The sequence below is a fragment of the Nicotiana sylvestris genome, chromosome 3 (genome assembly GCF_000393655.2).
Source record: "Nicotiana sylvestris chromosome 3, ASM39365v2, whole genome shotgun sequence".
In the NCBI taxonomy this organism is placed as follows: Eukaryota; Viridiplantae; Streptophyta; class Magnoliopsida; order Solanales; family Solanaceae; genus Nicotiana; species Nicotiana sylvestris.
Window position 1 is genome coordinate 142,222,935 of NC_091059.1, and position 72,089 is coordinate 142,295,023.

Consider the following 72,089-nt stretch of genomic DNA (forward strand, 5'->3'; position numbering starts at 1 on the left):
GTTTTGAAAAGAAAAGATTAAATGATTTGAGATTAAGAGAAATACTTATTTTATAAAATTTTAAATTTTGGAGGCTCTTTTTTGAGTGTTCTTGTTAAAGATCACAGATAAAATAATAAAATGTAGGGGAAAAAATTAAAAAAATAATGAACGAAAAATAGGAAATTAAGAGGCAGCCAACAAGAAAAATGATTGGGATAAAGGAAATAAAAAGCACACGAAAAGGGAAAGTCAGATAAGGTTCAAGATAAATTCGAACTCGAATTTTACACACGGGAAAAGCTTTCCAAAAGGTATACCAGCCATGACACCTTTGTTTAGTCTGCAACTGGGGGTGGTGGGATCAAATATTTAACCTAGTTTAAGAAAATTTCTACATAAATATATAATAATTTTACCGATGTAGCGGGTACCATATCACCCTCACCTTAAAGGGTGGATCCACTACTGGACTCATGTCGTGTTCACGGGTTGCTGTTACTACTATATTATTTTGGGACATTTATAGGAATAGCCGTTCAGATTTGTTTGAGCAAAAAAAGTATGAGACCTTTTTTGTTAAACTAATTAAATAAGAAGATGGAGGGTAAATTCTAGTTAAGGATAATTAATTTTAGATCCGAGATGAATAATATGAATAGAGAAACATAGCCGAGTATAAATGTTGGCAGTGATTATGACCAGATTTAATAGCATAAAGAGAGATGCATTAAGTAACATTAAATGGCAATAAAATGTAAATAAAGGAAAAGATTCACTCAATCTTGAATGAAGCGGATCCTCTTTTATTTGATAAAGATGAATGATAACAAATACAAGAACCTTAGGACCTTTTTTGGATCTGATGAAGGTCTGAGATCACAGATCCTCTAATATCTTTAGAGAGGTATGTTTACATATTTTCTAGAGAGAGGGAGAGGGAAAGGGAGAGAGGCCTCCCCCCTTTTGGGAAGCCTTCTTTTCCTATTTATAATGAGTATTTATAGAAAATCCTAAAAAAGTACAATTAGAGGGAATATTCAATAGAATATTCTTTTTGAGGATTCCAAAGCAAACTAATTGTTTTATCACTGCCCGACCTCGGCCTTATTGATGACTGTCCGACCTCGGCTTGCCCGACCTCGGCCTTATTGATGACGTTCATCAATAAGATCGAGGTCGGGCAGGCCGATGTCGGACAATCATCAATAAGGCCGAGGTCGGGCAGTGATGAAACATCTAGTTTGCTTTGGAATCCTCGAAGGGAATATTCTATTATATTCCCTCTAAATTGTACTTTTTTAGGATTTTCTATAGATACCCCCTTATAAATAGGAGGGGAGGACTTCCCAAAAAAAGGGGGCTCTCTCTCCCTCCCTCTCACTCTCTCTAGAAAATATGTAAACACTCCTCTCTAAAGAGATTAGAGGATTTGTAATCCTAGACCTTCATCAGATCCAAAAAGGCTCCTAATCATTCATCTCTATCAAATGAAAGAGGATCCGTTTCACTCAAGATTGAGTTAATATTTTTCTTTATTTATATTTTATTGCCATTTAATGTTACTTAATGCATCTTTCTTTGTGCTATTAAGTCTAGCCATAATCACTGTCAGCATTCATACTCAACTATGTTTTTCTATTCATATTATTCATCTCGGATCTAGTATTAATTATCCTTAACTAGGCTTTACCCTCCAACTTCTTATTTAATTAGTTTAACAAAAAAAGGTCTCATACTTTTTTTGGTCAAACAATTTGGCACCATCCGTGGGGATTTTCTAGTTAAAATTTTAGTTTATTCTAGATCTAAAATTAAGTTCTAGCATAGTGAAGCTCTACAATGCAGACCCAAAAGTCCTTAAAGCATTTGCTAATACCAACATTTGAGCATATTGATGAGACAGAACTTTACATCAATGTGTGATTAAGTGGACATTATGACGTTCTGGGCAAAACTTGTCCGTGGCTCCGTTTCCATAATCTATTTGCTTTGTTTTATGGTACAAGCCCAACCCTTAGAAATAGGACCAAAAGAAACAATTAAACAGAAAGAAGTAGGTGAAAACTTTCAAGCACCAGCCACGTGAAAGCATAATGAGCTAAACATGGTACAGAGTAATTAAATTGTAACAATAAGATAAACAACACCAGTTCTCCTAGCTCTGCCAATCTTTTCTCATTACCTTTTAGGATTTCCCATAAACAATGAATTGAAAATCATTTCAAGTATTTGAGCACCTTGTAAAATCATGCATGTTTTGTCTGAAGCGGATGTCACTAGATTTTGTCCTATTTCAGCCTAATTTTGGTATATACGGAGTCCAATCTCCACTATAATAACATGCTTTTCACCCAAGATTGGATTGGAAGGTCACAGACGCAGACTGCATTTTCAACTTCATCATTATTAAAAAGACAACAATTACAAGGTGATGAATTTGGGAGCTGTTCGACTCTACTTCAGCGTCACCGCTTCCTTTCAGCCATTGATGCTTTTCTAGGTGAAATAGCAGTTAGCCGAATGATTGCTCCTTTCTGTCCATGTGAGGGGCATACTCGTATAGCTCAATGTAACATTCGTCCCCACTCGCCGACCGATCAAATCGAGGTAACAAATGATTTTATTTGGTTTAACTAACTATTTTTCTAAGTGGGATAGAAGCAGGAGCATTCTCCCAGATGCACAAATAGGAAACACCTCATATTCTCCAATGCAAGCAAAATTAAGCAAACTAGGACTCACCCAGAAAACACAGAAGCTAAGCGAAACTGGGACTCACCCAGGGAACACCCAATATTCTCCAGTCAAAACAAAACCGAGTACGCCAAGGCTCACCTCGACGTACGCAAAAATAGTGCGCCTATGAAATTCTCCAAAATCTGACAATGAAACAACGAGTTAAAATTTCGGCCTTAGCTCGAAATAGCACTCCTATGGCCAAAGGCCATCTCCAAAAGGAAAAATTCGACCTCGCTCGAATTACAACGGGTTAACATTTCGGCCTCAACTCGAAATAACACCCCTACGACCAAAGGCCATCGCCAAAAAGAAGAATTAAGCCTCGCTCGAATTACAACGGGTTAACATTTCAGCCTTAGCTCGAAATAACACCCCTACGACCAAAGGCCATCGCCAAAGATAAGAATTCGATCTCGCTCAAATTACAACGAACCAACTTCGGCCTCGTATGAATCAACTTCGGCCTCGTCCGAATTAACTTCAGCCTCGTCCGAATAAACCTTCGGTCTCGTGCGAATCAACTTCGGCCTCGTCCGAATCAACCTTCGGCCTCGTCCGAATCAAACTTCGGTCTGTCCGAATCAAACTTAGGCCTCGTCTGAATCAACCTTCGGCCTTGTCCGAATTAACTTCAACTTTGTCAAGACCCCAGTTCGCCCTCCGTGAACTATCGTGACGGAATCTAGTCTTGACGAGTAGGTAAGCCTAAAAAATTACGAAAAAAAAGAAACGAAAGATAAAAACAACTACAAACTGCAGAATAGACATAAATAAAACGTTTAAGATACCGCTCGGCATATACAATAAAACTCTCAAACTGGAATAACTCCCCAAAACCAGAATCTCATGAAATCAGAAGCTAAGTGTATTACATAGTGTTCTAACTCCGGAATATCTAAATCAAAGTGATTATAGAGGGGCTATAACTACTAGAGAGAATGGAAAGGGGCTCCTTGGTCTGCGGACGCGGCAGATATACCTCAAAGTCTCTGGAGAATCGCCTCGCCTCAAGGATGATAGGGCTGAGCCGAAGAACCTAAATCTGCACTTGAAAAACATGCGCCGAAAGAACATGAGTACATCACAACGGTACTCAGTAAGTACCAAGCCTATCCTCGGTCGGGTAGTGACGATGAAAGTTAGGGCCCTACTGAATATATATGAAAAACAAGGTAAAACAGTATAGAATACGACAATATAATCAAGGGATAATAATATGAAGTAACACAAGATAATAAGAAATAACAACAACTACAATAGAGAGAGAGAAAACACAGACAGAATATAACTCCATAGAGCAATAGCAACCGGGGATCTCCCAGGATACTGTCATGTAGTCCCCAAATGTAAATATCCAGTGGATCTCCCGGGTGTCGCCCCATAGTCCAACTCATGGTGCGCGGGGATCTACCGGAATCCCAATCCGTAGTCCCAAATGTAAATACTCACTACTAGGGGAATTTACTAGGTGTAGTCCCGTAGTTCCAATATAAATGTGTAGGGGGATCTATCAGAATACAAATTCATAGTCCCAAAGTAAACATGCATGGGGGATCTCCCGGGATACCGTCCCGTAGTCCCAAAGTAAACACACAGCAGCAACACGAAGAATACTCAATTCAATCTAAATTTCATACCAAGGTAAAACAGGTATTTCTAACCTAGCATACTGCACAGAATTCACTTAAAGCAGTTTGAGCAAGTACGACAATTGTCAATTAGGCATGCTTCCCTAAGCTAACAGTAGGCTTAAATTGCAAGTAGTATAAACAGGGAAAGAAACACAGTTATAGTTACTTAATAAAAATAGGATTTTCAACAATTAGCACAAGTACGCACTCGTCACCTCACCTACAAGGAATTTCATATATCAACAATACCAAATCCTAAGGGGAGTTTCCCCCTACAAGGTTAGGAAAGCCACTTATCTCAAACCAACTCAATCAACTCGAAATCACGTTCTTGCCACGAGTATCCGACTCCAAATGGTCCAAATCTTTTTAAAGTAATTGCAAAATGTAAATGTAACTTCAAGTAACTAATTCAACTAATTAATTCTAAGCTAATACGCGAAATTAGAAATCCCCCCCGACCCACATCTCGGAATCGGGTAAAATTTACAAATGTGGAATCCCCACACTCTCACGAGTTCAGTCATACCAAATGTACCAAAATCGGACCTCAAATGGTCCCTCAAATCACCACTCAAAACTCTCCAATTAACCAAGTCCTAACCCCCAATTTACCACTGATTTTCCTTCAAATTTCATGCTTAAAATGATAAAAATCACCATAATAACGAGTTTAGGGACCAAGGACGTTACCTTTAAGAAACCTTTTTGAATCCTCCCTTGAATTTGCTCCCCAAAGCTTCTTTCCGTTTGAAAAGAGATGAAAAATAACTCAAATTCGCGAAGGCATCTATTTATATGTTCTGCCTAGCGATACCGCATCTGCGGTCCAATCCCCGCACCTGCGGGACCTCTCCTGAGCATAATCAACCCCTTCTGTGGTTCTTCATTAATCCCCTTATTCGCACCTGCGCCCCAGGCTCCGCATCTGCGGGCTCGCAGGTGCGACACAACTTTCGCATCTGTGGCTTCTACCTCCTTCATCTTTTGCCGCAATTGCGGCTTGATCTCGCTTCTGCGGTCATTGCATTTGCGGCTCCCTAACTGCAGATGCGGTTATGACACTAAGATCAGCAACTGAAGCTGCTCCAAAAATCTCCTAAACTCTCCGTTAACCATCCAAAATCATCCCAAGGCCCCCGGTACCTCAACCAAAAGCACGAACAAATCATATACCACCTTCCAAACTTGTACCAATCCTCAAAGCACCTAAAACAACATCGAATTAACCATGGATTCAAGCCTAAAAACTCTAAAGACTTCTAAATTCCGCTTTCGATCAAAAAGTCTATCAAACCTCTTCCGAATGACCTGAAACTTTGCACACACATCCCAAATGACACAACGAACCTACTGCGACTTCCGGAACTCCATTACGACCTCACTACCGAACCAGAAACTTCAAAAATTCAACTTTCGACATTTCAAGCTTAATTAAGCTACAAACCTCCAAAACACAATCCGAACACACACCTAAGCTCGAAACCACCCAACGGAACTAACGAAACCAACAGAATTCTATTCCGAGGCCGTCTTCACCCTGTTCTGACTACGGTCCAAATTCTAAAGCTTAAACTCTCATTTAGGAACTAAGTGTCCCAAAACACTCCAAAAATCCAAAATGAATCCTCCCGGCAACTCACAATAGCAGAAATAAACACGAGGAAAGTAGTTAATAGGGGATCGGGGCGTAAATTCTTAAAACGACCGGCCGGGTCGTTACATCCTCCTACACTTAAACATTCGTTCGTCCTCGAACGAGCATACAGACATACATGAATATGTGAAAAAATGAGGGTAACGGCTGCGCATATCCTGCTCGGTCTCCTAGGTCGCCTCCTCGACTGGCTAACCCTACCATTGAACCTTCACTGATGCAACATTCTTTGACCTCAACTTCCGAACCTACCTATCCAATATTACCACCGGCTCCTCAACATAAGATAGGTCCTTGTCCAACTGGACTGAAATGAAATTCAACACGTGTGATGGATCGCCATGATACTTCCGGAGCATTAAAACATAACATACCGGATGAACTCCTGCCAAGCTAGGAGGTAAGGCAAGCTCATAAGCAACCTCCCCAACACGCCTCAATATCGCAAAAGGTCCAATAAACCTCGGACTCAACTTTCCTTTCTTCTCAAATCTCATAACACCCTTCATAGGCGAAACCCGAAGCAAGACCCGCTCTCCAACCATACAGGAAACATCACGAACATCCATCGCCATGGGCCTCTCCGCTGCTGGTAAATAGTCCAAGCTTCCCAAACTCTCTGCCCGATGACTCAAAGCATCGGCCACCATATTGGCCTTGCCCGGGTGATATAAGATAGTGATATCATAGTCCTTCAGCAGCTCTAACCACCTCCTCTGGCGCAAATTAAGATCCTTCTGCTTGAACAAATGCTGCAAACTCCGGTGATCAGTATAAATCTCACAAGGAACACCATACAAATAATGACGCTAGATCTTCAAAGCGTGAACAATAATAGCTAACTCGAGATCATAGACATGATAATTCTTCTTATGTACCTTCAACTATCTGGACACGTAGGCAATCACCTTACCGTCCTACATCAATACCGCTCCAAGGCCAATCCTCCAGGCATCACAATAGACAGTAAGACCCCGAACCTATAGTCAATATCAAAACTAGGGTTGTAGTCAAAGCTGTCTTGAGCTTCTGGAAGCTCGCCTCACACTCTTCTATCCACTAGAATGGAGCAGCCTTCTAGGACAGCCTAGTCATAGGTGCTGCAATAGATGAAAACCCCTCAACAAATCGACGGTAATAACCCGCCAAGCCAAGAAAACTGTGGATCTCTGTAGCTAAGGATGGTCTGGGCCAACTCTGCACTACTTCCACTTTCTTTAGATCTACCCGTATACCCTCACTCGATACCACGTGACCCAAGAAATCCACAGAATCCAACTAAAACTCACATTTCGAGAACTTTGCATATAAATTCTTTTCCCTCAAAGTCTGAAACACTGTCCTCAGGTTTTGCTCATGATCTTCTCGACTCCGGGAGTATACCAGAATATCATCAATAAAGACAATGACGAACGAGTAAAGATATGGCCAGAACACACTACAAATCAAATTCATAAAGGCTGCTGGGGAATTGGTCTGCCCAAATGACATAACAAGGAACTCGTAATGACCATACCGAGTCTTAAAAGTAGTCTTCGAGATATCTAGCTCCCGAATCTTCAACTGATGGTAACCTGAACGCAAGTCAATCTTAGAAAACACTCGTGCACCCTGTAGCTAGTCAAACAGATCATCAATATGAGGCAAAGGATAACAGTTCTTCACTGTAACTTTGTTCAACTAGCGATAGTCAATGCACATACGCATAGAACCATCCTTTATCTTCACAAATAAGACAGGAGCACCTAAGGTGATACACTGGGCCGAATGAAACCTTTATCAAGCAATTCCTGTAACTGCTCCTTCAACTCCTTCAACTCAGGAGGAGCTATACGATACAGAGGAATAGAGATGGGTTGAGTGTCTGGCAACAGATCAATGCCAAAATCAATATCTCTATCCGGTGGCATACACCGAAGATCAGCTAGAAACACATTAGGGAAGTCATGTATTACTGGAACTGAATCAACTATAGGGCTATCAACTCTAACATCCCTCACATAGGCTAGATATGAATCACACCCCTTCTCAACCATTCGCTAAGCTTTAAGGAAAGAAATAACTCTACCGGGAGTGTGATCTAAAGTACCCCTCCACTCAACTCGCAGTACACCTAGAATAGTCAGCGTGACAGTTTTGGCGTGACAATCAAGAATAACATAATCGAGCGACAACCAGTCCATGCCCAAGAAATATTGAAATTTACCATGCTGAGCAATAACAGATCGGCTCTGGTCTCAAAACCACTAAGAGCAACCAAACACGATCGATAAATGTGGTCCACAATAAGAGAATCTCCTACAGGAGTAGAAACATAAATAGGGGAACTCAAAGAATCCCGAGATACGCCCAAATACAGGGCAAAATAAGAGGATACATAAGAATAAGTGGAGCCTGGATCGAATAAAACCGATGCATCTCTATGACAAACAATGATAATACCTGTGATGACAGAATCGGAGGCAACAACCTCGGTACGGGCAAGAAGGGCATAATATCTAGCCTGGCCTCCCCCTTTAGGGCAACCTCTACCTTCCCGACCTCCACCTCTTACTGGCTGAGCAAGTGGGGTAGCAATTGGTGCTGTAATTGTAGCTTGAGAACTTTGGGGGGCACGCTATGGCTGAGAAGTCTGCGAAGGTGCACCCCTCCTAAGTCTGGGGCAATCCCTCACCATATGTCGTGAGTCACCATACTCAAAACAAGCTCTGGGAAAACGTGGTGGCTGTGACTCGCTCAGGCTAGGTTTGCTAGACTGACCACTGAAAGCACCCCGTGCAGGAGGTGCACTAGATACTAGAGGTATATAATAAGGCTCCTGCGGTCTAGGAGGAGCTGGAATACCACTGGCTGCTGGAAGAGCTGAATGAACGAGGCGCCTCATATAACCCCTACCATTACAAACTATAGCTGGAGCACGGGCACCATGATAATGGCCCGACTCTCGCGACCTCTTGGCCTCTCTCTCCTCTCTATCCCGAGCATGCATACCCTCCACTCTCCTAGCAATGCTCACCACCTGCTGATAAGAAATATCCATTTCCAACTCACGAGCCTTGCTAGACCTGATGCTGGGAATGAGCCCCTCAATAAACCGGCGAACTCTCTCACGAACTGTAGTAACCAAGGCTGGTCCATGCCTAGCCAAGTCAGTGAAACGGACAGCATACTTCGAAACAGTCATAGTGCCCTGGCGCAAATGCTCAAACTCTGCACGACACGTGTCCCTGAGGCTCTAATGAACAAACTCTCTCAGGAACATATCTGAAAATTGAGTCCAAGTAAGGGATGCTGCCTCATCTGGACTGTCCAACTCAAAAGTACGCAACCATTAGTAGGCAGCTCCTTAAAGCTGGAAGGCAGTAAAAGAAACCCCACTCGATCCTGATATACCCATAGTACGGAGGATACAATGACACTCCTCCAGAAATTCTAAGGAATCGTTTGATGCTAAACCACTGAATACAGGAGGCTTATACTTCTTGAACCTCTCAAGCCTCAACTGATCATCCTCTGAAGTCGCTGCCCTGTCCTCGGGCTGATCTGGGACTGCAGGTGGTATCGATATAACCTTTGGGATCTAGTCAACCTGGACCCGCTACTTAGGAGTGTGGGTGGTGGGAGTCTGTGCTCCTCCCCCGGCCTGGGATGTGGCTGCAGTAAGGGGAATCAGCCCTGCCTGAGCTATAGTGGTGTACATGCTCACGAACTATGCAAGGGTCTCCTGAAGAGCTGGAATAGTAGTAGGAGTAGGCGTATCGGGTGCCTGGACTCTAGCTAGAGCTGCTGGTGTCTCCTTTGTGGCAGCTCGCGCGGGTGCTCTGGCTGCACCACAAGTGCGTCCTCGGCCTCTACCCTTGCCCCGACCTCTAACAGCTCTATCAGGGGGAACGGGTGCCTGGTCATCTTTGATAGCACGTGTCCTCACCATCTGTGAGAAAATAGAAGATAAAAGTTTAGAATTGTGATATCAAAATCTCGCACAACAAGAAAATCAAATGAAGTGGAATTTTCCTAACAGTTACATAGCCTGTCGTAGATAAGTACAGACGTCTCCGTACCAATCCGCGAGACTCTAATAAATCGGCTTGTGATTCATGACTCCAATGAACCTAGAGCACTGATACCAACTTGTCATGACTTTAGTTCACTCTCCAAGAACTGTCGTGACAGTACCTAGTCTCTACGACTAGGTAAGCCTAACAAATTGTGGAAAACAAAAGAAACGAAAGATAAAAACAACTACAAACTGCAGAATAAATATAAATAAAATGTTTAAGATGCTGCTCGACATATACAATAAAACTCTCAAACTAGAATAACTCCCAAAACCCGGAATCTCATGAAATCAGAAGTTAAGGGTATTATATAGTGTTCTAACTCCGGAATATCTAAATCAAAGTGTTTACAGAAGGGCTATAACTACTAAAGAGAATGGAAAGGGGCTCCTCGGTCTGCAGACGCAGTAGATATACCTTAAAATCTCTAGAGAATCGCCTCGCCTCAAGGATGATAGGGCTGAGCTGAAGAACCTGGATCTGCACATGAAAAACATGCGCAGAAAGGGCATGAGTACACCACAACGGTACTCAGTAAGTGCCAAGCCTAACCTCGGTCGGGTAATGACAAGAAAAGTCAGGGCCCTACTGAATATAGATAAAAAACAAGGGAAAATAGTATAGAATACGACAATATAATCAAGGGCTAACAATATGAAGTAACACAGGATAATAAGAAACAAAAACAACTATAATAGAGAGAGAAAACACAGACAGAATATAACTCCACACATCAATAGCAACCGGGGATCTCCCAGGATATTGTCTTGTAGTCCCCAAATGTAAATATCCAGTGGATCTCCCGGGTGTCGTCCCGTAGTCCAACTCATGGTGCACGGGGATCTACCGGAATCCCAATCCATAGTCCCAAATGTAAATACTTAGTACTGGGGGAATCTACCGGGTGCAGCCCTATAGTTCTAATATAAATGTGTAGGGGAATCTACCGGAATACAAATCTGTATTCCCAAAGTTAACATGCAGGGGGGATCTCCCGGGATACCGTCCCGTAGTCCCAAAGTAAACACACAGCAACAACACGAAGAATATTCAATTCAATCCAAATTTCATACCAAGGTAAAACAGGTATCTAGCATGCTGCACAAAATTCACTTAAAGCAGTTTGAGCAAGTAAGCTAATTAAGTCAATTAGGCATGCTTACCTAAGCTAATAGTAGGCTTAAATTGCAAGTAGTAGAAACATGGAAAGAAACACAATTATAGTTACTTAATAAAAATAGGATTTTCAACAATTAGCACAAGTACGCACTCGTCACCTCACCTACAAGGCATTTCATATATCAACAATACCAAATTCTAAGGGGAGTTTCTCCCACACAAGGTTAGGCAAGCCACTTATCTCGAACCAGCTCAATCAACTCGAAATTACGTTCTTGCCACGGGTATCTGACTCCAAATGACCCAAATCTATTTAAAGTAATTGCATAATGTAAATGTAACTTCAAGTAACTAATTCAACTAATTAATTCTAAGCTAATACGCGAAATTAGGAAAAATAACCAAAATGCCCCCGGGTCCACGTCTCGAAATCAGGTAAAATTTACAAATTTGGAATCCTCACACTCTCATGATTTCAGTCATACCAAACGTACCAAAATTGGACCTCAAATGGTCCCTCAAATCACCACTCAAAGCTTTCCCATTAACCAAGCCATAACCCCCAATTTACCACTGATTTTCCTTCAAATTTCATGCTTCAAATGATAAAAATCACCATAATAACGAGTTTAGGGACCAAGGACTTTACCTCTAAGAAACCCTCTTGAATTCTCCCTTGAATTTGCTCCCCAAAGTTTCTTCCCGTTTGAAAAGAGATGAAAAATAACTCAAATTCGCGAAGGCATCTATTTATATGTTCTGCCCAGCGATACCGCATCTGCAGTCCAATCCCCACACCTGCGGGACCGCTCCTGCGCATAATCAACTGCTTCTGTGGTTCTTCATTAATCCCCTTATCTGCACCTGCGCCCCAGGCTCCGCATCGCGGGCTCGCAGGTGCGACACAACTTCCACATCTATGGCTTCTACCTCCTTCGCCTTTGGATGCATCTACGACTTGATCTCGCTTCTGCAGTCATCGCATTTACGGCTCCCTAACCGCATGTGCGGTTATGACACTAAGATCAGCTGCTGAAACTGCTCCAAAAATCTCCCAAACTCCCCGTTAACCATCCGAAATCATCCCGAGGCCCCCGAGACCTCAACCAAAAGCACGAACAAGTCATATACCACCTTCCAAACTTGTACCAATCCTCAAAGCACCTAAAACAACATCGAATTTACCATGGATTTAAGCCTAAAAACTCTAAAGACTTCCGAATTCCGCTTTCGATCAAAAAGTCTATCAAACCTCGTTCGAATGACCTGAAATTTTGCACACACATCCCAAATGACACAACAGACCTACTGCAACTTCCGGAACTCCATTCCGACCCTGATAATCAAAATCTCACTACCGAACCGGAAACTTCAAAAATTCAACTTTCAGCATTTCAAGCTTAATTAAGCTACGGACCTCCAAAACACAATCTGAACATGCCCCTAAGCCCAGAATCACCCAACATAGCTAACCAACTGAATTCCATTTCGAGACCGTCTTCACCCTTTTTTGACTACCGTCCAAATTCTAACGCTTAAACTCTCATTTAAGAATGTCCCAAAACACTCCAAAAATCCAAAACGAATCCTCCCAGCAACTCACACTAGCAGAAATAAATACGGGAAAAGCTGTTAATATGGGATAAGGTCGTAAATTCTAAAAATGATCGGCTAGGTCGTTACAGGCCTCATCCGAATCAACCTTCGGCCTCGTTCGAATCAACTTCGGCCTCGTCCGATTCAACCTTCGGCCTCGTCCGAATCAACTTCGGGCTCGTCCAAATCAAACATCGGCCTCTTCCGAATCAACTGCGGCCTCGTCCGAATCAAACTTCGGCCTCGTCCGAATTAAGCTTCGGCCTCGTCTGCATCAACTTCGGCCTCGTCCGAAATCAAACTTCTGCCTCGTGAGAATCAAACTTTGGCCTCGTCCGAATCAAACTTCGGCCTCGTCCGAATCAAACTTCGGCCTCATCTGAATCAAACTTTGACCTTGCCCGAATTCACATTCGGCGACCTCGCCCGAATTCACATTCGGTCTCCTCGCCCGAATTCACATTTGACGGCCTCACCCGAATTAATATTTGGTTTCCTCGCTCGAATTAATTCGGCCTCCTCGCCGAAATTGACATTCGGCCTCCTCGCCCGTCCAGATCCGAGGACGCGAATGACCTTTTCCAATGCCGCCATCCTTGCCAAAGCCCCATCCTAGCCTCGATGGCCTTCTGCAACTCTATCGTCTTCTCGGTCGACTCATCACTCGAGTCATTGGCCCTGATCAAACTTTGCTCAAGTTTAGCCCGCGGGGATACCACTTTGACCTAAAGGTCGACACCCTCAGCCATGATCCACACTAGTCGACCTCCCCATCCGAATTTCTCGAACAACGATTAATGAAGTATGCTCACCGAGCTCGACTAAAAGACGACCTCAATAAGCGGAGGGACTAACTGTATGGGTCAAAATCAGATCAGAAAAATTCGGCACACGGAGACAACAGGTCGAGGTCGGGCAGGCCGAGGTTGGATGGTCATCAACAAGGCCGAGGTCGGATAGTCATCAATAAGGTCAAGGTCGAACAATCATCAATAAGGCCGAGGTCGGACAGTAATGAAACAACTAGTTTGCTTTGGAATCCTCAAAGGGAATATTCTATTGAATATTCTCTCTAAATTGTACTTTTTTTTAGGATTTTCTATGGATACCCCCTTATAAATAGGAGGGGAGGACTTTTCAAAAAAGAGGGGCTCTCTCTCTCTCTAGAAAATATGCAAACACTCCTCTCTTAAGAGATAAGAGGATCTGTGATCCTAGACCTTCATCAGATCCAAAAAGGGTCCTAAGGTTCTTGTATTTGTTTATCATTCATCTCTATCAAATGAAAGAGGATCCGTCTCACTCAAGATTGGGTGAATCTTTTCCTTTATTTACATTTTATTGCCATTTAATGTTACTTAATGTATCTTTCTTTGTGCTATTAAGTCTAGCCATAATCATTGTCATCATTCATACTCAACTATGTTTTTCTATTCATCTTATTCATCTCGGATCTAGAATTAATTATCCTTAACTAAGATTTACCCTCCATCTTCTTATTTAATTAATTTAACAAAAAAGATTTCCTATTTTTTTTATCAAACAACTCCCACTTCCATTTTGTTGTCATTTCTTTATAAATTAGTGGATGATTAAGTGTCTATGGCTGGTTGTTTACTGACCTCATTAGCTTAAAAGTATATGGTTTAGTGTATTTTTCCCTTTTTCCCTATTAATCTCCTAATACATTAGTACTCCCTTTGTTCTCATTTAGTTGTCATGTTTACTAAAAATAGTTAATCGTTGAATATAAAAAATCAAGAATAAATTCATTTTTTAACTTTACCCGTACCATTAATTATACTAGAAATTAAAAAATTATTAATTATAATAAAATATACATTTGGCAAGAATCATTGGTTCTTATTTGAATTTACTATGCAGGAACTATTTTATTTCCTTATAAGAGTTGCATTTGGAAGTTTGCTGGTCTATTTTGCTACCAAAATGGCCTTAACGAAATACCATGGCTTTAAGCCAGACTGATAAGAGAAAGAAGAGAAATTGCACCTCCACCGATAACCGCACACATGTATAGTCAGACGTTTCTATATCAGCATCTCTATATAACAATCATTCACTATAAAAGTCAAGTTTTCTTTAGAACCAATTTTTAGATTATAGTTTACCTTTTTATAACAGCTTTTTACCTATAACAACAATAATCATATTTATAACATAATGCTCTTTGTAAAATTACCCCTCTATAATAGCCATACTGCTTTAAGATTATTAATAATAAATCTAAAAATATGCACACAATCTTTTCCATTAAACAAAGTTTTTATCTTGCATAAGATATAAAATTTGAAGATTTGCACATGATATCTTTTCTATTGGACAACGTAAAAAAAAAATTTAGATAGAAAATTTAATTGTTAAGCTCTTAGATTGTTTTCAAGGGAAAGCTAGTGAATACCTTTTTGCTGAAAATTTGGACACAAATCCTCGTCAATTTAAGCTTTATATCGCTAGTAAGAAAATAAAATCTACGAAACAAACTACAATTACAAAGTTCTTCCATCAATCTTGAAAAAAATTATTTTTTAGGCAACTTTAAAATGTTTGCCTTAGAGTTTTAATCTTTATACTTTTAGTTATGAATTTACTAATAATGTATTACTAGCTTTCTTCAATATTTAACTAGTGAAATATGTATATCTTTTGATATTTTAAGTTTGAATAAATTTTTTATCTTTTATATGTAACATTAAAAAAGGAAAAATAATTGATTTTTGGATAAATTTTATCTGTAACGGCCAACAAAATATTTTAACGTCAAATGTTGTTAATAGCGTATAACAACCATGCATTATAAAAGCCAAAAAACATCAGAACAAACGAGGCTGTTATAGAGATGATTGACCGTAGCTAAAATGCATATATTGGGACGTTCGGAAATATGAATATTATGACCAAATTTAAGTACCTTTGAACCACAGATTTGAAAAACAAGTAAATAAAAAGAAGAAGAATGATTAATGTCCATTGCGTAGTCTTTCAAGTACGTCTACTTCCTTTCTTTCTTAGTTATGTTCTTAGCTTAATCATCGATCGTATTTTATATTACCCGAATAAGATATGTCATATGTTTAGCTAAAGTATTGATTAAATTACTATACATTTGTTCTTTTCTTTTTCCTCAAGCTTTAATGTGACTATATATGCTGTGCAGTGACATTATAAAGAAAGAGAAAGGACCTTATTGAAATTTTGACATCAGAAAATAGAAGTCGTTGTTCAAAATTTTGGCACAACTTAGGGAACTATTAATACCAAATCCCACTAAGTTTTGTTAGCTAAAGTCCACTTTCCCTTTTAAGGCCGAATATGGGGTAGCCAACTGCCCCTTTTATTCTCAATTTCGGAGCAACTGGATATTTGGATTATTTTTTTTCTTTTTCAAAAAAAACAATTGATTTCGAAATCTTTACACAAATAGCAGATCGGATTCACAATATATTTTTCTTAACACTGATTATACAAGGCCGCATATATTATACAGGGGTTATACGTATATTGTATATTCACTATCTATTTTTAATTTAAATGACTAAACGAGCCATTATTTAGGTTAATTCTTCAAACTCTAGCTCTTGTATTTAGTATTTGCAAATCCTTCTACAAGTGCAATACTACCTGAATCCTCTCTGAAAAGCAGGCCATGGGATGCGCTATGTGTGTGTTCGCATCCCTCTTTAACTATTAAATTTAGGTTATCTTGCTTTTCTATTTCCTATCCAAAATGCCTTTGAATTAAAAATGTATATTTGGAAACTCAAGATGGGAAACAGAGTTCTAAAGTGGCCCGACCATGATAGATAATCGATGGTTTCGTGAAAGACTATTTATTCATCAAAATTACTACACTTAAGTTTAGTACGAAGTCGTAAAATCAGCACTATTGAAGATGCATGTGAAATGTTTCTAATAGTTTCAGAAAATTGAAACAAACAATAGACTTTTATATCTCATTTAGATCGATGCATGTGAATATTAAGCACCATAAAGGTCCACTGACGAGCTCTACACATGAGCACTTTAATTTTCTCTTCACAAGCAGAGACAGAGCTAGAGTTAATGTTACGGGTTTGACCGAATCTAATAATTTTAGTCCATACCTTATATTTATTTTAAGAAATTTATTACGTATGTATAAATTATTAATTTAGAGCTCAATAACTTATATAAAAGGACTAAAATCACTAGCCCATAAACTTCAAATTCTGACTTCAACCCTCGTGATCACATGATCTCAACATTTTAGTGATTTTACGTGCAAGCACCCTAAGGCAGACACGAAATTGCACTTCTCCCACCTGCGCCCATTGTTATTTCCCCTTCTCGTTACAATTTAAGTGAAAAACGTCTAAATAAAAACATGACTCGTCATGTAATGTGTGCGTGGTTTCAATTGAATATTGCAAATTCTAGCTATGACACTTGCTCGAGACATAAAATTTGGAAAGCACCATCCTTTTTTATGGTGTAATTTAGTAAGTTTCTCGTGATGTTTGTTCCTCGCGTACCATAGTAGAGTACTTAATATCTTATAGTAGTGTTAAACTAGGTGGCAAGCAGAATAGGACAACTTCAATGTGTCAATACAACATTTTATGCCTTTGACTACCCGAAAAAGTGTGGCCTAAAGTAGCTAAAAGTGTGGCATTTAATCAAAGGCCACACTTTTTGACTTTAGGCAACACTTTTCAAATTGCAACACTTTTCAAAAAAATCATAAGAACGTGGCTTGAAATATATATCATCAAAATATATAATAATAATAATAATGCATGTGCTTGAAATAATTGTAATTACATTATATGTAAACTGTAAATTTTTAAATTTTATAGCCTAGCCAAAATTGCCACGCTTTAAAAGTGTGGCTATTTGTCTGTACATCTAGCATGTATATAATCAAGATCACGCTTTCTAGTTCCTTTAAAAGCCACGGTTAACAAGTGTGGCCTAAACGGTAACAAATGCCATGCTTTTTGTGTGTAGCTGTAGGGTATAAAAGTGTTGCAATATGGGGTGTAACAAGCGTTGTCTTTGTTGACTAGTAGGCCACGTTCTTAAGCGTGGCTTGTAAGGTAACATTTGAAAAGCTTGCCCTTAGGTCAAAGATTATGATTCTTTTGACCTAAGGGCAAGCTTTTCAAATGTTACCTTACAAGCCACGCTTAAGAACGTGGCCTACTAGTCAACAAAGACAATGCTTGTTACACCCCATACTGCAACACTTTTATACCCTACAGCTACACACAAAAAGCATGGCCTTTATTACCGTTTAGGCCACACTTGTTAACCGTGGCTTTTAAAGGAACTAGAAAGCGTGATCTTGATTATATACATGCTAGACGTACAGACAAATAACCACACTTTTAAAGCGTGGCAATTTTGGCTAGGCTATAAAATTTAAAAATTTACAGTTTACATATAATGTAATTACAATTATTTCAAGCACATGCATTATTATTATTATTATTATATATTTTGATGATATAAAGAACTAAATTAGCTAATAAATACCAAAAATAATAATTCAAAAGAATACACATACTAATAAAATAATCTGTCAAAATGCCCATTAACAATAAACTTTCCAAAAGAGAGTATATTCATATAGTATCATGAATATAAGACATCTTAATTATCCAAAAAATATTCGCATTCACATTACGATCAAATTGACTTTCCGCCACCATTTCCAATTGCGTCACCCACTTTCTCAATACATAAAAAGAAATTAATAATTAGATAGATTTAGCGATTTCCGGTTGGTAGGCGAGATTCTGATATAGGGATCGGAATGGAATTCTGAGAATTGCAGTAGTACCGTAGTGTCATTTGGGATGTGTGTGCAAAATTTCAGGTCATTCGGATGTGGTTTGGTTGGGTTTTTGATCAAAAGCGGAATTTGGAAGATTTTAGAAAATTTGGCTTGAATCCGATGTGTTTTGGTTGATTTGATGTTGTTTGAGGTGTTTTGAAGATTGGTACAAGTTTGAATAAGGTATTAGGATATGTTTGTGCTTTTGGTTGAGGTCCCGGGGGCCTCGGGGTGATTTCGGATGGTTAACTGAGAAGTTGGAATTTTGTTGCAGCTGCTGAATTTGCTGCTTCTGGTATTTCCGCACTTGCGGATTGGGGACCGCAGGTGCGATGAGGGAGGTCACAGAAGCGAAAAGTGCTAATGGAGTCAGGGAGCGCAGAAGTGGTGAGATGGACCGCATCTGCGATGTCGCAGATGCAGATGAGGATCACGAATGCGGAAAATAGTGAGTTAAGTGATTTCCGCAGAAGCGGAGAAATACCGCAAATGCGGTACCACAGAAGCGGGTATTGGGCCATAGATGCGAAAAGTTCTGGGCAGAAAGTATAAAATGTGGCCTTCGCGAATTTTGAGTTAATTTCACCATTTTTATCTCGGCTTGGGAGCTTTTTGGACGATTTAAAAAGGGAATTTCAAGGGAACTTCATTGAGGTAAGGAATTTTGACCTAAAATTCGTTCCTATGCTATTATTTCATGGGTTAGCTAGAAATCATGAAAATTAAGGGTGAAAATAGGGGAAACTAGGGCTTGGGAACTTAGGCCTTTGATTGAGGATTTGGTGGACCATTTGAGGTCGGATTTCTGAACTTTTGATATGATGAACTCGTGGGGAGATAAGGAATCTGTTCAGATAAAAATTATTGAATTCCGAGACGTGGGCCCGGGAGTCGGGTTTTGATAATTTCGGGATTTGTGTCGTATTTAGATTATTGTCGCTTGGGCTTCATCCCCATAGCATATTTTGGCGTCCTAGTTCTGATTTTGGATAGATTTGACGCGAGTGGAGGCCGATTCGAGGGGCAAAGGCATCGTGAGCTAGAGATTTGACCGGTTCGAGGTGAGTAATGATTGTAAATAATATTCTAATGGTTAAGAAACCCCAGATTGCGCATCGTTGTGCTATATTGAGGTGAGGCACACATTTGATGACGAGCGTGAGGTCGTGCACTTTTGGGAATTGTGACTTGGTCCGTCTCGACTGATGATTTTTACCGCGTATTTGACTGAAATCTATTTGTTATCATCATTATTTGGGCCTTGTGCCAACTATTTGAACCCTTCAGGGATTTCTACTGGTATTTCCTCATTGTTTTGACTTTTTATCTGAACTCAGTCGTGTTATATTTCACTATTTTCGTACTCAGCCATGTTTACCCTGTTTAACATTTAGATGATTTTTTAAATAATATTTTGGGCTGAGAAACAACGTTTTACTACTGCCCAAGTGGCTTGTGAGAATTTTTGACTCAGTAAGGTCGAGGGCTTATGTTGCGAGGAGACATTTGATACTGATTATGAGGCCAAGGGCTTAAGATATATATGCCATGAGGTGACTTGATTGATATGAGGCCGAGGGCCTAGTGATGATGCCACGAGGTGGCTTGATATTACGCTTGGGCCGTAAGGGGCCCCTCCAGGAGTCTGTATACCCCTAGTGAGCGCGGGTACCCATTGTGATGTGAGATTGAGCCCGAGGGGTTGTTATTGTTCTATGTGATTGCCCGAGGGGCTGGTACTGTTCTGAGATATTGCTCGAGGAGCGAATTTTGTTGATATTGTGCCCGAGGGGCGAGCCTTAATGTGTTTACTTTTCATAATTGACTGTCAATTACTTGCTTAATCATTGAAAAAGGTTTTTCATGAAACTACCTTTGACTTATAGAATTTTACCTATCTTTCACTGATTTACTGATTTTAAATGGTTTTACATAGGTTTCACGAGTCATGGGCAGGTTTAGTAGAGTCTCGCGAATCGGTACGAAGACATCTGTATTTATCCTCGAGAGGCTACAGAACCTTTAGGAAAAACTTCATATTCTTGAAATTCTTATAGTGCGAATTTGTTGATCCGAGTACTAAACTTCTGTCATTCTATTCTCTCACAGATGGTGAGGACACGTGCTATCGGTCAGGATGGACGACCACTAGTACCACCAGCTGTGGCCACCAGAGGTCGAGGACGCGATCGTGGTAGGGGCAGAGTAGCTAGGGCAGCACCTGCCGACTCACCAGCTGCCCCAGTCCAGGATCAGGTCCTAGTTATGGACTCAGGCACCAGCTGTGCCCATTGTGATTCCAGGTCTTTGGGAGGCCTTGACTCAGATCTTATCAGTTTGCACTGGCCTAGCTGATTCTGATCACATTGAACTAGGCTAATAACCTTTCATGGTTCCATAATAACCCCCTTTTTCCCATAACACACAAAAACAACCATCATAACTGGAGTAATCCTTCACAGTCCATAACCCAATAAATTGAGTGCCCTCCAGGCATCGATTCTCAATTTAACGACATCACTACAATCTTCATACTTGGTTTAACTCTTCAATCGATCAAGTGGCTACATGCCACACTTATACAACCTTCCCATGAGGCACGCTCCCACAACCTTCCGTAACAGATAACAAGTCAGTACATCTAAACCACCGGGCACTAACGATGAAAAGAGATCAAGAATCACCAGGATGCAAAGCCTTTTTCACAAAACACCGATCTCAGGTGATGCTGAAGACAATACCAACTTACTTTAAAAATCGAGACTCCGTTCCTGCTCATTCGAGCTCGTGACATCGTTGTCAACACCGAACTGCAACCTTGATCCTCACTTCAAATTCCATACCACTCCTTGCACCCAACATGCGAATATATGATAGAACACGATTTTCATCATGACTCCGGAACCACTAATAGATTAACATTTCATCATATAAAAACTTTTCACTTAACTCACTTCAGGAGAACCATAGCAACAAACAGGTGAATTCTCATAACCGCAGAATATGCAAATCTCTAAGTAGCGGTCTAAGACGCCATAGCCCTTCCGGGATCCGCCTACACATAACAGGCTATACAGTAGAATACTTCTGAATAACATCAATTGCGGCGGCCGACAAGCCTCACACGTACCGTCACAAATCACTTGCATAACTTGATCACGCTGAAGGAACTGATCACTGCCACCAATATGCCAATTCAACTATGGCGAACCAATCTATCTTCTTTCAATTTATCCTTGATTACCTTAGAAATAATAATAACTCCATTCAACACATAACACACCTTTAACAATTCCTTTACTCAAATTACCACTTATGTTCTTTTCCAGTAGCTGAAATAATCCATCAATATACTAATAACCAAAAATCTCGCAAGTAGTTAATCATGCAACCCAATCATAGGCGGTGGGACTCTCCCACTTAGCTCGAAGCCACTATTACACAACTCTGGAATTCACCAGGATTCTTTATCTCTTATTGACATAACCTTGTGCAATAAACCGCCAAAATTCTTGGAATCTTTCTGTAAAATCCCTTTTTATACTCTGAATCATCAACCACATTCGCACAAACGATCTCTTTGCTATATAACCAATAGAATTCTTCACAGAAGCCTCGCTAACTATGCGACCACTAACCTGATCACAAGGAATAACCCACCTGTGGAAATCACTTCTCGACATCTTCCAACACTGTTGCACAGGGTACAATCACTACGACATCAATAACCCATCCTGAGTCCGAGCTCACTCTCTAGCTGCACAAGTCCATTCACCTCTCGTGGACATCAATTAAATGTGCGGCAACATCCTTCCAATTCAAAGTTGTATCCTTCTTCATTTCAAGCAGCTCCTTCCCGCTATATCAAATCTCCTGCCGCATAATAGCCCATACATCAAATTAAATATGTAGACCTCAATCACCAATCACTAAAATTCCCAAATCATTCCAAACTCTCCTTAAGGTGCGTAGTCATCCTACCATAAAGCCCATATGCAACTCCGCTACTCTCCCACTTTGGCGTAACTCACCCCTTTAATCGACTACTCGACCTTTGCTTCTTATACCTGGCCTTCTAGAAATTTTAACCACCGCCTGACACTCCCCACATGTCCTTCCTCATCCTTTGCTGCTCAGTTGTTGCCTTAAATAAAATCCATCTTTAGCACTTGAACCCACGAATCGATACTAACTTTAAACCTTTCCGAAGATCATCTTTATCGAGCCATCAACATTAGGAACACCGATTCAATCCTGAACCACCGCACCCCGCGATATCTAACAGTCGTTTCTCCAATATTATTTCACAATATCTTATCCCATAGGCGAATTGCAGAAGACCATAACACATGCGAACTTAACACATATAATCGAGGACAATGACACTACATCGCAGATGAAAATTCCACCACGCTCGAAAATACCAAGTCTCGTTAATCCATTACCCCAAATCTGGACATTCATAGGCCAATTGCTTTTCCTCCGCCGAAAATGAAATATCAGATCTCTGAATTGTGCATTGTGTAGACTTCCTTTCAAATCATTCACCGCCCCAACACATAGGCAAGTATCCTACCATCAAGTCAATACTGTGCGAGTCGTGAGCATCATAGCAACCTGTGCATAGCCTCCAAGCTCTTAGAAGCACCACTACCTAGCCAAAACGATAGCAAAATCCTTCCGCAAGGCGACGACAATAGCCCAACCAACTATATCGGGAGAAACATCCCGCACCACATCTGTAGTACCATTACAATTCTTTAATTCTCGATTTATAACAAGCGGTTTGCGTCGTGTAAGATTGAGTAGGAAGGAAACAAGGGCATAAGCCTCAAGGAATCAAATCACACGATGAGGAATCAAGAAGGGAGGTGCTCCTAACAGCCCTGTAACCTCTCGAAGATAAGTACAAATGTCTCTGTACCGATTCGCAAGACTCTACTAGACTCACTTATGACTCGTGAGACCTAAGGAAACCTAGTGCTCTGATACCATATTGTCATGACCCTAAATCTTCTAAGGGTCATGATGGTGCCGGACACCACCGTCTGGCAAGCAAACCATAAATACTTAATTAAATTCTCGTTTAAATAATTGTGAAAACTATGATTTTTCTTCAATTTGGCTAGTAAAAGATAATCTTTACAAAATAAATAAAAGAATTTTTAGAAGTTAATAGAGAATACACCATAATCATCCCAGAACTCAGTGTCACAAGTGCATGAGCATTTACTAGAGAATGAAATAAAATACAGAAATAGACTAGAATACAAGTGGACATAAATAAAAATAAAGTACAATACTCTGAAGGAGACTCTGCTGGTTGCGGTTGTCTCGATAAATGCAACTCACCTAAGTCTCCGTATCAACCATGCCGCTATGCCACTAAGCCGCTAGTCACACATAAACATGTGCAATAAAAATGCACAGCAAGTGTAGCATGAGCACGAAAACAATGTGTACCCAGTGAGTATCTCGTTTAATCTCGAAGAAGTAGAGACGAGAGGTCGACTTCGACACTTACTAGTGGTCCAATAATAATATGTTATTAATGCGAGTATCTTGGATTTATTAAGAACGACAATAGTTTCAAATAAGCCACGAACAGGTAAAAGTTCCTTTTGTATTAAAAATCTCCGGATTCATAATCTATTAATTTTCAATTATCTCAAGTCGGGGAGAGCAAATATCAATATCAATAAATCTTAAGGCAAGCAATACAAGCATGCGCAAATCATGCCGAGGACGTACGACCCGATACAACAATATTTAAACTGTGCACTGCCAGAGGGTCGAATGACGCGAACCATAGATGCATCTATTTAATCTACCGAGACTTTTGGCCCATTCCAAAATTAAACACACACATACAATCAACCAAGGAGTCAACATGGAACAATTATCCAAAGAAAGCCAATTCTCTTTTAACAATTTAAGAAAATGAAGTTTAATCTTTTTAGAAATTCATTTACTAATTCGACATGATTTAAGCAATTCAAACTGTCAATAAGATTACAAATATTCCTATTATAGCATGCTTTTGGGTCCTAGACTACCCGAACTAAAACATTATAGTAGCTACGCACGGACTCTCGTCACCTTGTGCGTACATAGCCCCTACAAATAGGAGCACATAACCAATTATTTCACCTATGGGGACAATTCCCTCTTACAATATTAGAAAGGAGACTCACCTCACTCCAAAGTCCAATAACAGGCTTCCAAGCCCCTTCCGATGACTCAAACCGATGCCCCAATGCTCCAAAACTTGACATGGATGATGAAAATGGAGCTCCAAAATCACTCCTAGGTCGGATCACATGGAGAAAATGAGATAAAATGAGCCAAATTCATTTATTTACACTTATACACTGCCCAGACGACTCTTCTTCGCGTTCGTGAGACCCCCATCGCGTTCGCAAAGAAGAAAATTCCCAAAAACCATTTTCCAAACACTTCTCAGATAGCCTCTAGTATAATGGTCATAACTTTTTGTACGGAACTCTAAATAACAAATGGTTTAATGTTTTAAAAACTAGACACCAAGATATACAACTTTCATGTTTTGATGATCTATTCGTTATATATTTTGAGATATAAGCTGCCAAAGTCAGGCCTGTGCAACACAAATTTTTTCTTCATCTTCCCGGACATCCTGTAGTGTACCAGCCATTACTTTTGGTACACAAATCCAAATGCTAAATGGTTTACCTTTCGGAAAACTAGACACAAAGAGCTACAACTTTCATTTTGGATCATCTCCAAATTCCTTATAGATTGCGAGATATGAGACTACGAAGTCAGACTTGTGCAGTAGAGATTTCCTTGTTCGCGAACGCGAACATCTCTTCGCAAACGCGAAGAACAGAGTCCCTGAAGCCAAATCCTTCTTCGCGAACGCAAGAGGATCCTCGCGAACTCGAAGAACAACACCATATACCAGCATTAGCTATTTCAGAATAGCCCAAAATGATCCGAAATTATCCCGAAACACACCTGAGGCCCCTGGGGCCCCGTCCAATCACATAAACTAGTCACATAACATACCATGACAACGCTCGAGGCCTCAAATCACATAAAACAACATCTAAATTATGAATCGCATCCCAATTCAAGCTTAATGAACTTTAGAACTTCAAACTTCTACATTCGATGTCGAAACCTATCAAATCACGTCCGATTAGTCTCAAATTTGCACACAAGTTACATTCGACATTACGAACCTATTCCAACTTCCGGAATTGGATTCCGACCCCAATATCAAAAAGTCCACTTCCGGTCAAACTTCTCAGAAACCTTCAAATTTCTATCTTTAGCCAAATGACTCCAAAATGACCCACAGACCTCCGAATTCACTTTCGTTTGCGCTCCCAACACCAAAATCACTATACGAAGCTATTCCCAGACTCGGAATCCCAAACAGACATTGATAACACTGAAATGCACTTCAACTCAAACTTATGAAATTCTTCCAAAAATGCTAACTTCCACAATAGGTGTCGAACTATTCTCGGGTCTTCCAAAACCCGATTTGGACATACGCCCAAGTTCGAAATCATCATACGAACCTGCTGGAACCTTCGAATCCCGATTCTGAGGTCGTTTACTCAAAAATCCAATCTTAGTCAATTCTTTCAACTTAAAGCTTCTGAAATGAAAATTCTCTTTCCAAATCAACTTCGAACTTCCCGAAATTCAATTCCGACCATGCGTACAAGTCATAATACTTGAAGTGAAGCTGCTCATGGCCTCAAACTGCTGAACGACGAGCTAGAACTCAAAACGACCGGTCAGGTTGTTACATTTGTTGTAGTGCATGTCAATATATGTTAGCTATTTCGGAGCTCGTGAAATTTAATGATTGATTATTGTTTAAATCATTTGTTAATAATTTATGCTTAATCTTTTTTCAACACTGATTTAGTCATTTACTTTATTAATCTCAACACTATTGTTTATCCTTAGAGATTGTTAAAGAAGACAAGGTGGGTGTTCATGATTTTGTGTTATTTGATTAAATTGGTGAATGGGCATCAACTGCGTCAGTATTTGGATGTTTTGTTTCAATTTCAGATCAATCGGAGCATATTTGAGGTGGTTTGTTCAAAAGTTAAAATTGTAATTTTGAAGGACACTTTGTGGAACAACATATATAAATTTTTATCAACAGGGAGACTTTGATGAACAATTTAACTAATAGGCCGATTACAAATGATACAAAGTCATGTCAATATGGTAGATTTGGTCAACAATTGAACAATCACAACATCGTGCCTCCCGAGTATTGTGAACAATTTAACAAATAGGCTGAATATAAATAACACAAAGTTATATCATTATAGTAGACTTTAGTGAATAATTGAACAATTACAAAGTCATACCAGCATGGTAAAATTTATGAAAAAATTACAATAAATGTAGAATAATATAACATAAAATCTATCAATCATATAGAGAAATCCTTAACGAGAATAAGTGGGTAAGGCCAAATGTCATGTTCTAAATATATTCAAAAATATAGATAATATTTAAAGATCAACCCCTATAGGATTATTCCTATCAAACACCCTAAGAGTGAAGAGTCTTCCATGAGATTGAAACCCAAGGCCAATTCACTACAACATTTTAGGTCTTTGACTACCCCGGAAAAGTGTGGCCTAAAGTAGCAAAAAGTGTGGCCTTTGGTCAAAAGCCATACTTTTCGACTTTAGGAAACGCTTTTTTGGGGGTGGCCAAAAGAATCGTAACCTTTGACCTAAAGACACGCTTTTCAAATGTTACCTTATAAGCCACGCTTAAAAACGTGGCCTATTAGTCAACAAAGACAACTCATGTTATATTTCATATTGCAACGCTTTTATACCCTACAGCTACACACAAAAAGCGTGGCCTTTTTTACCGTTTAGGCCACACTTGTTAACCGTGTCTTTTAAAGGAACACCTAGAAAGCGTGGTCTTTGATTATATACATGCTACACGTACAAACAAATGGCCACACTTTTAAAGCGTGACAATTTTGGCTAGGCTATAAAATTTAAAAATTTACAGTTTACATATAATGTAATTAGAATTATTTCAAGCACATGCATTATTATAATATATTTTGATGATATAAAGAACTAAATTAGCTAATAAATACCAAAAATAATAATTAAAAAAATACATATACTAATAAAATAATGTGTCAAAAATGCCCATTAACAATAAACTTTCCAAAAGAGAGTATATCCATATAGTATCATGAATATAAGACATCTTAATTATCCAAAAAAATCTGCATTCACATTACTATCAAATTGATTTTCGGCCACCATTTCCAATTGCGTCACCCACTTTCTCCTATACATAAAAAGAAATTAATAATTAGATAGAAACTAAACTTTGATCGTTCGTCATGAAGAACAAAGACTATGATAACATATAGTAGCACTATGTTTTGCATATTTTTCAGTCACATAAATAAAAATTGAATAATGAGTGCAATAAACAAAATATAGTAGTCTCATTTCACTCTCTTAAACACCAACTCCATGACTTTCACGCCCTTATGTCACTGGCATATACTCTCACATATTTCTTCACCTCAATCTCATATCACAGCTGAGACCAACTCCTTGCACTTTATCAGGTAACCACCAAATTTTCCTTTATAAAAAAGATGGAGAGCTGGGGGGGGGGGGGGCTTAGGAGTTAGAAGATAGAATAGTTTGAAACTTGCCTGTGTAAAAGCTACCCATATGTCAACATAAAAAGGTGGAAAAGAAGAATGAGCTAATTTCCAAGAAGGTGGCTTAAAAAAGGTGGGGCCAGCATTTCCTAGACAAGAATCATCCATATTCAAAGAGATTATTGGTACTTTTATATAAGAATGTGGCCGGACAGGATGAGCCATTGGACTAGAATCCTAGAATATCAGAATAATAGTTAGCACATGTAACTAGTCATCCGCAATTCAGTAGCTCATTGTGGAGCATATTGATTTGGCAATCCATGTAAATATAAGAAGAAGGAATATTATAATGATAAGAACTCGTTGAACCTGTGGGTTTCACGGTACGGCTTCCCATATCAGATGAGAACTCCTACATGGATCATTCAAGAACTAATAAGCTAAAGCTACCAGAAAAATGTTTGTGTATCTATCATCTCAGGAATACATCTAACCTGATCACGGAAAACAGTAAGTCCTTCCTTTAAACTGAGCTGGAACCAGTCACGACATGTAACCCTGCATTGAGCTCAATAGTTAATATAAGTCTTTAACATTTATACGAGAGTACTATCAAAATACACAGCAAACAAGTACACTGCCTTGTATCCAATTGTAAAAGCATAGGAGTTGATTTCACTAAAAAATTTAACTAAAAAGTATTTTTTAGAAGTAACATATGAATTTTATTGCTCATCAGAAGTAGCAGCAATAAAGAGCTAACTATTTACAGAGAACACAAAGAAAAAAAAGGCATATAACTCCTGAAGTGTGCCAAGGAATTTAACACGTCCATGTCATATCATCCATTTTACACCAAATGAGCTAGAAGATACATAACAGTAATATAACGTAAAATTTTACTAGTATATTAACCAGCCATTTATTTTCTATGAGAAGGGGGGATTGGGTAAATGACAAACCCATTGCTGTCCAATTGTGGAAGTACTGCAACATAGAAAAACGAGGATTTACTCAGTATTTTAAGAATCTGTATACAAGATATAGTTTATGAATTTCAGTAGCTAATGAAAACATATCACACAGCTCATGGCCAATGACACCCAATATTGCCGCATAATTGGCATTAGTAGCAGTTTCTGGGACGCCAAGACAAGCTTGGAATTGAATATCTGTTGAAAACAAAGTCAAGCAATGGGGTTTGTACCCGCTTTTTAAACATTTCAGCCCCCTTTCTCCTTCTCCTTCTTCTCCTTCGTTTTCTTCTTCTTCTTCTTCTTCTTCTCTTCTTCTTCTTCTTCTTCTTCTTCTTCTTCTTCTTTCTTCTTTCTTCTGTTGTTGTTGGTGCTGCTAAAACAACTGTACAATTTTTCAAAGTTTCTTATATACAATTGCTATTTCTTCTTCTTCTTCTGATGTTGTTCCTTGTATGATGAAAATGGACCCAAATGTCTGTAATTGTGAACTTTCTGGCGGAACCAGATTTTATTTCAGCTCGGAGAAGATCACTAGCACTTATATGTTCAGCAAAGACATAAACAAAGGATGAATTATTTTATAGGCATAAATGCATATGGGAGTACGAGTTTCATTCTACTTGGATAATTTTCCAATAAAATTCTTATTTACATATCGAGAAGGTGGACGAATGGCAGTGGGTTCAATTTATAAGTGTGATTTAGCAGCACTATTTGCTGTAGGAATCGCTTTTACGCAACTAATTAAGGCAGGAAGTTCATAGTCTTACAGTTAAACAAGACTATCTTCATCACTGTATGGTTGCATTCGGGCAAAACCATTCATATTGTAAAGATGATGTCAATGCTAATTAAAAAAACTTCAGCTTTTAGTGCTGAAATTTTTATAAATTAACTAAATAACTTCAGCATCTTCTGCTGAAGTTTTTGAAAAAGCTTATCCAGGATAAAAAAACTTCAGCTTATTTAGTGTTGAAGTTTTTATAAATGAAATAAATAGCTTCAGCATTTTCGGCTGAAATTTTTGAAAAAGCTTAATGACAAAACTAATGAATCCAGGACAAAAAAAACTTTAGCTTATTTAGTGCAATTATAAACAAAAACTTCAGCAAATAGAGAACAAAACTTCAGCTACTATGCTTAAGTTCAGCAATTACAAACAAAAACTTTAGCACACTTGCTACTTCAGGACCGTCTACTAGAATGTTGAAGTTTTGCGTGATTGCCTTTGCTACTTCAGCCCCGTATGCTGAAGTTACGCGAAAAAGTGGGTATGCTTGTAATTTTTTTTGCAATGCGGGCACAAGTTAAAACGTGGCCCAAAAAACGGGTATAGATGCACATCCCCCGTTTTTCCCCTTTGGGCTTATTATCTCCTTATCTTGTCCGAGAGCTCATTTATGGACTGGGCTTCATCCATCAAAGTTTGGTTAGACGGTCTCAGGTAACACCCGGTTCAAGAAGAAAAAAGGACAAGCTATATATTTTATTAAAAATAAATATATCCACTAGTTAACTATATATATATATATATATATATATATATATATATATATATATATATGTGTGTGTGTGTGTGTGTGTGTATGTGTGTGTATGTGTGTGTGGCTATAATTTCATAGTTTCGTACATTATTTGCCTTACATTTTATATGCTTTAATGATAAATTACACTTTATTTGCGTGAAATGGAGTCTATTTTATGTGTAGGTGAATTGGAGATGAAGGGGATACTTAAACATTGAAATTGTGGTCGAGAACAGTGAAAATGAGAGACCTGGTGAGGCCAACCAACAGGCAAAGGCTGGGCTGAGACTGGCGTTAGGCTGGCGACGCCAGGCCTAGGGCAAGCTCCAGTTTTGAAGGCTTATTTCGTCTCCTGGTTTGACTAGGACTTGACCTACACGTTTAGGTCTTTTCCTACACATATAAATTGTCACGACCCAAAATCAACTAAGGGTCGTGATGGCGCCCAACACCGTTGTCAGGCAAGCCAATGCGGAAGTATTAGTAAATTCTTATTTTACTTACCTAAATCGGTTACAACATTTCTTAATTTGCAATTAAAACAGGTGATGATAAGCAATATTTAATACTCCCTCCTTTCAATTTATGTGAACCTATTTTTTTTTGGTTCGTGCCAAAAGAATGACCTCTTTCCTTATTTGGAAACAATTTACTTTTATGCAATGATTTATAGCCACACAAAATATATGTGCCTCATTTTACACCACAAGTTCAAAAGTCTTCTCTCTTTTCTTAAACTCCGTGCCCAGTCAAATGAGTTCACATAAATTGAAACGGAGGGAGTAATAATTATACAACCCAAAAAAACTGTCTACTAATGTGTGTGCCAAGGCATGGAGTCACAAGTAGTGGGCAACTAGTAGAATGTACAAAAGAATAATACTATCCTACTGTCCGGGATAAAATAGACAATAAAAGTAAAGAAAGACCCCATCAAGCTACTGAACAGCACAGGAAGAGAGAAGCTCACCATGGAAGTCTCGGTCTATGAATCAGGGGCGCGCACCAGTCTGATAGCCAGGTATATCTGCCTCAGATCCTGTACAATTAAGTACAGAAGTGTAGTATGAGTACATAAACAGTATGTACCCCGTAAGTATCCCGTCTAATCTCGAAGAAGTACAGACAAGAGGTCGACCTAATACTTACTAAGGTCAAATAATACAATGAAGTGTTACACTAAGCATGGAAGTCACAAATAATTAACAGTTTGTAGCAAGAAATAATATGTCATGTTCTTAACAATTTTACAATTAGCCATTTACATTTCAAATATTTAGCCGGTCAAGTCATGGATAAGATTTCACATAGATATCATGCGCACACTATGCCGAGGTCAACGGCCGATCCAACAGAAAATAAATTGTGCACTGTCAGAGGGTCGAATGGCGCGAAAAATAGATGCATCTATTTCTACCGAGGTGATCGGCCCGATCCACAAATAGCAATTAATATCAAGAAAACACATGAATGCGCATTTAATTCCAAGTAAATTCATACAAGTGTTGTCACACCTCCTTTTTCCGGCACCGCGAGGTGCGTAGGGAGTTTTTTCCAATTAAAGGACAGTCGAAACGGGATTGGTTTAATTATTTCAGAGTCGCCACTTGGGAGATTTAGGGTGTCCCAAGTCACCAATTTTAATCCCGAATCGAGGAAAAGAATGACTCTATATTACAGTCTGCGTACCAGAAATCCGGATAAGGAATTCTGTTAACCCGGGAGAAGGTGTTAGGCATTCCCGAGTTCCGTGGTTCTAGCACGGTCGCTCAACTGTTATATTCGGCTTATTTATCTGATTTTTAATACAATTATGAACCATGTGCAAATTTTATCTTTTTACCGCTTTATTATTATAATTATTATTTTTTTAGGAATGTGAACATCGCTTAAAACATATCTTTGGATTGTGTCACATGAAATGCACCCACAATACGAAACATATTTTATTTGATGTTTTAGGATTTAGATTTGGGTCGCATGAAATGCGCATCCGAGTTTAAGAAGGTAAAATTAATTAAATCGCGCCTAAAGAGTCTAACGCGTCATCATCTTTGGGGAAGGAAGTGAAATTCACTAAACAATCCATCCCTAATTCTAAGTAATTTTTTTTTAATAATTAAATAAATAAATGAGAATGGAGAATCCTATACATTTGTATTATTTACATCTATTTATTTTTAGCGAACTCCTTTAATAGTATCCCTAATGACTACCTTTTTATTATTACTAAGTTTTTTTTATAAATATAAAATCAATATCTACATTCTTGAAAATGACATATTAAATAGAAGGGAAAAACAAATATTAGCAGAAAATAATAAAATTATAATCATAGATACAACATGGAATTATCGGAAAGTAAAAAAATAAAAAAAAAATAAAAAAAACTAATTATCCCATAGTTGGATTAAAATTCAAATTATTAGTAAGACTTAAGCTTATTGAAACTAATTATTTGCAAATACTGAAAATTGAAAGAAATAAAAATAAAAACTTGAGTACTAAATCATATTTCTAAAAATTTAAACAATTTAACATTAACTAACTTTGTTTTAATTCATCATGTCCTAATACTTGTTTGCAAACTAATTCATGTTATAACTGAAATTAACTACATGATTCGGATTAACTTATCGTTGATGAAAAACCTTCTGCATAAGGAACTTAGTTAATTTTTTGCCAAACTGATTCAATAACGCCATTTTTACGTTATTTCTTCTATTTTTTTTATTTAAACAGTTTTAATTAATAATCAGGCTTAAATATATTTCCTAATAATCTGGTAAAGGCGTTATTTAATATGTCGCTATAATATGCCTAGTTATGCCGATGACAGTGATTTACAGAATAATAATACATGAATAACCTAAATACAATACAAAAATTAAATTAAACTAAATTAAAAATTTAACACTCCATTCTTCATTTCAGCTTACAAAATGCCAAAATTACAGTTGTGTACCTGATATTGTCAATATAAGAAGAAGAAAGTCAGCAACGTAATACGTAACACAGCAACAGCAACAATAACCAGCAATAACCAGTCAACGAAAATCCCAGTGACAGCTTTGAAAAATTCAAAATAAAATCCAGGAATGCCGAAAATAATGGACAGAAACCAAAGGAAATTTTCAGATTTTTGAAAGGCTAGTTAATCTTCAACCCTTAATTTCTACACCTGTATACCAGAATATTTCTCAGGTGTGTACTACTTTCTCTTCTAATTTTCAAATTTTTTTTCTTTGTATGTTTTTTCTTTTCTTGAGAGTTTCAATGTTTTTTTTTTCGGAATAAATGTTCAGCCTTTTTTTTGTCAATCTCTTTTTTTCTGTCCGTATTTCTTCTCCCTTTCTTGTGTTCAAGACTTCACATATATATATCCCATCCCATAAATCAATTAAAATCAATCCCTTTCTCTACCAAACCCATTATCTTCCCACTCATTCCCATTATATTAAAAAAACATATCACACCACCCCATTTCATTTTGTCCCCCATGCTTCTTTTAAAATAATGCAAGATTCCCCTTTAAATTAAATCTTGTCCCCCCTTTATATTAAATAATAATATCACAAACCACCCCATTTCATTTTGTCCCCCATGCTTCAAATAAACAATTACAAAATGTACAATTCCTAAACTACCCCTTCCGACCTTACTGAAATTACCAAACTATCCCTGAACGTATTACAAATTTACCAAACTACCCATCAGCTATAACACATCAATTAATCAAACTTAACCAAAATATAGACAATATGATCAATTTCTAACAATGTTCAAACAACAATATGAACATGGATGAACATCATAACAACAATATCACATGAACATGATTTTAACAACATTTCAACAACAAATCATATGAACACAAATTGAACAACCAAGAACAACTAAAATTTGATTGAACAATATTTTAGCAACAAACAATCCTATTTTCGGATTCAACACCAACAACAAACAAAGTATGAAGATTTCTAAATTCAATCATATTGAACTTAAAATCAACTCTAACAACATTACAACAAACAATTCTTATATTAAACTTTAAACAAGATTATGAGAACAATTCAAGAAATAATCATAAATGGTAAACAAGAAATCAAACTATAAACATTTCGGATTCAAAAATCAAACAAACATAATATGAACATGAATTAAATCTAAAAATAAAAACGACGGATCCAAATGACTAAAACCAACATACTTCCCTTATTACAACTATATTTTTTTAGGCAAATGACAAAACAAAAACTAAGAAGAAACAATTATGAATTTAAACTTGAACTTAACAATATTAACAATTTCCGGAAAATACATCAAATACATGAAACAAATTGAAGAAACAATTAATTAAATTTCAATTTGAATCTAACAAATATTAAACTAACAAATGTTCACTTAAACACCAATACGAACACGAAATAAACATGAAAAACAATTAATTAATCTTTCAATTGGAATCTGAAAAATTAATTTAACAAACAACACATGAACATGAACTAAAAATTAATTCAAACGATAAACAAAACAAACATTTGCCGATTTTAGATTCGAAAAATATAAAAACCAAATACGAACAAAATAAAACGCAAAAACTACTAACCGGAAATGAACAACGACGAATTGGACTATTTCGACAAACCTCGAATGGGCATAAGTCTGTTCGGACTCAACGACGAACTCACCTTCCTTGTAAACTTGACGAACTCAAAACTACGCTCGACGACCTCAACTAGAACTCGATCAAACGAAGGCAGAAGTGATGAACGGAAGCAGTTAATTTGTTTGCGAGAAAACTGAATGCAGAAGAAGCAACGATGGAGACTGGCCATGGTTGTTCGATGAGGCAGCAGCTGGACGGCGAGGTTGACACAGAAGTAGCAGCAGCCGGAAGTGAAGAAGAAGGTGGAACGGGAAGCAACACCGCGACAGCAGCTCGGAGGAAGGAGGAGAAGTAGCGGCGACGTGTTTGGTTACGTCAAGAAGCTGGCGCGGGCAGCAGCAGACGAGGCAGCTAGGGTCATCCATGGTCGGAGAAGGAAAAGCTTGAACAACTGGTCTTTTGGACGTGCGGTTGAGGGCTGCCATGGACGTCGAGCTCAAACTCGAGCTTGACGTCGAACGACGAAGATAAAGTCGCGATGGATGGTGAGGCAGAAGGAGCAACAGTGGTGACGAGCTGTTCGTTAGCTTTTGTTTGGATCACCAACGCAGCTGGGTAGTTGAAGAAGACGATGCAAGGGAAGCCATGGTCGATCAAGCTTTGAGCTTGACAAAAGAGATGAAGCTATGGTAGCGACGGTGTTATGGTGGGTCGTTGGAGATCGAGGGACTTGTGTCGTTTGGTCGAGGAAGAAGAAAGCGAAAGTAGTTGGTTGAGGGCAGCCATTGATGGAGTTTTGGAGCCTTTGGGAAGATGAAGAATAGAAGAAGAAGGAAGATAGGGGGGGGCGGGTCTTTTTCTTATTTTTTAGGGTTTTTTCTTTTTTTTCTTTTGTTTTGTGTTGTAAAAGGTAAGACAAAGGGGTTTGGGTCTTTTGGGTTATGGACTGGGTCGACCCAGTTCGAATTGGACTGGGTCGTAGGGAAGATTGGGCCATTTTTTGGGCCTGTGGCTTGAAGTTGAAGAAAAGGCCCAATTCCGACTTTCTTTATATTTTCGCTCTCTTTTCTTCTTTTATTTTTCTAAAACTAAATTATAAAAATACTTAAACTATTATTAAGAACTAAATTAAGTTATAAAAGTGCAAATTAACTCCCAATAATAATTAACGCACAATTAAGTATTAATTAAGCATAAAATTGTATATTTGGACATTAAATGCTAAAAATGCAAACGATGCCTATTTTTGTAATTTTTAATTTTTGTAAAACAAATTTAATTACTAACAACTATAGAATTAAATCCTACATGCAAAATGCGACATATTTTTGTATTTTTTATTAATTTATCAAATAAACACGCACAAACAAATACAAATAATTATTCAAAATATCACAAAATATCACAAAATTGCACACCAAAGAAAAATCATTTTATTTTTGGATTTTTTGGGAGTAATTCTCATATAGGGCAAAAATCACGTGCTTACAGCTGCCCCTCTTTGCCCGGATACACGAAGGGTTTTCGTGCAAAGATAAAGCGAGCGATTTTTGCCCATCCGAGTACTCCGTGTGAAGCATTTTTTGAATAAAAAAAAGATTTGACCGAACCTTTGCTTCAAAGGTTTCCTACATATCCTGGGCTAAACAGGAATCAGGTCAATGTAGTTCGGGAAATTTTGGTAGCTGGGACTACCGTTGGACTGCAATGTTACTGTTGTTGCATGCTATTATTATTGCTTACCGATCTCCTTGTTACACCGTGCTTAAAAAAACAAGAAGCTAGGCTAGAGTACAATTTATTTTTGTTGCCTTGCTTCCTTGTCTGCTTGCATTTCTTTCGGTGCTTTTCTTCCGATGCTTTTCTTCCTTTTGACACATGCTGGGACCTCTTGTTGCAACCTTCTGCTTCCCGGTGCTGGGGGATTTTATTGTTTATTGCTGGGGATTCCTGTTGTAACCTTCCGCCTTCTGGTGGGGTTACTGATTCCAAACTCTGTAATACAAGACTAAAAAGTTGCTTCAATGCAAAATTATGAAATGTATGCCCGCATTATACTGGTGGACGACCTAGAACTGAAATGTATTTCCGCATTTTACTGGTGGGCGACCTAGAACAGAAAAGTATTCCCGCATTATACTGGTGGGTGACCTAGAACTTAAAAGTATTCCCGCATTATACTGGTGGGCGACCTAGAACCTAAATGTATTCCCGCATTATACTGGTGGGCGACCTAGAACTGAAATGTATTCCCGCATTATACTGGTGGGCGACCTAGAACATGAAATGAAAAGATAAATGCATACCCGTATTATACTTGTGGGCGACCTAGAACATGAAATGAAAACATAAATGTATACCCGCATTATACTGGTGGGTGACCTAGAAATGGAAAACTGAAATGTATGCCCGCATTATACTGGTGGGCGACCTAGAATATGGAATGAACAGACAAAATGTATTCCCTCATTATACTAGTGGGCGACCTAGAACTGAAATGTATTCCCGCATTATACTGGTGGGCGACCTAGAACTTAAATGTATTCCCGCATTTTACTGGTGGGCGACCTAGAACTTAAATGTATTCCCACATTTTACTGGTGGGCGACCTAGAACTTAAATGTATTCCCGCATTTTACTGGTGGGCGACCTAGAACTTAAATGTATTCCCGCATTTTACTGGTGGGCGACCTAGAACATGAAAGTATTCCCGCATTATACTGGTGGGCGACCTAGAACAGAAAGTATTCCCGCATTTTACTGGTGGGCGACCTAGAACAGAAAGTATTCCCGCATTTTACTGGTGGGCGACCTAGAACTGAAATGTATTCCCGCATTTTACTGGTGGGCGACCTAGAACAGAAAGTATTCCCGCATTATACTGGTGGGCGACCTAGAACTTAAAAGTATTCCCGCATTCTACTGGTGGGCGACCTAGAACTGAAATGTATTCCCGCATTATACTGGTGGGTGACCTAGAACAGAAAAGTGAAAAGACAGAAATATATTCCCGCATTATACTGGTGGGCGCCTAATTGGTAAAGAATAATTTGAATTTGTTTCCTCGATTCTCCGAGAAAATTTCCGCTTGTGGCAGAAAATTTTATGCCCCAATTCTGGCGATCTTTCTTATGGCGTATTTTTAAGCCATCATCAACACTTTATTTTCCTGTTCAAATCAAAGAAAATTTAGTTAGTTTTTTTTTTTTTTTTTTTTTTTTGAAATATGGCGAATGGTCATGTCACTCCTGATGGGGATGATTGTTCCCTTTCCCTTATTCTTGTTCGGCGTTCTCAAAACTTGTTGGGGATGATGTTATTTGCTGGGGATAACATTCTGCTGGGGATGGTTTTTCCATTTATCCCTTCACCATTTTGTATCTCAAAAATTTCTGGAGGTTATTTTGCCGAAGATGAATTTTCCTTTCTTCCCTTCCCCTTCTGTGTTGTCCGACCACCTCGTAGCTTGGTCGATATTCGGTCGAAGTACTCTGGGGATCGTCTTGGAACTTGGCTTACAATTTCCTCAACATGTTTTTTTTCGGCTCTTCCCCGTACTTTCCTTGCCATTTTAGGACAGTATTATTCGGCCTAGCAACCAACGTCTTTTGCCTTATTGCCTTGTCTCTTGCCTGCCCTTTTCACTTTTATGTTGTACCATTTTGGCAACTGGTAGTAAGCTCTGAAAGACCTTCCTTAAAACATAAATTTCTAGAAAAATTCATTTAAACAACAAAATGAAAAGATAGAAAAATGAGAAAATCTTTCTGAACAAAAAAATGAACTTATCTGGGTGATACAACCGATTCCAATGATCATGTTGTGCATTCCGGATTAATCAACCCAGTCTATTTGTGTCGATCAAACTTTCTGATGTCTTCACTTGCTGGGGATAAATAGGTGCCCAATTCTTCGCAAAATACGGATCTTTTCCGTCAATCTATCTTGTCGCCTTATAGTGCCCTTCGCGGGGTTTTCACTAACAAGGCTCTCTCATTTCTCACAACTCCCGTCGCCTTATGGTGCCTGTGAAGGTTTTCACCGATAAGACTCTCTCATTTTGTATTTCTCAGCTTATGTCGCCTTATGGCGCCTGTGAAGGTTTTCGCCGATAAGACTCTCTCATCTTATTTTCTCAGCTTGGGATTGGAGTGTTGCCGATAAGATTTATCTCTGCCGGGAATTCTTTTGGCTAAAAATTCTTTCAATTCATGATCCTCATTCAGTCAGGGACCGATGTTTTATTCTTGGTTTTCATTTGCCTATCTTAACACCTCTCGGATACTGATCGGGAGGTCTTTTTTGGATATCAATATAGGTTTTAGAAGAAAAGGATATAAAATTCAAAATAACTTTGATGGGTAAAGTATTACAACTCTTGGAATCAAACTCTTTTTTTTTTTTTTTTTTTTTTTTTAGAAACATAATTTCTGCCCCAGTTTTCTTACTTGGGGATTTTTCTTTTGATTTTTTTTTATTTTTTTTTTATTTTATTACCTTATGACCGAGCCGTGAGGCGCCTACGTATCCTCTTTGAGGAATCAGGTCGAACGTAGTTCACTGACTCCTTTGTTTTCTTGCGACCTTCAAAAAGTTTTTTTTTCATACATTTTTCATTAATGATTCCAAGAGAGGGGTATAAAAAGATAAGTATGGCTCAAAGGGGTAAAGCAAAGGTTAAAAGTGTTTGGATAGAAGAAAGAATTGCCTCCGTCATTTCATTATCCGATAAGCACTAAGTACAAACAAACAAATAAACAACAAAAGAAATTACACATAATATCTTTTGACTGCATCAGAATTGATAGCCATGTCGACGCATCTTCCTTCAACATCCATCAGACGTAAAGCGCCATTGGATAATACTCTGGTCACAATATACGGCCCTTGCCAATTCGGGGCGAACTTGCCTTTTGCCTCAATCTGATGTGGGAGGATCCGTTTCAATACTTGTTGCCCTACTTCAAATTTTCTGGGGCGCACCTTCTTATTGTATGCTCTTGCCATTCTCTTTTGATACAACTGGCCATGACATACTGCTGCCAATCTTTTTTCATCCATTAAACTCAGCTGCTCTAGTCGGGTTTTGACCCATTCATCATCGTCAATCCCGGCCTCAGCGATAATTCGAAGGGAAGGAATTTCAACTTCTGCTGGTATTACTGCTTCGGTTCCGTATACCAACAAATAAGGAGTCGCACCTATTGAAGTACGAACAGTAGTGCGGTATCCTAACAACGCAAATGGTAGCTTTTCATGCCATTGTCTGGATCCTTCAATCATTTTCCTCAATATCTTTTTTATATTTTTGTTGGCTGCCTCAACTGCTCCATTCGCCTTGGGCCGATACGGAGTGGAATTACGGTGTGTAATCTTAAACTGTTCACATACTTCTCTCATCAAGTTGCTGTTAAGATTAGCACCATTGTCCGTGATTATTATATTTGGGATCCCAAATCTACAAATGATATGGGAATGGACGAAATCCACCACTGCCTTCTTGGTTACAGACTTAAAAGTTTTGGCTTCAACCCACTTAGTGAAATAATCGATGGCTACCAGAATGAACCTGTGACCGTTCGAAGCTGCCGGCTCGATAGGCCCAATGACATCCATGCCCCATGCTACAAATGGCCATGGTGCGGACATTGTATGCAATTCCGTTGGTGGAGAATGAATCAGATCTCCGTGTATCTGACACTGATGGCATTTTCGTACGAAACTGATACAATCATGCTCCATAGTGAGCCAATAATATCCCGCTCGCAGAATCTTCTTTGCCAACACATATCCGCTCATATGGGGCCCACAGATTCCAGCATGTACCTCTGTCATCACTATCGTGGCTTGACCTGCATCAATACATCTCAGCAATCCCAGATCTGGGGTTCTTTTGTACAACATTCCTCCACTGAGGAAAAATCCATTTGCCAGTCGTCGAATGGCTCTCTTTTGATCTCCGGTTGCCTGCTCCGGGTATATTCCTATCCTGAGGTATTCCTTGATATCATAAAACCATGGCTCGCCATCCATTTCTTCTTCTATTATGTTGCAGTAGGCATGCTGATCACGAACCTGAATATACAATGGGTCAACATGGATTTTGTCTGGATGGTGCAACATCGATGCTAAAGTGGCCAAAGCATCGGCAACCTCATTGTGAACTCTCGGGATGTGTCTGAACTCCACTGATCGAAATCGCTTGCTCAAATCGTGCAAACATTGTCGGTATGGTATAAGCTTCAAATCCCGTGTTTCCCATTCACCCTGGATCTGATGTACTAGGAGGTCCGAGTCTCCCAAGACCAAGACGTCCTGAACATCCATGTCTGCAGCCAATCGTAGGCCCAAAATACATGCCTCATATTCAGCCATGTTGTTAGTACAATAGAAACGTAGCTGAGCTGTAACAGGATAGTGATGTCCTGTTTCTGAAATAAGTACTGCTCCTACTCCAACTCCTTTCGCATTAGCAGCCCCATCAAAGAAAAGCTTCCACCCTGGCTCCTCATTCAGTTCTAACTCCTCTATATGTATCACTTCTTCATCAGGAAAATACGTCCTCAAAGGCTCGTATTCTTCATCAATAGGATTCTCAGCTAAGTGATCGGCCAATGCTTGAGCTTTCATGGCCGTCCTCGTCACATAGACAATGTCGAACTCTGTGAGTAATATCTGCCATTTTGCCAATCTTCCTGTGGGCATAGGCTTCTGGAAAATATACTTTAATGGATCCAGACGTGAAATAAGGTATGTAGTATGTGACGACAGATAATGCTTAAACTTCTGTGCTACCCAAGTTAGAGCACAACATGTTTTCTCAAGTTGAGTGTACTTATTCTCATAGACTGTAAACTTCTTGCTGAGATAATAGATGGCTTGCTCTTTTCTTCCTGTGATGTCGTGTTGACCCAACACGCAACCAAACGAATGATCCAGGACCGTTAGATAAAGGATTAATGGCCTCCCCGACTCAGGTGGAACCAATACAGGTGGATTAGATAAATAACCTTTGATCTGGTCAAATGCCTTCTGACATTCTGCCGTCCATTCTATCGCGGCATCTTTCCTCAACAATCGAAAGATGGGTTCACAAGTTGTTGTGAGCTGAGCGATGAATCTGCTGATATAGTTCAACCTTCCCAACAGACTCATTACTTCTGTTTTGTTCCTCGGTGGCGGCAATTCCTGGATGGATTTGATCTTTGACGGATCCAACTCAATGCCTCGCCGACTGACGATAAATCCTAACAGCTTTCCAGATGGAACACCAAATGCACATTTGGCTGGGTTGAGCTTAATGTCGTACCTTCGAAGTCTTTGGAAAAACTTCCTAAGGTCTGCTACGTGGTCTTCCTGACGCTTGGATTTGATGATCACATCATCTACGTACACTTCGATTTCTTTATGTATCATATCATGGAACACAGTAGTCATTGCTCTCATGTACGTTGCCCCAGCGTTCTTCAAACCGAATGGCATTACCCGATAACAATAAGTCCCCCATGGCGTAATGAAAGCTGTTTTCTCTGCATCTTCTTCATCCATCAAAATCTGATGATACCCAGCGTAGCAATCCACAAAGGAGCCGATTTCTTTCCCGGCGCAATTGTCGATCAAGATATGGATATTGGGCAATGGAAAGTTATCCTTTGGGCTTGCCCTGTTCAGATTACGGTAGTCGACGCATACCCTGATCTTCCCATCTTTCTTTGGTACTGGCACTACATTAGCCAACCAATCAGGATATCGAGAGACCCGAATAACCTTTGCTTGCAGCTGCTTGGTTACTTCTTCTTTAATCTTCACACTCATATCTGTTTTGAACTTCCTCAGTTTCTGCTTGACAGGAAGACAGGCCGGGTCAATGGGCAATTTGTGAACCACTAGCTTGGTGCTTAAACCCGGCATGTCGTCATATGACCATGCAAAAATATCTTTAAACTCAATGAGTGCTTTGATTAATTCTTCCCTGATGCCAGGCTCAATGTGGATGCTGATTTTGGTTTCTCGGACATTATCCGCATCCCCTAGATTTACAGCCTCGGTGTCATTCAGATTAGGCTTGGGTTTCTCTTCAAATTGGCATAGTTCTCGGTTTATTTCCTCGAAGGCTTTATCCTCATCATATTCAGACTCATAATCGATCTCTTGTATCATTAAATCAGAGTCAGATTGATTTATTAGACTAGGTCGAAGATCCGTCGTGCATGCCATGTCATTAGAACCAGTAAAAAGAGAACTGTTCAGAAAGAGAAAAGAATAAAACAAAATTAAAATGAGACAAGAAAAGAGTTTTATTAAAATGCGGGATAACAGGGTTCACACTTTTACAAGATAAAAATGAGATTTGGATTACACCCTGAATAATCCGAAAAATAAAAAAGCAAAAATCAAAGCCTACTACCAGGACTCTCCCCGAGTAGGAAGAGGAGTAACCGTCCAATTGTTGGTTTTGGCTTCAGGCCCCATAAACTGTATGTCTGTTCCACTGGAACCCTCTCCGACTTCTACCATATTGACATTAGTGAACAATCTTTCGAAACTCTGATTCAGATCCCCGTCAATCCCAATCAATCGCCCGAGAACTTTCGGGACTGGTGACCCCTTGGCGCTTGCTCTAACAAAAGATCTTGAGAGACGTGGCACAGGTTTGGGAAGAAACCAAACTTTCTTCTTCATTTTCCGAGCTCGTTTTACATCTGCCGCAGTCGGTTTGAACCCCAACCCAAAGGTCTCCAAATTCTTGGGCAAGGAAACAGGTTGAACAATTCCCTGAAGTTCAGCTCCCAAGCCTTTTCCTGGCATAAACCCATTACCTAGCATTTCTGAAACCATCATAACCGTTGCGGAAGCTATCCTAGGATGCTGAATGATTTCACCCTCGGGGATCTTGTTTGCCGACACTGCATCAAAAATCTGGTAGACCCAGGGACCTTTGTCATCATTAGTCTCTATGAAGGGTACAATGGCGCCTCCTACGGTGCACGCAGTGTCCTCGCCGTGCAATACGACCTCTTGTCTATCCCACTCGAACTTGACCATCTGATGCAAGGTGGATGGCACTGCTTTGGCTGCATGGATCCACGGACGTCCCAACAGAAAGTTATAAGATACCGTAGCATCTAATACCTGGAATTCCATGGTAAACTGGACTGGACCGATGGTCAACTCAAGTATAATATCCCCCACGGTGGCTGTTCCATTTCCGTCAAATCCTCGGACGCAAATGCTATTCTTTTGGATTCTTCCGTGGTCGATCTTCAATTGGTTCAGGGTGGATAATGGACAAATATTGGCACTTGAGCCGTTATCCACTAATGCCCGAGTAACTGCCGAATCTTCACATTTGACAGTTAGGTAGAGAGCTTTATTATGCTCCGTGCCCTCCACTGGCAGATCATCATCTGAAAATGTTACCCTGTTCACCTCGAAAATTTTGTTGGCAATCGTTTCCAGGTGATTTACAGAAATTTCATTGGGCACATGAGCTTCATTCAGTATCTTCATCAGGGCCCGACGATGTTCATCCGAATGGATTAATAATGATAGCAGTGAGATCTGGGCCGGTGTTTTCTTCAACTGTTCGACCACGGAGTAATCCTGCACTTTCATCTTCTTTAAGAAATCCTCAGCTTCTTCTTCTGACACAGGTTTCTTTATTGCAGCTGGATTGGGTCTTCTCAATTCCGCCGGAGCAAAACACCGTCCTGATCGAGTCAGTCCCTGCGCCTCACAACTATTCTCCTCCACTTGTTGTCCCTTGTACATCACCACTGCCTTTTCATACTTCCAAGGCACAGCCTTGCTATCAATCATTGGTGTTTGGACTACTGGTTTTATGACGACCAGTTCCCTGCAGACCCCTTTCACAACAACCACGGGTGTAGATGATGCTCCCGTTATTACCAACTTGGCTGGTTCTGGTTTCCTTGTAGCGGCAGATGGATTCTTCCCCAATATCACCACTGGCTTGACATCTTCCCCTTTCAACTTTACCCCTGCTTCCTCATTGATCGATTTTTCTTTTGGAGTGGCACGGATCATCATCACTGTCTGTGGGGGTTTCTTCGGCTCCCCTACTTCGTGCACAAGCTCGATCATGTGGGCTTCAGGGTGCTTTGGCAATGGGTTCTGGTTAATGTTAGGTGCCTCCGGTGCCTGTACCTCGATCTTGTTGGTATCAATAAGATCTTGTATTGCATGTTTCAGCCTCCAACATTTCTCGGTATCATGTCCGGGAGCTCCCGAACAATATTCACATCTTACCGAGTGATCCATATTTTGGGGTAAGGGATTTGGTAATCTAGGCTCAACAGGATTTAATAAACCCAACTGCCTCAATTTGTGGAACAAGGCAATATAAGTTTCCCCCAACTCAGTAAAAGTTCTTTGCCTCTGCAATCTTTCATTTCTGGCGGCCGGATTTCCCCTGAAACCCATCCCTGGAGGGTTCCTGTAGGCTCTTGGTGGTGGATAGGTGTTTTGTGGTGGTGGGTATGTGTTATGTGGAGGTGGGTATGTGTTATGTGGAGGTGGGTATGTATTGTGGGGAACCGGCGTGCGCCATTGTGGGCGAACCGGAGGTTGGGTGTATGTCTGGGCTTGATGGACGGTGAAATGTTGTTCTTGTGGTTGGTAGTAGGGTTGTGGAGGGTAATTTGGAATGTGTGGGTAGTTTAGACGATGGGGTCTGGGTTGGTAATGAGGGGAAGGACCTCTAGATCTGGACCAATTGTCGGCCTCTAATGTCGTGACCTCCTCTCTCCTTTTCTTCCCTAGCGCACCTCCCGTGCCGCTCTGAATGGCCTGAGTTGTTGCCTTAATTGCCGAATAACTCAGGATTTTATTAGACTTAAGTCCCTCTTCTATCATACCTCCCATTTTCACAACTTCATTAAATGATTTGCCAACTGACGTCACCAAGTGACCAAAGTAAGTTGGCTCGAGAGTTTGTAAGAAGTAATCCACCATTTCTCCTTCTCTCATTGGGGGATCAACTCTGGCTGCCTGTTCTCTCCATCGGAACCCAAATTCTCGGAAGCTCTCTCCGGGTTTCTTCTCGAGCTTTAGCAATGTGAGACGGTCTGGGACTATCTCAAGGTTGTATTGGAAATGTCCTGCGAAAGCCTGTGCCAAGTCATCCCAGGTGTACCACCTGCTCGGATCTTGTCTTGTATACCACTCTAACGCCGACCCGCTCAAACTCTGGCCAAAGTAAGCTATTAATAGCTCATCTTTGCCCCCTGCTCCCCTCATTTTGCTACAAAAACCTCGTAGATGTGCCATAGGATCACCATGCCCTTCGTATAAATCGAACTTGGGCATTTTGAACCCTGCTGGTAATTGAACGTCAGGGAAAGGGCATAGATCCTTGTAAGCCACGCTGACTTGGTTACCTAACCCGTGTATGTTCCTGAAGGATTGCTCCAGGCTTTTAAATTTCCGCATCACCTCGTCCTGCTCTGGGCTCTTAGCCGGCTTTTCAATCTCCGCCGGGACCTCAAAGTGGGGATTATAGGTATGTGGCTCGGGTGCTTTGAATGTGAGTTCAGGGGGGTAGTATTGTGTATCGTGAGCCTGAAACAATGGCTCACTAGATGATCTGTGCAATGGGGCTGGGGGAGGTGCCACAAAGACGGGAACATTTGGTGGAGGAGGGTTTTGAGTGGGTGGTGGAGCTTGGGAATCATAAGCCTCTCTTCCCTGATAATAATGATGGCTTGGGAAACTTGTTGAAGGACCGGGAGAAGGGTATTCCGGCGTGTGTGTTGGTTGGAGGGTAGGAGTAACGGGTAATTCTTGCCCCTTCTGGGCTCTAGCTAAGGCTATCTGCATTTCATTCATTTCTAGCCTCATTTTTTCCATTTTCTCCAGGGCTTCTTTCAGCATCTGATTGGCCGTTTTTTCTGACTCAACGCTGTTGTCTGACCCAGTCATACTTTCTGGTATAGGACCTTTTGATCTTGTCTGATAATGGTACGGTGCCAGTACGCTCTAACAACTAACTGATATTGGTATGAAAAAACAACAAACTTGTCAGTGGTAGAGTCTTAACAGATATTGTAATTGCACGTTAGGGGGATGCAATGCTCCTAGGCAGTTAATCATTTCTAACATGCTTTTGCTCCGATCCGCATGCATCATCCCGGCTTATTTTTGCTCTGACAAATATATATTCTTCCTCTTTTTTTTTTTTCTTCTTTTTTTTTTCTTTTTAATTACAGTCGAATCCTATAGAGATTGCCTACGTATCGTGACCCCGCACGAATCAGACCAAGCGTAGTTCGTGCCATAAGACCAAATATATATATATATTTTTTTCTTTATATTACTCAAAAATAATGCTATTACAAGCCATCACAGAAAAAACAAAAAATACAGACTTTATATATATATATATATATATATATATATGTTTTTTTTTTTTTTTTTTTTTGAGAATGTTTGAAGAAAAGGAAAAAACATATGGGTAGACAACAGACTCGAAAAACAAACAAGTGCAAGATTGAACTAGGGATACATTAAAGCTTTGAATTTTGGTGCCCGCGAGGCATCATTCGGCCTTTCCGCGGGCTTGGGGGCCAGGCTTCTTTGCAAGCTTTTTAGTTCCTCCATGATCTGATGGACATAACCCATGATTGAGGCAAATAGGACATCACGAGGCATCTCTTCACATGTTAGGCACTTTGTGGTGATATAGCGCCCTATATCATTGATCCTACCCCTGATTCTATCCCTCTCTATGCACAGCTGTTCTATCCGTTGATTCTTTAGTCCCAATATTCGAGTATTGTCAATGAGCTGCTCTTGGAACCTCTCCATTTGTTCTTCCATCCGGGCTATCGACTCATGGTAGTGTTCTCTATATGTTCTAGCATCCTGGGCTTGTTTGAGGACCCGATTATTGAGAATGGAGTTTATCTCTCTCAATGTCGCGACACTCATTTCATAGTCCCTTTTTACTTTCCATAGGTGCTCTCTCCGTGATGTTGTAACTGTAGCCCACCTGACCCGCATTCTTGTTATACAAGCCTGGGATCTCTCCAAGTCTTCTCGGCTTTGGCTGACTTGATTTCTCAATTCCGCTATCAACCTTTCATCAGATCGACGTTTCTGTCGGTCGCTATCACTCTTACTGACTTGGCGAATTCGGGCTTTCAGTGCCTGGTTTTCTTTGGCTAATTTGTTCTTCTCACCCTGCTCTGAGGCTACCTGAACGTTGTTTTCAAACATAAGTCTTTCAATTTGTCGCTTCAGCTTCCGGATTTCAACCCGGTAGCCTTCCTCTCTCTCTAACCAGCCCCACTGTTCCTGCGAATCATCCGTAAATTGTTGGACGTGAGCTCTTTTGGCAGGCCTCTGACGAATCTGGAACCTTTTCCCGAACCAAACATCGTATTTTGGGTCTACCTCACCCTTAGCCAGCTCTCGAACCATAGTCTTGGGTTCAAGGAATCTACATTCGTGCCACAACTTTCTAATTTTTCCTTCGGGGAACACGACTCCTGGACTCAACTCAATGGCGTGCTTGCTTAGATCCTCATCAGTGGGAATTACCTGAAATCTTCCTAGTTGGCGCAGTACCCGATGAGGAGCATATGGTTGGATGCTACGAAGTCCCATCAAAAGAACATGACATTCCTCGGCCGCCATGTATATTACCTCAGTATCATTCAACCACCCAAATGCCCATTCAACTTGGTCGGCTGTTATTGACCTCAATTGTGCAAGCCATGCTTCGACGCCTTCGGGAAATATGACGCCTGTCATTCGTTTCTCAAAGCCGCTAATGCAGTTTTTCTCAGTCAACCCGTGGTTCATGTATCCCACTCGGTGATGGAGGTGTTCTTGCATCCACAACTGGAGTAACAGATTGCATCCCTGAAAGAACTTGCCTCCTTCTCGGCATATAGTTAAAGCTCGGTAGATTTCAGACAAAATCAAAGGAACCACAGTACTGTCGGTTCTTTTGATTGCAACATCGGCCATCCCTACAAGGCCTATCTCTATTTTTTTATCTTTGCGGGGACAGACCACAATTCCCAGAAATGCTGTGATAAATGCCAAAGTACGTCTTGCTTCCCACCTGATTCTGTTCCCAGTGTGAGTTAATCCGAGGTTTGGTTCTTCCAAACCCTGAGGAATTCCGTACCGTTGATACAAGAATTGGAGAGTACAACATCCCTTCGACAAATCATCATTCTGTACCTTCCGACTAATGCTTAGTAAATCCAAGAACGCGTGCGGAGATACTGGTCTTGGTGAAAGTAAATACTGCCCTCTTAGTTTCCCATTCAACCCCGCATATCCGGCGACTTCCTCTAGTGTAGGTGAAAGTTCAAAGTCAGCAAAACGAAACACGTTGCGTGTTGGGTCCCAGAACGGTATTAGAGCCTCGATGATATCTGTCCTTGGCTTGATATTCAACAGATCGACAAAACCTCCCAAAACTCTTTCCACTATCTTTATACTATCCTTTCCCATATCATTCCACCACATGTGGAGTTGCGAAGGGACCTCGCTACACACTGAGAATGGTTCATTTTGACTTGTGCTCATCCTGCACATTTATTATAGTGATTAAAGAAGGAAAAACTTTTATTTGACTTAAAAACTATCTATATTCTAAAGAAATATTTTTTGGATTTTAATAATTTTTTTTTCTTGAAAAAAAACTTTTAAGGAGAAAGGAAATATTTTTGAACCAATATTCTGAATTTATGAAAGAAATACTACAGAAAAAATATTTTTGAATTTTATTTTGAATATCTTTTAAACAAATAATTGGGATTTTGAGATTAAAAGGAAATATATTTTTTTTTTAAAAAAAATTGAGGTCTAAAAGAAAAACTTTCTAAAGAAGTGAGTAATGTTAAATATTTTTGGATTTTTTTTTTGAATATGGTGAGCCGAAACCAAAGAGGTTTGCCTCTGATCTCACATCCGGTGAGAATCATACCCGCGTAGTTCAGGCTATAAACTAACTAATTTTTTTTTTTTTTTTTTTTTTTGAAAACAAACAAATTTTCCACTTCCTTTTATAAAAAAAAACTATTTTCATTTTTCATTTTTTTTTTAAATAAAGCAAATTAAAATAGAAGACTTATTCCTACACACTTTCTGCTTTCTAGGCAAACCAACAATTCTAAAAGTAAAAATATATATATGTTTTTTTTTTTTTTTTAAAAAATTCGGCAGTACTTCGACAGTACTTGGACACTGATTTTTTCTAAATTAATCAAATAACTTTTACTTGCTATTTTTATTTTATTTTACTTTTTACACTCCCGAGACTCAGAAGCCGGTCAACATGCAAGACCGAGCAAATAAATGCACATAAAACAAATAATATGCATCAGGATGGTCATTTTCATTTTTGGTGCACCTGTCCTAGACAGACTCAACCCCTGTGTTGAGCCTCCAAAGTCAGATGCACGTGATGCAAACAAACGTTCCTACTAGGGATCCGACATGTGGTTTTGTTATACTAGGTTCAGAACCTGGGTGTTTGTTCTAGACCTGGCTTACCCGAGCGGACAGCTCGAGCCGAGGGGGGGTAGCGTACCGGGAATACAGAAGCTTCACCGGCTTAGCAACTTGTCCGAACCTCGTTCTAAATTGGGATTTGACACTATACAGAAAAGAAGTCGTACGAAGTACACCCTTCTTCATGATTTAGAAGACTCAGAGAGGAGATGGGTTTCGGCACAGTTTATACACAGTTCACGTAATATCAAAGCGGTAAAAGCAGCATTTAGCACATTAGGCTCAATCATGTAAAAATCAGATAAAACCAAATATAACAATTTATATGAGCTCGAATTTCTAACCCTGAACCACTGGTTCTGGGTTAAGTCCCCAGCAGAGTCGCCAGAGCTGTCACACCTCCTTTTTCCGGCACCGCGAGGTGCGTAGGGAGTTTTTTCCAATTAAAGGACAGTCGAAACGGGATTGGTTTAATTATTTCAGAGTCGCCACTTGGGAGATTTAGGGTGTCCCAAGTCACCAATTTTAATCCCGAATCGAGGAAAAGAATGACTCTATATTACAGTCTGCGTACCAGAAATCCGGATAAGGAATTCTGTTAACCCGGGAGAAGGTGTTAGGCATTCCCGAGTTCCGTGGTTCTAGCACGGTCGCTCAACTGTTATATTCGGCTTATTTATCTGATTTTTAATACAATTATGAACCATGTGCAAATTTTATCTTTTTACCGCTTTATTATTATAATTATTATTTTTTTAGGAATGTGAACATCGCTTAAAACATATCTTTGGATTGTGTCACATGAAATGCACCCACAATACGAAACATATTTTATTTGATGTTTTAGGATTTAGATTTGGGTCGCATGAAATGCGCATCCGAGTTTAAGAAGGTAAAATTAATTAAATCGCGCCTAAAGAGTCTAACGCGTCATCATCTTTGGGGAAGGAAGTGAAATTCACTAAACAATCCATCCCTAATTCTAAGTAATTTTTTTTTAATAATTAAATAAATAAATGAGAATGGAGAATCCTATACATTTGTATTATTTACATCTATTTATTTTTAGCGAACTCCTTTAATAGTATCCCTAATGACTACCTTTTTATTATTACTAAGTTTTTTTTATAAATATAAAATCAATATCTACATTCTTGAAAATGACATATTAAATAGAAGGGAAAAACAAATATTAGCAGAAAATAATAAAATTATAATCATAGATACAACATGGAATTATCGGAAAGTAAAAAAATAAAAAAAAAATAAAAAAAACTAATTATCCCATAGTTGGATTAAAATTCAAATTATTAGTAAGACTTAAGCTTATTGAAACTAATTATTTGCAAATACTGAAAATTGAAAGAAATAAAAATAAAAACTTGAGTACTAAATCATATTTCTAAAAATTTAAACAATTTAACATTAACTAACTTTGTTTTAATTCATCATGTCCTAATACTTGTTTGCAAACTAATTCATGTTATAACTGAAATTAACTACATGATTCGGATTAACTTATCGTTGATGAAAAACCTTCTGCATAAGGAACTTAGTTAATTTTTTGCCAAACTGATTCAATAACGCCATTTTTACGTTATTTCTTCTATTTTTTTTATTTAAACAGTTTTAATTAATAATCAGGCTTAAATATATTTCCTAATAATCTGGTAAAGGCGTTATTTAATATGTCGCTATAATATGCCTAGTTATGCCGATGACAGTGATTTACAGAATAATAATACATGAATAACCTAAATACAATACAAAAATTAAATTAAACTAAATTAAAAATTTAACACTCCATTCTTCATTTCAGCTTACAAAATGCCAAAATTACAGTTGTGTACCTGATATTGTCAATATAAGAAGAAGAAAGTCAGCAACGTAATACGTAACACAGCAACAGCAACAATAACCAGCAATAACCAGTCAACGAAAATCCCAGTGACAGCTTTGAAAAATTCAAAATAAAATCCAGGAATGCCGAAAATAATGGACAGAAACCAAAGGAAATTTTCAGATTTTTGAAAGGCTAGTTAATCTTCAACCCTTAATTTCTACACCTGTATACCAGAATATTTCTCAGGTGTGTACTACTTTCTCTTCTAATTTTCAAATTTTTTTTTCTTTGTATGTTTTTTCTTTTCTTGAGAGTTTCAATGTTTTTTTTTTTCGGAATAAATGTTCAGCCTTTTTTTTGTCAATCTCTTTTTTTCTGTCCGTATTTCTTCTCCCTTTCTTGTGTTCAAGACTTCACATATATATATCCCATCCCATAAATCAATTAAAATCAATCCCTTTCTCTACCAAACCCATTATCTTCCCACTCATTCCCATTATATTAAAAAAACATATCACACCACCCCATTTCATTTTGTCCCCCATGCTTCTTTTAAAATAATGCAAGATTCCCCTTTAAATTAAATCTTGTCCCCCCTTTATATTAAATAATAATATCACAAACCACCCCATTTCATTTTGTCCCCCATGCTTCAAATAAACAATTACAAAATGTACAATTCCTAAACTACCCCTTCCGACCTTACTGAAATTACCAAACTATCCCTGAACGTATTACAAATTTACCAAACTACCCATCAGCTATAACACATCAATTAATCAAACTTAACCAAAATATAGACAATATGATCAATTTCTAACAATGTTCAAACAACAATATGAACATGGATGAACATCATAACAACAATATCACATGAACATGATTTTAACAACATTTCAACAACAAATCATATGAACACAAATTGAACAACCAAGAACAACTAAAATTTGATTGAACAATATTTTAGCAACAAACAATCCTATTTTCGGATTCAACACCAACAACAAACAAAGTATGAAGATTTCTAAATTCAATCATATTGAACTTAAAATCAACTCTAACAACATTACAACAAACAATTCTTATATTAAACTTTAAACAAGATTATGAGAACAATTCAAGAAATAATCATAAATGGTAAACAAGAAATCAAACTATAAACATTTCGGATTCAAAAATCAAACAAACATAATATGAACATGAATTAAATCTAAAAATAAAAACGACGGATCCAAATGACTAAAACCAACATACTTCCCTTATTACAACTATATTTTTTTAGGCAAATGACAAAACAAAAACTAAGAAGAAACAATTATGAATTTAAACTTGAACTTAACAATATTAACAATTTCCGGAAAATACATCAAATACATGAAACAAATTGAAGAAACAATTAATTAAATTTCAATTTGAATCTAACAAATATTAAACTAACAAATGTTCACTTAAACACCAATACGAACACGAAATAAACATGAAAAACAATTAATTAATCTTTCAATTGGAATCTGAAAAATTAATTTAACAAACAACACATGAACATGAACTAAAAATTAATTCAAACGATAAACAAAACAAACATTTGCCGATTTTAGATTCGAAAAATATAAAAACCAAATACGAACAAAATAAAACGCAAAAACTACTAACCGGAAATGAACAACGACGAATTGGACTATTTCGACAAACCTCGAATGGGCATAAGTCTGTTCGGACTCAACGACGAACTCACCTTCCTTGTAAACTTGACGAACTCAAAACTACGCTCGACGACCTCAACTAGAACTCGATCAAACGAAGGCAGAAGTGATGAACGGAAGCAGTTAATTTGTTTGCGAGAAAACTGAATGCAGAAGAAGCAACGATGGAGACTGGCCATGGTTGTTCGATGAGGCAGCAGCTGGACGGCGAGGTTGACACAGAAGTAGCAGCAGCCGGAAGTGAAGAAGAAGGTGGAACGGGAAGCAACACCGCGACAGCAGCTCGGAGGAAGGAGGAGAAGTAGCGGCGACGTGTTTGGTTACGTCAAGAAGCTGGCGCGGGCAGCAGCAGACGAGGCAGCTAGGGTCATCCATGGTCGGAGAAGGAAAAGCTTGAACAACTGGTCTTTTGGACGTGCGGTTGAGGGCTGCCATGGACGTCGAGCTCAAACTCGAGCTTGACGTCGAACGACGAAGATAAAGTCGCGATGGATGGTGAGGCAGAAGGAGCAACAGTGGTGACGAGCTGTTCGTTAGCTTTTGTTTGGATCACCAACGCAGCTGGGTAGTTGAAGAAGACGATGCAAGGGAAGCCATGGTCGATCAAGCTTTGAGCTTGACAAAAGAGATGAAGCTATGGTAGCGACGGTGTTATGGTGGGTCGTTGGAGATCGAGGGACTTGTGTCGTTTGGTCGAGGAAGAAGAAAGCGAAAGTAGTTGGTTGAGGGCAGCCATTGATGGAGTTTTGGAGCCTTTGGGAAGATGAAGAATAGAAGAAGAAGGAAGATAGGGGGGCGGGTCTTTTTCTTATTTTTTAGGGTTTTTTCTTTTTTTTTTCTTTTGTTTTGTGTTGTAAAAGGTAAGACAAAGGGGTTTGGGTCTTTTGGGTTATGGACTGGGTCGACCCAGTTCGAATTGGACTGGGTCGTAGGGAAGATTGGGCCATTTTTTGGGCCTGTGGCTTGAAGTTGAAGAAAAGGCCCAATTCCGACTTTCTTTATATTTTCGCTCTCTTTTCTTCTTTTATTTTTCTAAAACTAAATTATAAAAATACTTAAACTATTATTAAGAACTAAATTAAGTTATAAAAGTGCAAATTAACTCCCAATAATAATTAACGCACAATTAAGTATTAATTAAGCATAAAATTGTATATTTGGACATTAAATGCTAAAAATGCAAACGATGCCTATTTTTGTAATTTTTAATTTTTGTAAAACAAATTTAATTACTAACAACTATAGAATTAAATCCTACATGCAAAATGCGACATATTTTTGTATTTTTTATTAATTTATCAAATAAACACGCACAAACAAATACAAATAATTATTCAAAATATCACAAAATATCACAAAATTGCACACCAAAGAAAAATCATTTTATTTTTGGATTTTTTGGGAGTAATTCTCATATAGGGCAAAAATCACGTGCTTACAAGTGTCCAACAAGTGTATATATTCCTTTCCAAGCCTCTAGCATGCCCTAAGTGATCACATTAGCAAGAAAATATAGAGACATGCACAAATATAACATGATACGGGACCTAGACTACCCAGACAATTAACATAATAGTAGCTACGCACGGACTCTAGTCACCTAGTGCGTACGTAGCCCCCGCATTTAGCAGCAAATTACTCAATTATTACACCTATAGGGACAATTCCCTCTTACAAGGTTAGAAAGGAGACTCACCTCGCTCCAAAGTGCACTTCCAATACCACGAATGAGCCCAAACCCTAAATTTGGAGCCGAACGATCCAAAACTCACGATGCTATGTGGAAATCTCTTCTCAATACCTTCAAAATCGCTCAATACCCGAGTGCCAAATGGTCAAAAATGACTGGAGCTCGACTTAAATGAAGCTCACTGCTTCAACAGTTTCCGTATTTGCAGTCAGGGGACCGCATCCGAGGTCAGGGGACCACATCTGCTAGAGTAGACCGCATCTATGGAATTGGCTAATAGGGTTGGGACCGCTTCTGCGATCTTGGAGCCGCATCTGCGAAGCCGCTTCTGCGGCTAAGGAGCTGCTTCTACGATTTGGCCTGACCAGCTCTGGGCCGCATCTGCGAGGCTACGACTACTTCTGTGGTCTCACACCTGCGGTTGACCAACCGCAGGTGCGGTTATGACAGAAGCAGATGCTTTAGCACTTCTCCAAATTCTCAACTTCACTCGAGCCTCGTCCATTTGACGCTCGGGGCTCCCGGGCCCGTCCGAACATACCGACAAGTCTGAAATTATGAGACGGACCTACTCGAACCTTCGGAATGCCCAAAACAATGCTAAATCTAAGAGTCACCCCTAAAATCAAATGAATCAAATTTATGAACTTCATGTTCTTAATTTTCCTCCAACATGTCGAAACGCCCTAAAACCACTCAGATTGACACCAAATTTTGCGGGCAAGTCTTAAATGATATATCGGACCTGTACCGGGCTCCGAACCAACATACGAGCCCGATACCCATGGAATCAATCATTAATTAGTTTCTTTAAATCTTTAAAACTTCAGATTAACAATTTTTGATAAAAATTCATTACTTAGGCTAGGGACCTCGGAATTCGATTCCGAGCATACGCCCAGGTCCCATATTTTCCTACGGATCTTCCGGGATTGTCAAATCACGAATCCGAGTCCGTTTGCTCAAAATGTTGATCAAAGTCAAACTTAGCCTTTTAAGAAAATCCTAAGGAATCAAATGGTCATATTTCACCCCAAACTCTTCCAAATCCCGAACCCACCATCCCCGCAAGTCGAAATTAGTTATAGCAAGTACGGGAAGTTTTATTTAAGGGAACGGGGTTCTAAAAGGCAAAACGACCAGTCAGGTCGTTATATTCTCCACCTCTTAAACAAACGTTCGTCCTCGAATAGACATAGAAAAGTACCTGAGCTACTGAATAAATATGGATATCTGCTCCGCATGTCCTCCTCGAACTCCTAGGTCGCCTCCTCAACTGGTTGGCCCATCCACTGGACCCTCACCGCAGAAATCCACTTGGACCTCAACTAGTGATCCTATCTATCAATAATGGCAACTGGCTCCTCCTCATAACCCAAACTCTCATCCAACTGAATAGTATTGAAGTCTAAGACATGGGACAGGTCGGTATGATACTTCCGAAGCATCGATACATGAAAAACCAAATGAACTCCTAATAAGCTGGGGGATAAAGCAAGCTCGTAAGCAACCTCCCCAACTCGAGTAAGCACGTGATTTTTACCCTATATGAGAAATACTCCCAAAAAATGCAAAATAAAATGATTTTCCTTGGTGTGCAATTTTGTGTATTTTTGTGATATTTTTGGATAATTATTTGTATTTGTCTGTGTTTGCTTATTTGTTAAATTAATAAAAAATATAAAAATGTGTCACATTTTGCATGTAGGATTTAATTCTATAATTGTTAGTAATTAAATTAGTTTTACAAAAATTAAAAATTACAAAAATAGGCATCTTTTGCATTTTTAGCATTTAATGTCCAAATGAACAATTTTATGCTTAATTATTACTTAATTGTGCGTTAATTGTTATTGGGAGTTAATTTGCGCTTTTATAACTTAATTTAGTTCTTAATAATAATTTAAGTATTTTTATAATTTAGTTTTAGAAAAATAAAAGAAGAAAAGAGAACAAAAATACAAATAAAAATCGGATTGGGCCACTTCTTCAATTTTCAACCCCAGGCCCAAACAATTGTCCACGACCCAGTCCACTTCACACGGGTCGACCCTGTCCGCCCCATTAACCCAATACCCCTATCTTGCATTTCAAAGACACAAAACAAAACAAAAAATAAAAGGAAAAACCCTAAAAGAGACCAAAACTCATCCGCCCCCCACACCCATTTTTGCTCTTTCTTCTCCAAAATCTCAAAGACCCCATCCATGGCTGCCCTCGTCACTGCCCTTCAAACTCGACGACCATGGCTTCTTCAGTTGGTGTTGCTTCTCTTTCTTCTTCCTCGACCTCACCTTCGTCATCTTCTCCGCCATTGTTGCGTCGACCATAGTTGCTCACGCAGCTGCTACTGCACTGCCTTCTGCCTCATCGGCCTCATCCAGTTTCCCCCCCCCCTCCCGTTGCTGCACCTTCACGATTCGGCGAGCAGCCATGACTGCGACGAGCTGCGACGAGCTGCCATGGGCGTCCAGCTGCGACGAGCAGCCATGACTGCTCCAAACGGATGATGTTTGCTCCAGCTTCGGCGTGGACATGGCTACCATGGCATCACCTCAATATCGAGCAGCTGTACGTCGACCTCCCCGTCGACTTTGTCGCCGCTGCTTCTCCTTTTCCTCCAGTGATGCTGCGTTGAACCCCCATTGCTACTGTTGCGACGTTGCTTCAGTCAAGTTCTTAAAGTCATTTGATTCGTCGTTGAGTTCGTCGTTGAGTCCGGACAGATTTATTCCCATTCGAGGTTTGACGAAACAGTCCGTACGTATGTTGTTCATCTCCGGTTAGTAGATTTTGAGTTTTATTTTGTCCATATTTTGTTTTGATATTTTTCGAATCTAAAATCGACAAATGTTTGTTTTGTTTATCGTTTGAATTAATTTTTAGTTCATGTTCATGTGTTGTTTGTTAAATTAATTTTTTCAGATTTCAAATGAAGGATTAATTAGTTATTTTTCATGTTTATTTCATGATTGTATTGTTGTTTAAGTGAATATTTGCTAGTTTAATGTTTGTTAGATTCAAATTGAAATTTAATTAATTATTTCTTCAATTTGTTTCATGTTGTTATGGATTTTCCAGAAAATATTAATGTTGTTTGAATCGTTAGAATCCGTCATGTTTGTTGCTTAAAAACAGATTTAATTCATGTTCATCTTTGTTTGAAGTTCATGTTTAAATTCAGTGATTTAATGTGAGTTTATGTTTATTTGTGATTTGTTAATTTAATTTGAATCATGCATATTGTTGTTTGTATTGTTGTCTCTTTGTTCATCCATTGATGGTCTAAATTAACCAGGATTGGTTCCCGATATGGTTGATTTATTTCCATTAATTTGGAGTTTGTGTTGTTCATCATGTTCATGTAAATTGTTGTTGAAGATTGTTGAGAAATTGGTCATCTTGACTATATTTTGGTTGAGTTATGATTAATTGATTGTTTAGAGCAGAGGGGTAATTTGGTAAATTGCATTGCATTCGGGGGTAGATTTGTAATTGCAATAAGGTCGGAGGGGTAGTTTGGTAATTGAACATTATTTTGATTCTTTATGTTAAGCATGGGGGACAAATATAATGGGGTGGGGTTTTTGATGTACTTGTTTAATATAATGGGGGACAAGACAAAACATAATGGGGAGGAATCTTGTACTTGTTTAATGTAGGCATGGGGGACATATTGTAATGGGTTGGGAATGTGGTATTTATTTAATGTAGGCATGAGGAACAAAATTTAAAATAAAGAAAACATTAGGTAGTGAGACAAAGCATGCCATTGGGGGAATAATTTTGGGGTTGGAATGGAAGACTTGTCTTGCTATATATAGAGTCATTCTTGACATGAAAGGGAGAGGATTTTTTTAGAGAAAAAAAGAAGAGAGTTTTTTAGAACTTGAATATTATTAAGAGAGACTTGGAGAGTTGACATACTTTGATACTTGAGAGAGTTTGTGATAGTAAAAGAGAAAGACAATTTGAACTTTCACTCGAACAATTCTGTTTGCTTTTCTTCGAGTGTTATTCAAAAGTCAGAAACTACTGCATCTCGTATCTTTTCTCTCTTCTGCTTTGACTGCGATTGCACTTTTGCATTGCTGATTTTTCAATCCGTTGCTGGTTTATTCTACTGGTTGTTACTGGTTTTGCGGTGTTGCTGAACCTGCTGTTGCTGTGTTATTACTGCTGCTGACTCCTACTTCTTCTGTTCCTGTACTGCTGTTTCCAGGTACACATTTGTACACTCTTGGGATGAAGCAAAAATGAAATATTAATCAGGCTCCTGTTCCTGTTGAATTCTTTTGTTTGGATTTGTGTTTGAATATTAATTTTCTTCCTTGTATAAAAATGTAGTCGATTAATTAATGAGTAATGGAGTCGCACATGTATGACTTCTTCATATAATAATGTTAGCTTAAATTAATCAAATACTAGTTAAGCTGTTTTGATATTATGGTGTTTCAATCTCATGTTTTAGTATTATCGAATAACAGAATATAAAAATGAAAGTAGTTTTTCTTTGTACAAACTCGATCGCAATTTTCCATTCGTATTAGTCGTAAACTAATAACTAATAAGTTTACGTTTTTCAGCATGTAAATAATTAAGAGATTTTCTTTTATTTTAGAGACGAACTTAATAGAAAATATAGTCACTATAGGTTTATCCTTTAAAATAAAAATGAGAAGAGCCTCGCCAAATAAATCACAAACCGCCGGGGCCCTCAATAAAATACATAACCATTGACTAGACTTTGGATTTGGCCGTTTAATGAACCTTCACGGCCTCTTCCTAAAATAACAATACGTTAGACTCTTTAGGACGCGCCTTAATAAATCTTACCTTCTTAAACTCGGGTGCACATTTATGTGACCCAAATCCAATTCTCAACAGAGTCGAAATGTGTTTCTAATCACGGGTACATTGATTGTGACGTGGTTCGAGATGCGTGTCCATGACGTTGCAAATTCATTTTAAAGAAATAAAGAACGAGGTGAGCCTCGCCAAATAAAAATACAAATTGCGGGGCCCTCAATAAATATTGCTTTAAAAATTGTTTAGGCTTCGGGATGGACCGTTTAGTAAAATTCCACGGTCCTACCCAAAATAAATACGCTAGTCGCTTTAGGCGCGCCTTTAATAATTTAATTTCCTTAAACTCGGGTGCACATTGATGTGACCCAAATCCAAATCTCAACGGAGTCAAAGTGTGTCGACGACCACGGGTACATTGATTGTAACGTGGTTCGAGATACATTTTTATAACGTTGCAATTCTTGATAAAAATAACAGTAAATGATAAAAGCGGTTGAAAGATAAAATTTGCACATAAGTTCATATTGTATTTAAAATCAGATAAATAAGCCAAATATAACAGTTGAGCGACCGTGCTAGAACCACGGAACTCGGGAATGCCTAACACCTTCTCCCGGGTTAACAGAATTCCTTATCCGGATTTCTGGTACGCAGACTGTAATATAGAGTCATTCTTTTCCTCGATTCGGGATTAAAATTGGTGACTTGGGACACCCTAAATCTCCCAAGTGGCGACTCTGAAATAAATAAACAAATCCCGTTTCGATTGTCCTTTAATTGGAAAAAAAACCCCTGCCCCCTCGCGGGGCGGAAAAAGGAGGTGTGACAGCTCTGGCGACTCCGCTGGGGAAAAAACCCAGAACCACTGGTTCAGGGTTAGAAATTCGAGCTTAGATAAATTGTTATATTTCGTTTTATCTGATTTTTACATGTTTGATCCTAATGTGCTAAATGCTGCTTTTACCGCTTTGATATTATTTGAACTGTACATATAAACTGTGCCGAAACCATTCTCTTCTTACCTTCGGGGAGAAGCTCGCTGGCCGAGACTCCCTATTCTGTTAGTGTCGATACCTGAAATAAGAAAGAGGCCGGATAAGTTACAAAGTCGGACGATCCCGCGGGTCCCCGGTACGTAGCCCCCTCCTCGACTCGAGTTGTCCGCTTGGGTACACAGTCTAGAACAAATACCCAGGTTATGAACCTAGAATAACTCAGCTTCATGCCGGATCCCTAGTAGGAACGTTTGTTTGCATCACGTGCATTTGACTTTGGAGGCTCAACACAGGGGTTGGGTCTGTCTAGGACAGGTGTACCAAAAAATGAAAATGACCATCCTGATGCATCTTACTTGCTACTACTTGCGCATTTATTTGATTTAGACTTGTGTGTTGACTGTCTTGTGAATATCAGGAATAATATTTTGAAATGCGAAAAAAAAGGAAATAGCGGTTAGAGAATTGATTGCTTATTTTTGAATAAAACCAAATGCCCGAATACTGTCAAAACTCTGCCGAAATTTTAAGGAAATGAAAAAAAAATGTTTAGTTTGTTTTATTAAAAGGAAAAATATATATAAAAAAATATCATCATTGTTCTGTTTTGTTTTTCAAAAAAAAATAGAAAAGAAATTGTTTTTTTTGCCATGAAAAGAGTCTTATTTTTTTTTAAAAAAATGTTTTTTTATTTGTTTATGAAAATGCAAAAATAAAAAATAATAAAAGAGTCTTTGTTTATTTGTCACAAATATATATGTATATATATAAATCCAAAAAGTTTTTTTAATTTCCAAAAAATATATATATGTCTTTATTTGTTGCAAAAATATTTGTCTTGCCAAAAAGTCTAGAAAAGTTTTTAGACCCCCAATTTTCAAAACAAAAAAAAAATCCAAAAATATTTTCCCATTATGGTAAATTCAAAATTCAAAGAAAATTCAAAATTCCGAAAAATATTTTGGGAAGCATTTATTTTATTAAAGGTAAAATTCCGAAAAATATTTTCTTCTTTTCTTTAGAATAAAAAAAAATATATATCTTAGAAGTCTTTCTTTTAAAAAATGAAAATCAATCAAAAAAAAAGAAAAATACTTCCTTTCTTCTTTTAAAGTAGTTCTTTCACAAATTCAAAAAAGATAATAATAAAAAAAAAAAGTTAGTTCATCTACTTATTCTTGATTACCCGAACTACGCGGGTTTGATTCTCACCGGATGTGAGATACGTAGGCAACCCTCATCGGGTCCAACCCCACCTTTTGCTAAAAAGCCAAAACAAATAAATAAAAAAAAAACATGTCAAAATTTTAATTTTGTCATAAAGAAGTCGGGTGACGCTGTTTTATCAAGACATAGCCGAATGTTCCCAAAAGGGACGCCGGAAGGCTGACTTTGCATAAACAGCCACCTTCGGGTCATTTTTAAGATTTGGTCCAGTTGACCCCCACAGCCTTAACAATCTTCATCCTCGAGACGTTGAAAAGCCGTGTTTGCAATATTGAGTTTTCTAATTTGAAAATCGATAAAAGAGTCGTAAATAAGTCAGGTGATGTTGTTTTGTCATAAATAGCCGAATGTTGCCGAAAGGGACGCCGGAATGCTGACTTTGCATAAATAGCCACCTTTTGGGTCATGTTTAGGATTTTTGGTCTAGTTGACCCACACAACCTTATAAATCTTCGTCCCCAAGGCGCTGAAGGACCGTGTTTGCAACACCAGTTTTTTTTAATTTGAAAGGAAAAAAAAATAAAGAGTCAACGGTCAGGTAAATACCGTTTGAATTTTTTCAAAAATAAGCCGAGCCAGCTTCGGCCGTGTTTTAAACTATTCTTGCCGAAATAGCCTTAGAGTATCTATCAGCTGTCGAAAGGTTATTTTCGTAAAAGAATGGACAAGTTTGTAAAGTGTCATAAAATAATCCTCCCCGGCCTCAAAATTCATGTGGAATTTGGAAGGGGCCACGTTTGCAAAAAATAACCGTTTGGTTGCATTTGTCAAACAGAGAAAGGGAGCTGGCCTTTTATTTTTGAGTTTGTAAAGCTTTTGATCAGAATATGTGGGTTGTTTGATTTTCGAGTTTGTAGGTCATCTTCAAACCTTTGAAACCCAGTTTGGTTTTAATATGAAAATTGAAAAAAATGTTTAGTATTGTTTATCTTTTATTGGTCCGAACTACGCAAGGTCTGATTCATGCGAGGTCATGATACGTAGGCAATCTCCATAAGATTCGACCGCCAGTAATAAAGAAAAAGAAAATACAAAATAGAATAAATATAGGGGTTCCCAAAGTATTTCAAAGGGGAAAATAAGCAAGCCGGGGTGACGCATGTTGTTTGAAGCAAAGCATGTTAGAAACGGTTAACTGCCTAGGGGCATTGCATCCTCAATGTGTTGTTATCAAATCTGTTAAACTCTAAACGCTAACAAGTTTGTTGTTTTCCGAATCTCAAACAGTTAGTTGTTAAAGAATTCTGGCAACACACCCTTACCAAACTAGATCCAAAGGACCGATAACAACAAGCATGACTACTTCAGAGAATAGTACCGAGGAAGAAAGGCCGGTGAGCCAGTTGTTAAAGGAAGCAATGGAAAAGATAGAAATGATGGGACTAGAGATGAATGCAATGCAGCTAGCTCTAGCCAAAGCACAAAAGAGCCCTGAGCTGTTGGGGCACATGCCGGAATACCCTCACTCCGGCCCTTCAACAAGCCTCCTGAATCACCATTATCATCAGGAGAGAAGCCCCCATGATTCCCAAGCTCCACCACCCCATCAACCTCTCCCAACACCAAATGTTTCCACTTTTGTGGGACCCACATCAGCCACCCTACAAAGAACGACCCGCGAGCTATTGTTTCAGGCTCCTGATACGCAATACTATCCCCCTGAGCCCACATTTCATGCACCAGAACCCCATACCTACAACCCACACTTAGAGTTACCGGCAGAGATTGAAAAGCCGGTTAAAATCCCCAAACAAGATGAGGTGACGAGGAAGTTCAAGAGCCTGGAGCAGTCCTTCAGGAACCTGCACGGATTGGGCAACCAGGTCAGCATGGCCTACAAGGATCTATGCCCTTTCCCGGACGTCCAACTCCCGGCTGGATTCAAGATGCCTAAGTTTGATTTATATGAAGGGTACGGTGATCCCATGGTGCATCTGCGGGGATTCTGTAGCAAAATGAGATGGGCAGGTGGCAAAGATGAACTGCTGATAGCTTATTTCGGCCAAAGTCTGAGTGGATCGGCACTAGAATGGTATACCAGGCAGGATTCCAGCAGATGGTACACTTGGGATGATCTGGCGCAGGCTTTCGCAAGTCATTTTCAATACAATCTCGAGATAGTACCTGACCGTCTCACATTGCTGAGGACTGGAAAGAAGCCTGGGGAAAGTTTTCGTGAGTTTGGTTTCCGCTGGAGAGAACAAGCGGCCAGAGTTGATCCTCCCATGAAAGAGGGAGAAATGGTGGACTACTTCTTGCAAACACTGGATCCAACTTACTTTGGTCACTTGGTGACAACGGTTGGGAAATCCTTCAATGAAGTGGTAAAGATAGGGGTCATGATAGAGGAGGGTCTAAGGTCTGACAAAATCCTAAATTACTCAGCGCTCAAGGCAACGACCCAGGCTATTCAGAGCTGCGCGGGAGGTGCGCTCGAGGTCGCATCAGTCGAAGCAGGTACTGGGTCCAAATTCAGAGGTCCTTCCCCTCACTACCAGCCCAGGCCCAGTCATCCAAATTATCCACACACTCCATACAACCTTCCACAACCCTACTACCCACCATCAGAGCCACTCTTTTCAGCCCATCATGCCCAAGCCTGCCCCCGAGCTCCATATAATCCACCTTAGTATTATCCTCCGAACAAGGCCCGGTCGCGGGGTCAACCATCAGGTCACCCCCAATGGCGAAAGCCAGCACCACATAATGCATTCTTGCCTTCACAACGCTTTCAAGCACCCAACGACCCTAGAAAACAGGGGCATGGGGGAAACAAAGGCAAGGAAACAATTTCACGCCAATTGGGGAGTCCTATACAAGTTTATTTGAAAAGCTAAAGCTTTCAGGACTGATTGAACCACTCCTTGGCTATACTCCAGATCCATATGCAAAGGGGTTCAATCCTGCTGTACGATGCATGTACCACTCTAATGTCCAAGGACATAGCATTGAAGACTGTCGTTCTTTGGAAAAGGAAATCGAAAGAATGATTCAGGAAGGGGCAATTGTGATCGACGACAGTGACATGGAGCAGGCGAATCATCTCGAGAACTTGTTGATTGATGTTGATAACACTGGAGTTGGGGATGGCCTTGGCAGTGTTGATATAGAGCTCAATGGCTAAAATGTCATGCTTTGCAGTTGGAAGATACTCCATTTTGGGTCAGCCCGAGATGCCGTGCTTTGATAGTTGGAAAGACATTCCATTTTTGGTCAACCGGAGAGGATCTTTGATTGGTCTATTTTGTCGTCATTTCCGTTGTTCGGATTATTAGGAATTGTAATTCGGATTTGTTTTGTGTCAATATCTTTCCGCCTATCTTTCCGTTTTGTCATAGCGGGTTGTTTAAGTTTTGTCCAGGTTGTTAGGATTTTATTCCGGTTTGCTTTGTTTTTAAAAAAACCATTTGTTCAGTCCAATGCAAAAAATTCAGTCTTTGATTATTCCCAGTCATCTTTCTGTTTAGTCATTTTATCATTTTTTATTCAACGCCGACTCTAGTGACATGCCATGCGCGCACAGTTTGGGCTTAGCATTTAAAGTTAATCATAAAACCCCGAAAAGGTGATCAGACCATTTAAAGGAAATAAGAACGGTGCGAGATTATTCAGAGCCCGAGTCATGTGGAACTGGGGCAAGTGAAACACAAAGAAAAACCGTTAAAAGCAAGATTCGCCAAATTGGCATGAGGGCCATTCAAGATAATGAGAGTTAGAGTGTCGCCCAACGGTGCGTTAGAAGTGACAAATGAACAAACAGATGTTGAATATAATTGTCAAGTCCAGCACCATCAGAAGAGACTACAAATTTAAATTGTGTTGTTTGCACTTGGCATATTTTGAAGACTGGAATGACGAAGGCATTTTGTTCTGCTATCTAAACACTTTATCCTTCGTTACCCCTTTTGAGCCTTGTTTATTTTTCTTTCATACCCCTCGTTCGGAATCAGTAGCAACGACTAGAAGATGCGAACATGGAAGATAAAAAAAAGGCAAAAGAAAAAGAAAAGAAAGATAAGAAATGAGTGAAAAGAAAGTCAAATGAAAAAAAGGAATTGGGAACTACGTTTGACCTGATTCCTCAAAGAGGATACGTAGGCGCTTCACGGCTCGGTCATAGTTTTGAAAAATGAAAAAAAAAATCAATTAAAATGTCCCCAAGCAAGAAACTGGGGCAAAGGTTGCGTTTGTTATAAATAAATCTAGTTCCGAAAGTTGTAACTAATAACCCAAAATTAATGTTTTTTTGAGCCTTTTATACCCTTTCTTTCTAGCCATATCCAAAAACCCACATTACGGTCCAAAGAAAGACCTTCTGATCAGTCTTCAAAAGATGCCAAGTCAAACAAATGAAGAGTCTTACCGGCGAACATAACATTCTGTTCCACAGCAGAAAGGACTCTAATCTCTAACAGAAAGAGTCATACCGGCAACACTCCAAATCCCCAGCTGGAAAGTGATACAAATGAGAGAGTCTTATTGGTGAAAACTTTCACAGACACCATAAGACGATGAAAGCTGAGAGACAAACCAAAATGTGAGAGACTTTATAGTGAAAACCCTTTGGGCACTACAAGTCGAACAAGATTGAGAATCAGATGGGGAATTGCCAATGGAAGGTCTTGAAAGACGATTGACGGCAGAGGATAGGCCACATGTGCATGTCATGATTATTAGAGTCGGTATCGGCGTTTGATAGGCTTTTATTTATAGTTTCTTTTGTTAAAGAGTCATCTTTTTCCTTTGTCTTTTATTCGGTTCCCCTTTTGTTTATCTTTCTCCTTTCATAGAAACATTCCCCAATAGAGTCTGTTTGGTTAGAACCAGTGGAAAATGACTTCAAAATAGGCCATCAGCTTTCCAATTATGCAAGACGGGATCTGACTAGTACACTCAAGTGGTATAAGTCAGGAAGGAGCAGGCGCAAAACCTGTGTCAAGAAGGGTATCCCCATCAAGATGAGATTGATAAAAGGGATGGGCCAGTGTCAGCAATTAATATCATCCCCAGCAAGTTTTGATAGCATAATGGAACACAAGGCTGGGAAAGAAGAAAGAGGAAACCATCCCCAACAAGAGTGGCATGACCGCTTACCATGTTTTTAAACTAACAAAATTTTCTTTGATTTAGAAACAGGGAAAATGAACGTTATTGATGGCGGAAAGACAGGCCATAAAGAAAATCATCAAATCGGAGCAGAAAATTTTCTCATTGTGAAAATTTTCTTGAAGGCAGGTACCCATTTGGGGAAAAAGAAAGATAACACCAGTCTCAAGGGAGCTGATCTTTGAACCAGTGTTATCCCCAAGTTTTAGAAAGAAAGCTGAATCCTCAGCGGACCAAACAAAAAGATTGAAACTTGCGTTTGGAAAGGCAAAGGGCCAGTGTCGCTCCCACCAATTTTGAAGGAATGAAAATCCTCCAGCAGTGTTATCCTCAACAGCGTTATCCCCAGCTCATAACACTTATCCCCCAGCAGGTAAGTAAACAATCCCCAGCAAGTGTTGAGGTAAGACATTTTCAAGTTTTAAGGATATTTTGGGCGGATAAGATATGTCGGGTTTATCCGCCCTCAAATAGGATATGTCGGGTTCATCCGCCCTCAAATAGGATAGTTCGGGTTTATCCGTGCTCAAACAGGATAGTTCGGGTTCATCCGCCCTCAAATAGGATAGTTCGGGTTCATCCGCCCTCAAACAGGACATGTTGGGTTCATCCGCCCTCAAACAGGATATGTTGGGTTCATCCGCCTTCAAATAGGATATGTTGGGATCATCCGCCCTCAAATAGTATCTTATTTTCAAAGTTATTGTTGAAGACAGGCGCCCACCTGAATAACGAGAGGAATACATTTTCTGTCTTTTCATTTCTGTTCTAGGTCACCCACCAGTATAATGCGGGCATATCATTTTTCATGTCTTTACCAGGCGCCCACCTGTATAACGAGAGGAATACATTTCAGTCTTTAAATTTCATACCAGGCGCCCACCTGTATAACAAGAGGAATACTTTTTTGTCTGTCCATTTCATGTCAGGCACCCACCTGTATAACAAGGGAATACATTCCACGCCTTTACCAATAGGAGACGCATTTCCTAAGTCTAAATTTTACCCATAGGAGACGCACATCCTAAGTTATTTCATCCATAGGAGAGACATTTCCTCCTAAGTTTAGTTTTACCCATAGGAGATGCATTTCCTCCTAAGTTTAGTTTCACCCATAGGAGGGGCATTTCCTCCTAAGTTATTTCACCAATAGGAGACGCACTTCCTAAGAATAATTTCACCAGTAGGAGACACACTTCCTAAGTAAGTTTCACCAATAGGAGACGCACATCCTAAGTTAAGTTTCACCAAAAGGAGACGCACTTCCTAAGAATAGTTTCACCCAATAGGAGACACACTTCCTAAGTAAGTTTCACCAATAGGAGACGCACTTCCTGAAAATAATTTCACCAATAGGAGACGCACTTCCTAAGGAGACGCACTTCCTAAGATAAGATTCACCAAGAGGAGACGCACATCCTAAGTCAGTTTCACCAACAGGAGACGCACATCCTAAGATAAGTTTCACCAATAGGAGACGCACTTCCTAAGATAAGTTTCACCAATAGGAGACGCACTTCCTAAGGAGACGCACTTCCTAAGATAAGTTTCACCAATAGGAGATGCACTTCCTAAGATAAGTTTCACCAATAGGAGACGCACTTCCTAAGATTAAGTTTCACCAAGAGGAGACGCACATCCTAAGTAAGTTTCACCAAGAGGAGACGCACATCCTAAGTAAGTTTCACCAACAGGAGACGCACATCTTAAGTTAGTTTCACCAACAGGAGACGCACATCCTAAGCAAGTTCCACTAAGAGGAGACGCACATCCTAAGTTAGTTTCACCAACAGGAGACGCACATCCTAAGTAAGTTTCACCAAGAGGAGACGCACATCCTAAGTTAGTTTCACCAAGAGGAGACGCACATCCTAAGTAAGCTTCACCAACAGGAGACGCACATCCTAAGTTAGTTTCACCAACAGGAGACGCACTTCCTAAGAATAGTTTCACCAAGAGGAGACACACTTCCTAAGTTAAGTTTCACCAATAGGAGACTCACATCCTAAGTAAGTTTCACCAAGAGGAGACGCGCATCCTAAGTTGGTTTCACCAAGAGGAGACGCACATCCTAAGTTAGTTTCACCAAGAGGAGACGCACATCCTAACTAAGTTTCACCAGTAGGAGACGCACTTCCTAAGAATTGTTTCACCAATAGGAGACGCACGTCCTAAGGAGACGCACTTCCTAAGATAAGTTTCACCAAGAGGAGACGCACTTCCTAAGAATAGTTTCACCAATAGGAGACGCACTTCCTAAGTTAAGTTTCGCCAACAGGAGACGCACGTCCTAAGGAGACGCACTTCCTAAGTTAAGTTTCACCAATAGGAGACGCACTTCCTAAGATAGTTTTACCAATAGGAGACGCACTTCCTAAGTTTAGTTTTTCCCAATAGGAGACGCACTTCCTAAGTTTATTGTACCCAATAGGAGACGCACTTCCTTAAGTTTAGTTTTGCCCATAGGAGACGCACTTCCTAAGTTTACTTTTACCCCATAGGAGACGCACTTCCTAAGTCTACTTTTACCCCATAGGAGACGCACTTCCTAAATTAAGATTTCACCCATAGGAGACGCACTTCCTAAATTATTTTCATTCATAGGAGACGCACTTCCTAAGATTATTTTCCCTCTAGGAGACGCACTTCCTAAGTTTAATTTCATGCATAGGAAACACACTTCCTGAATTAAGTTTTCATTATTAGGAGACGCACTTCCTAGTCTGGTTCATTTAAGATTTCATTCGTAGGAGACGCATTTCCTGGTTTGAGTCATTGAGATTTTACCCATAAGAGGCACACTTCCTAATATTGATAGTTCATTTATAGAAGACGCACTTCCTAGTTTGGCTTTTTCAGGTTATATTTTATTTTAGGAGACGCACTTCCGGAATTGAGATTTCACCCTTAGGAGATGCACTTCCTAGTTTGATTCATTTTAAGTTCGACCATAGGAGACACAATTCCTAATCCAGTTTTTTTGAAGTTTACCCGTAGGAGACGCACTTCCTAATCAAGGTCTTTCAAGTTTTTAGGAGACGCACTTCCTAAATCGAGATTTCATTCATAGGAGACGCACTTCCTAGTTCTAGTCACTATAGTTTTCACCCTTAGGAGACCCACTTCCTAGTTTAGCTCATTCCGATTCAACCATAGAAGACGCACTTTCTAGTTTGAGTCATTGAGGTTTTTATTTTAGCAGACACATTTGCTAGCAAGAGTTTTGGTTTTACTCGTAGGAGATGCACATCCTAGTCTAGTCTTTAGTTTACTCTCATCATTGCATCAGTAGTATAAATAGGTTACAATTTTGCTAACGACTCACAAATCTTCCCAGTGCAAACTGGGTTAGGAAATTCTCGTTTGTTTTGTTTGTTTTGGTTGTAGGATCCCACCTGGAGAATAGAGGTTGTTAAATTCAAGATGATGAAGCCAGGCGCCCGCCCATAATAACAGAAGGAATACATTCCAGTCTTTACTTTTCAAGTGTTGAAGTTGGGAGCCCGCCCAGATAACAGAGGCATACATTTCAGTCTTTAATTTTCAAGTAGTGAAGTTGGGAGTCCGCCCAGATAACAGAGGCATACATTCCAGTCTTTACTTTTCAAGTGTTGAAGTTGGGAGCCCGCCCAGATAACAGAGGCATACATTCCAGTCTTTACTTTTCAAGTGTTGAAGTTGGGAGCCCGCCCATAATAACAGAGGCATACATTTCAAGATCAAGTCAGAAGACAATAAAACAGAGGGTTACAACAAGAATCTCCAGCAGGAAACAATAAAATCTCAGCACCGGAAACAGAAGGTTGCAACAAGAGGTCCCAGCACAAATT